The sequence below is a fragment of the Triticum urartu genome, chromosome 6A (genome assembly GCF_056163025.1).
Source record: "Triticum urartu cultivar PI428250 chromosome 6A, HENAU_Tu73, whole genome shotgun sequence".
Lineage (NCBI taxonomy): Eukaryota > Viridiplantae > Streptophyta > Magnoliopsida > Poales > Poaceae > Triticum > Triticum urartu.
In genome coordinates, this window is record NC_141878.1 from 324,917,370 (window position 1) to 324,989,458 (window position 72,089).

Below are 72,089 nucleotides of genomic sequence, written 5' to 3' on the forward strand. Positions count from 1 at the left end.
AAGAGGAGTTAGGATAAGCATATGAATAAGCAGAGAAATTCTTCGAGGACTTATGAACATGATGATTAGAAGAATAATGCTCATATTCATAGCCCTTAGCTCTTCCCTGCGAAACAGAGTTGTTAGCACGATGATACTCATGTGAGGACTTTGATCCTTTTGAGGAATTTGGTCCATATGAAGAATTTGATCTGGGGTTTCTATCCTTCATAGGTGGTGTCCTGAGGACATTCACCTGAAGACTTTCAAGGAACCTTTTGGGAACCCAGATTCTTTTCATATGGGAACCATTCCTGCAGTTAGTGCCAACATATCTAGCAAATACTTCACCATTATGATTTTTGAATAGTTTATAGTTGGAGTCAAATGACTCATCATCAGAACGAGGAGATTCACATGCAAATCCAGATAAGTTAGATGGATCAACTGGAGGTCCCTTTGCAGCAACCCATGTTGTTTTGGGGTACTGCTCAGGCTTCCAATATGTAGCATCAGCATTGAGTTTCCTCTCAAAGGCAATACCCTCTTTCCTAGGGTTCCTGTTGAGGATTTGCTTTTTAAGCACATCACAAAGAGTCTGATGCCCTTTGAGGCTTTTGTACATTCCTGTCATGTACAATTCCTTCAGCCCTGCATCGTCAGTGATACTAGCAATGTCCTCAGATGAGGATTAGTGATAGCAGAAGCATGTGAAGAATTTGAAACATTAGAAGCATTTGAACATCCAGGTGAAGAATTAGCAGATTCACGTTCAACGAATTTCAAACAAGGAGGAACAAATTCTTCCTGAGAAGCGTTGATTTGTTGAGCAAGTAATGAATCGCGCTCCTTCTGAAGATCTTCATAACTCACTCTTAGCTTCTCAAGATCTTGCTTTCTTTGAAGAAATTCATAAGAAAGCTTCTCATGATCAGATAAGAGAGTGTTATGATGACCTTGAAGGTTGTCAAACCTAGTCTGAAGTCTGTGAAGATTTTTAGTCAAGGCTTTAGTGCGATCCATTTCTTCACCCAACATATGATCACTTTTGTCTAGCATGTTTTGAACCTTTTCAAAAGCCCTTTGTTGTTTTACAGCAATCTTAGCAAGTTTAGAATAACTAGGCTTGAGGTTTTCATCAGATTCATTCTCACTTGATTCAGAGGAGGTGTATTTGAGTACGTTGGCACCCTTTGCCATGAAGCAATAGGTGGGAGCGTAGTCATCATTGCCTTCATTAGCCTTGTTGGTGAGGTCATTTTCTTCAGAGTTGAAGATAGACTTGCTGACGGATGCAGTAGCGAGGGCTAGGCTTGCCACACCGGGTTCGGACTCCTCAGATCCCTCCTCTTCCTCATTTTCTTTACATTCAGCCTCAGAGTCCATTTCCTTGCCAATGAATGCCCGAGCCTTTTTGGAGCTGCTCTTCTTGTGAGATGAAGACTTTGAGGATTTTGATGATGAAGATTTTGTGGATTTCTTCTTTTTCTTCGCATCATCAGAACTGTAATCCTTCTATTTCTTCTTCTTTGATTCCTTTTCCCACTAAGGACAATCTTGAATGTAATGTCCAGGTTTCTTGCATTTGTGACAGAGCCTCCTCTTGTAGTCACTAGATGAGGAATCATTGCTCCTTGAGGGTCTTCCAAAGTGACCACGTCTTGAGAACTTTTGGAACTTCTTCACGAGCAGTGCTAGCTCATGGCTTAGTTCTTCAGGATCACCAAGGCTGCTACCAGAGTCTTCATCTTCGGACTCAGATACTGCCTTGGCCTTCAGTGCACGTGATCTGCCATAGCTCGAACCATAGAGATCTCTTTTTCAGCAAGTTGGAACTCATGAGTATTTAGCCTCTCGAGAATATCAGTGGGATCAAGTGACTTGTAATCAGCACATTCTTGTATCATCAATGCCAGAGTGTCGAATGAGGAATCAAGCGATCTCATCAATTTCTTCACCACCTCATGGTCGGTGATGTCAGTGGCACCAAGAGCTTGAAGCTCATTTGAGATGTCAGTGAGGCGATCGAAGGTTTGTTGAACATTTTCATTGTCGAGTCTTTTGAAGTGGTTGAAGAGATTGCGAAGAACATCAACTCGAGAGTCACGCTGTGTTGAGACTCCTTCATTCACTTTGGACAGTCTATCCCAGATAAGCTTAGCAGTTTCCAAAGCACTCACTCTTCCATACTGTCCTTTGCTCAGATGGCCACATATGATATTCTTCGCTTGAGAATCGAGTTGCTTGAATCTCTTCACATCAGCAGCATTCAGAGAAGGTGTGACTGAGGGAACACCATTTTCCACAACATACCAAAGATCGTTATCAATTGCCTCAAGATGCATTCGCATCTTATTCTTCCAGAAGGGGTAGTCCGTCCCATCGAAGGTAGGACACCCAGCAGAGACCTTGATCATACCTGTGGTTGACATAACTAGAACTCCAGGCAGTTAAACCAAAATCACACAGAACAAGGGAGTACATTGCTCTGATATCAATTGAAAGTGCGTTATATCGACTAGAGGGGGGGTGAATAGGCGATTTTTATGAATTCTTCACTGAGGAATTTGCAGGTGAGGAAATTCCTTAGCGAAGAACTGCTAGCAGTGGAATAAGTACTCAAAAGTAAACATAACAGAACACAAACATAGTCATCATGATGAAATGAAGACAGGCACAGAGTACAGGAAGCGTAAGCACAGGATAACACAGGATGAAGACCAATAGACTGAAGAAATTGAACTAAGGAAATTGAGAAAAACTTCAGTCGAAGTCTTCAAGCACAGATATGAACGAGTACACAACACAGTTATGATGAAATGAAAGAGTTGAGGAAATAGAACTAGTAAGCTTGGTGAAGACAATGATTTGGTAGACTTGTTCCAACTATTGTCTCAGTTGTACGTCTGGTTAGGGCAGCTAGGTATTTAAACCTAAGAACACACAGTCCCGGACACCCAGTCCTGAACACGCAGCTCAGGACACTCAGTCCTCACCGTATTCCCCTTGAGTTAAGGTTACACAGACCTCGCCCAATCACTCATGGTAAGTCTTCAGGTGACTTCCGAGCCTTCACAAACTTGGTCACTCGGCGATCCACAATTCCTCTTGGATGCTCTAGACCATGATGCCTGACCGTCTGGAAGAAGCACAGTCTTCAAAGGTAACAAGCGTTGGATCCATGCAGGATCAATCTCTTCAGTGATGCTCAATCACTTGGGGTTTGTAGGTGTTTGGGTTTGGGTTTTTCCTCACTTGATGATTTTCGCTCAAAGTCCTCATAGGATGGGTTGCTCTCAAATGACAAGTGTCAGTTTCTCTCGGAGCAGCCAACCAGCTAGTGGTTGTAGGGGGCGGCTATTTATAGCCTAGGGAGCATCCCGACATGACAAGACATAAATGCCCTTCAATGATATGACCGTTAGGTGGATAGATATTTTGGGACAGCTGGCTCATAGCACAGCAACGGTCGGAATTTTGAGTAGCAAAATCCTCAGGGCTATCATGTTCCTCACTGTGTAGGTAATCCGCACTGGCGAATTCCTAACTCCTCAATCAGAACAAATTCCTCAGAGACTAGAAGAACTTCGTCTCTGTCATTGAAGAATATGACTGGACTGTATGAGATTTCCAATGGCTTCACTCGAAGGGATTGGTAGGTGTAGGATTTTGAGTTGAGCATCACATGGAAATTTTTCCTTAGTATTTCCTCGACCCCCTTTAACAGTATGGTGTTTCCTATGACTCAAGAAAGAGAAAATGAAACTACAAAAACAAAATTCTTCACGCTTCATGTTCATCAAATGAATACCAAGTCTTCAAGGTCACACCAATTTCTTCACTTTCAAAGTCTTCAGAAATCCAAAGTCTTCAGTCGAAGAACTTCATTTTTAGGGGTCAACTTTCTCTGTAAATATCAAACTCCTCATATACTTATAGACCTGTGTACACTCACAAACGCATTAGTCCCTTAACCTATAAGTCTTCAATACACAAAAATCACTAAGGGGCACTAGATGCACTTACAACTAGGTTGAGCATCAACATGAACATCATCATTAACATTATCACTAGGTTCATGTTCATTACCAGATTGTGTTTCAGCATTAGAAATAGAAATATATCATTGGGATTCTCACGTGTGTCAGCAACAGGTTCACAAGAAGCATGCAAAGTCCTATCATTTTTCTTTTTCTTCTTCTTAGAAGAACTAGGTGTATCAACATTAGTTATCTGTGAATCTTGCTCAATTCTCTTAGGGTGGCCCTCAGGATACAAAGGTTCCTGAGTCGTTTTACCCCCTCTAGTCACGACTCTAACAGCATTATCATTTTTCTTATTATCTAATTCATTGAGAAAATCATTCTGAGCTTTAAGTACTTGTTCTACTTGAGTGGTAACCATAGAAGCATGCTTACTAATAAGTTTAAGTTCACCTTTAACTCTAGACATATAATCACTCAAGTGTTCAATCATATAAGCATTACGTTTCAATTGTATACCAACATAAGCATTGAAGTTTTCTTGTTTAACAATAAAATTATCAAACTCATCCAAGCACTGGCTAGAAGACTTATTAAGAGGAATATCACCTTCATCAAATCTATAGAGAGAATTTACCTTTACTACCTGTGTCGGGTTATCAAGACCATGTATTTCTTCGATAGGTGGTAAATTCTTAACATCTTCGGCTTTAATACCTTTCTCTTTCATAGATTTCTTCGCCTCTTGCATATCTTCAGGACTGAGAAATAGAATACCCCTTTTCTTCGGAGTTGGTTCAAGAAGTGCCCGATCATTTTCATTACTCAACACATTATTCAATAGCAATTCAGCTTGGTCAACAGTTTTTTCCCTGAAAACACAACCATCACAACTATCCAGGTGGTCTCTGGAAGCATCGGTTAGTCCATTATAAGTATTTCATTTTTCTTGAGAGGATGATCAGGCAATGCATTAAGTAATCGGAGAAGCCTCACCCAAGCTTGTGGGAGACTCTCTTCTTCAATTTGCACAAAATTATATATTTCCCTTAAGGCAGCTTGTTTCTTATGAGCATGGAAATATTTAGCAAAGAAGTAATAAATCATATCCTGGGGACTAGCACACAACCAGGATCAAGGGAATTAAACCATATTTTAGCATCACCCTTTAATGAGAACGGAAATAACTTAAGGATATAGTAGTAACAAATTTTCTCATCATTAGTGAACAGGGTGGCTATATCATTTAATTTAGTAAGATGTGCCACAACAGTTTCAGATTCATAGCCATAAAAAGGATCTGATTCAACCAAAGTAATTAACTCAGGATCCACAGATAAATCATAATCCTTATCATAGATACAGATAGGTGAAGTAGCAAAAGCAGGGTCATGTTTCATTCTAGCATTCAAGGATTTTTTTCAGCTTAGCTAATAGTTTCATAAGATCATATCTATCATTGCAAGCTAAAAAGTCTCTAGCAGTTTCTTCATCCATAACATAACCCTCAGGCACAACAGGCAATTCATATCTAGGGGGAGAATCTTCATCATCACTTTCATCAACATTATCAGTTTCAATAATTTCATTCTCTCTAACCCTAGCAAGTTGTTCATCAAGAAATTCACCTAGTGGCACAGTATTATCAACCATAGAAGTAGTTTCATCATAAGCATTATGCAGAGCAGAAGTGGCATCATCAATAACATGCGACATATCAGAATGAATAGCAGGAGTAGGTGTCGCAAGTTTACTCAAAACAGAAGGTGAATCAAGTGCAAAGCTAGATGGCAGTTCCTTACCTACCCTCGTAGTTGAGGGAAAAATCTTGGTTCTTTCATCTTTCAACTTCTTCGTAGTGATCAACAGATATAAATCCCAAGTGACTCAAAGAATAGAGCTATGCTCCCCGGCAACGGCGCTAGAAAAGATTCTTGATAACCCATAAGTATAGGGGACCGCAACAGTTTTCGGGGATAGAGTGTTCAACCCAAATTTATTAATTCGACACAAGGGGAGCCAAAGAATATTCTCAAGCATTAACAGTTGAGTTGTCAATTCAACCGCACATGAAAGACTTCATATCTGCAGCAAATTTTTTTAGTACCAAAGTAATATGGAAGTAACGATAACTGTGGCAAAAGTAACAATATTGGTTTTGTAGTGATTGTAACAGTGGCAACGGATAAGTAACTAAGCAAAGATCAATATGCGAAAAGCTCGTAGGCAATGGATCAGTGATGGATAATTATGTCGGGTGCGATTCCTCATGCAACAGTTATAACATAGGGTGACACAGAACTAGCTCCGGTTCATCAATGTAATGAGGCATGTATTCCGAATATAGTCATACGTGCTTATGGAAAAGAACTTGCATGACATCTTTTGTCCTACCCTCCTGTGGCAGTGGGGTCCTATTGGAAACTAAGGTATATTAAGGCCTCCTTTTAATAGAGTACCAGACCAAAGCATTAACACTTAGTGAATACATGAACTCCTCAAACTACGGTCATCACCGGGAGTGGTTCCGATTATTGTCACTTCGGGGTTACCGGATCATAACACATAGTAGGTGACTATTGACTTGCAAAATATGATCAAGAACTCACATATATTCATGGAAACATAATAGGTTCAGATCTAAAATCATGGCACTCGGGCCCTAGTGACAAGCATTAAGCATAGCAAAGTCATAGCAACATCAATCTTAGAACATAATGGATACTAGGGATCAAACCCTAACAAAACTAACTTGATTACATGATATATCTGTAACACCCCGGATGTAACTTTCCCAATTTGTACTCCAACTCTTGTCGTTTCCGGTGTTAAGTTAATTTATTTCCTCGGGTTCGGGTCTTTGTCTCCGTGTGTTGTTGTCGTTGTTATGCATCACATATCATGTCATCATGTGCATTGCATTTGCATACGTGTTCGTCTCATGCATTCGAGCTTTTTCCCCGTTGTCCGTTTTGCATTCCGGCGCTTCGTTCTCCTCCGGTGGTCATTTCTACCTTTCTTTCGTGTGTGGGGATTAAACATTTCCGGATTGTACCGAGACTTGCCAAGCGGCCTTGGTTTACTACCGTTAGACCGCCTGTCAAGTTCCGTACCATTTGGACTTCGTTTGATACTCCAACGGTTAACTGAGGGACCGAAAAGGCCTCGTGTGTGTTGCAGCCCAACACCCCTCCAATTTGGCCCAAAACCCACCTAAGCCTTCTCCATCATCTAGAGCGTTCAATCACGATCGCGTGGCCGAAAACCGCACCTCATTTGGACTCTCCTAGCTCCCTCTATGTCTATAAATAGGTCCTCTTCGAAAATCTCGGATGCCCCTCCCCGAAACCCTAAAAATCCACCTCTCGCTGCCGCCGGACACGTCCGTCCCGGACGGACGGAATCATGCCGCCGCGCCCAGCCAGTCGCAGGCCGCCACGTGGCCTCCCGGCACCGCCTCCCACCGCCGGCCCGCGAGGCCCGGGGTCGGCCCGCTCCTCCTCCCGACCGGGCCGCGCCGGGGTACCCCGCCATGCCGCCTCTTCCTTAGCTCCGGCCGCTCGCCGCCGCCTCCACGCCGCTCGCCGCCGCCACGCCGCTCCGCCGCCTCCATGCCGCTCCGCCGCCACCGCGCCGCTCCGCCGCCACCGCGCCGCCTCGCCGCCGATCCTTCCCGCCTCGCCAAGCCGCCGCGCCCGCCGCCCTCGTCACTCCGGCGACCCGCGCCGGCCGGAATCCGCTCCAGTGGCTGCCTCCCCGACAAATCCGGCGCCGGTGAACAGTGCCCGGCGAGATCCAGATCTAGATCGGGTTGATTTTTTTCTCTGAAACCCTAGCTCAAGTGCCCATGTTCTCGGCCCCGTAACTTTGCATCCGTAGCTCCGATTCATGCATATAGCATATCAAAATTTTCATCTCAGAGAGTACATCATTTCATTCCATTGCATCATTTTCATTTGAGTTCATCTTGATGCCCGAAAAGCTATTAGAAGAGGGCTACTTGAGTTAATTGTCAGATCTGCTACTCCATTTAGGATTTTGTCATTTTTGCCATGATTATTGTGTGCATGCTATGCCCTGATGCTCTACATGTGTTTTGTTAAGGGTTTTGTCATATTTCCAGAGGTGCAACCCATGTATTTTTGTGATGTGTGGGGTGACTAGTGCAAGCTTGCAAAGTGGTGCACTTGGTAATTCTGTTTTCAGGGACTTAGCATTTCCACTAAGTCCTTGATATGTTTATCTCATGATGCCATATCTTCATGTTGTTTCCTGGTGATCCGTGCCTCTTTTGAGGATGATCAGTAAGGATGTTTTGTTAATATTGTAGTGCTCTATCCATCCATGTCCTTGTTTGCAATTATGGAGCACCCTAGCTTGAGTCAATCGAGCTCTACTTTTCCTACTTTGTGAATCTGGGCAAATTGTCAACTTGTTTGCAATTTTGCCGATGATGTTGTAGTTAATCCGTGCATGCTATGCTATTGTTCTTTCCATGTCTAGCTTGCATTTTGTGTTTTCTTAATGGATGTATACTTGTCTTGCCATAACTTGCATTGTAGTGAGTGCACCGAGCTCGTAAACATGCCTACTTGAGTTATGTTTCAGCATGCTCCAGTTTTCACTAAGTCTGAAACTGATTATGTTTTTGCTATGTTCACATGCTTGCAATTGTATTTTCTGATCCCTTTTGGCTCAAGGTCACTAAGGGACTTTTGTTAATCTCTTTGAGTAGCTCCATGACATGCTTTACTTTGCCATGTTCAGGTCCTGTAGCATGTAGATTTGTTGCTCCGAAGAGTGCTACCTGATCTGAAATTCCAGACAGGTGTTAATTTCACTAAGTCTGAGATCTGTTTGTCATATGCAGTTTTGCCATGCCTGTCTGAACCTGTTAATTGATGAATTGGCCGTAGCTCAGTGCTAGACTTTTGTTAAGCATCTTGAATGCATCCCTTCCATGTATTTTTTTGTCATGTTTGGGTGCTGTAGCATGTTCATCTCATTGCATTTAGATGGCTACTTGCTATAAATCGCAGACCGGTGCCAATTTTGAATCGCTTGCCATTTCCAAACCGTAACTCCGATTCCGGCGTTCTTTATATCGTTTTCAAGCGATTTCATCTCATATTTCCAGTGGCACACTTGGATTTCCAAGTTGAGGCCAGGTTCATGCATTCCCTGTCATATCTTTCATTTTGCATCCCGCATCGCATCCCGCATAGCATATCGTTATTGCATCATCTTGTTTGGTTCTTGCACGTGGTTGATTGTATCCTTGTTGCTTGTTTGTCTTGTTTGGATAGAGCCGGGAGACGAGTTCTCTAACGAGGACCCCATTGAGTTTGCTGTCGAGGATCCAGTCAACTCTGACAACTGTGCATGCAAGATGATCATACCCTCGAAATCACTACTATCTTTGCTATGCTAGTTTGCTCGCTCTTTTGCTATGCCAATGCTACGATGCCTACCACTTGCTTTCAAGCCTCCCAAATTGCATGTCAAACCTCTAACCCACCATGTCCTAGCAAACCGTTGATTGGCTATGTTACTGCTTTGCTCAGCCCCTCTTATAGCGTTGCTAGTTGCAGGTGAAGATTGGAGGCTGTTCCTTGTTAGAACATTTATTTACTTGTTGGGATATCATTATACTGCTATGTTATCTTAATGCATCTATATACTTGGTAAAGGGTGGAAGGCTCGGCCTCTCGCCTAGTGTTTTGTTCCACTCTTGCCGCCCTAGTTTCCGTCATATCGGTGTTATGTTCCCGGATTTTGCGTTCCTTACGCGGTTGGGTTATAATGGGAACCCCTTGATAGTTCGCCTTGATTAAAGCTTTTCCAGCAATGCCCAACCTTGGTTTTACCATTTGCCACCTAGCCTTTTCTTTCCCTTGGGTTCTGCAGACTCAAGGGTCATCTTATTTTAACCCTCCCGGGCCAGTGCTCCTCTGAGTGTTGGTCCCACCGAGCGATGTCCGGGGCTACCAGGGGCAACTCTGGGCTGGCCTACCCGACGTCTGGATCATCTGAGTGTGCCCTGAGAACGAGGTATGTGCAGCTCCTATCGGGATTTGTCGGCACATTCGGGCGGTGTTGCTGGATTTGTTTTAACCTGTCAAAGTGTCTTGAAGAACCGAGATACCGAGTCTGATTGGAACGTCTTGGGAGGAGGTCTATTCCTTCGTTGACCGTGAGAGCTTGTCATGGGCTAAGTTGGGACTCCCCTGCAGGGATTTGAACTTTCGAAAGCCGTGCCCGCGGTTATGGGCAGATGGGAATTTGTTAATGTCCGGTTGTAGATAACTTGAACCTTAACTTAATTAAAATGAATCAACTGAGTGTGTTACCGTGATGGCCTCTTCTCGACGGAATCCAGGAAGTGGACACGGTGTTGGAGTAATGTTTGCGCAGGTTGTCCTCTAGTTTCTCGCTCGTGCTTCGCCTCCTCTTCTCGCTCTCTTTTGCGAATAAGTTAGCCACCATATTTGCTAATCGCTTGCTGCAGCTCCACATATTTACCTTGCCTTACCTATAAGCTTAAATAGTCTTGATCGTGAGGGTGCGAGATTGTTGAGTCCCTGTGGCTCACAGATTACTATTACACCAGATGCAGGGCCTGATGATTCCGCTCCAGGAGACACACTTGAGCTCAAGTGGGAGTTCGACGAGGACTCTCAACGTTACTATGTTTCCTTTCCTAATGATCAGTAGTGGTGCCCAGTTGGGGGTGATTGGGACCGTGTCGCATGTTGGGTTATCTTTTATTTTGGCGCCGTAGTCGGGCCATGAGTGTTTGGATGATGTAATGTTATTTATGTACTTGATTGACGTGGCGAATGTAAGCCAACTATGTTATCTCCCCTTTTATTATCATATTACATGGGATGTTGTGAAGATTGCCTAACTTGCGACATATGCCTTCAATGCGATTATGTCTCTAAGTCGTGCCTCGACACGTGGGAGCTATAGTCGCATCGAGGGTGTTACAATATCTCATCCAACCCATCATCGTCTAGCAAGCCTACGATGGAATTACTCGCGCACGGCGGTGAGCATCATGAACTTGGTGATGGAGGAAGGTTGATGATGACAATTGCGATGGATTCCCCTCTCCGGAGCCCGAACAGACTCCAGATTAGCCCTCCCGAGAGAGATTAGGGCTTGGTGGCGGCTCCGTATCGTAAAACACGATGAATCCCTCGGTCTGATTTTTTCCTCCCCGAACATGAATATATAGAGTTGGAGTTGAAGTCGGTGGAGCCTCAGGGGGCCCACGAGGCAGGGGGCGTGCCCCCACCCTCGTGGACAGGGTGTGGGCACCCTGGTGTTGATTCTTTCGCCAGTATTTTTTATATATTCCAAAAATATGCTCCATGAAGTTTCAGGTCATTCTGAGAACTTTTATTTCTGCACAAAAATAACACCATGGCAATTCTGCTGAAAACAACGTCAGTCCGGGTTAGTTCCATTCAAATCATTCAAGTTAGAGTCCAAAACAAGGTCAAAAGTGTTTGGAAAAGTAGATACGATGGAGACGTATTAGGTCCCAGCTGTCAGGGAGGATAAGGACACACTTCCTTGCGTGTGAAGATATAGCTGCTGGGTCCCAGTTGTCAAGGGGGAATCATTTTTTCCCGTAATAAGGACGCACTTCCTTGCGTGCGAAGATGTAGCTGGTGGGTCCCAGTAGTTAGGGGGGAAACGTTTTTTCGTGAAATATGGTGGCCCGGTCGGTGGGTCCCTGCTGTCAGGTGGAGGAATCATTATTTTTCGCGTAATAAAGAGGCACTTCCTTGCTGTGGCGGTGGACCCAGCTGTCAGCCTCTCCACATACAATACGCTTCCGATGGAAGTCGTTCCTTGACCACATTGACCACGCCGCGCCGGGAGCACCACGGCGGTGGACGACGGCGAGGCCTAGGAAGGGGACGACGAGGAGCGCGGGAGTACGCGGCAATGGATTCCCATGCAGAGAGGAGTACGAGGGTTGACTGGTTTGCCTGCAGTGTGAGGCAGCCGTCACCACATGGCCTGGCCAGTGATGGGGGTAGTAGGGGGTGATAACCCACAAGTATAGGGGATCGCAACAGTTTTGGAGGGTAGAGTATTCAACCCAAATTTATTGATTCGACATAAGGGGAGCCAAAGAATATTCTCAAGTATTAGAAGTTGAGTTGTCAATTCAACCACACCTGAAAGACTTAATATCTGCAGCAAAGTATTTAGTAGCAAAGTAGTATGGAATCAATGGTAATGGTGGCAAAAGTAACAATAGTAGTTTTTGTCGCAATCGTAACAGTGGCAACAGAAAAGTAACTAAGCAAAGATCAATATGTGAAAAGCTCGTAGGCAATGGATCAATGATGGATAATTACGTCGGATGCGATTCCTCATGCAATAGTTATAACATAGGTTGACACAGGACTAGCTCCAGTTCATCAATGTAATGTAGGCATGTATTCCGAATATAGTCATACGTGCTTATGGAAAAGAACGTGCATGACATATTTTGTCCTACCCTCCCGTGGGAGCGGGGTCCTATTGGAAAACTAAGGGATATTAAGGCCTCCTTTTAATAGAGTAACACACCAAAGAATTAACACTTAGTGAATACATGAACTCCTCAAACTACGGTCATCACCGGGAGTGGTCCCAATTATTGTCACTTCAGGGTGCCGGATCATAACACATAGTACGTGACTATTGACTTGCAAGATAGGATCAAGAACTCACATAGATTCATGAAAACATAATAGGTCCAGATCATAAATCATGGCACTCGGGCCCTAGTGACAAGCATTAAGCATAGAAAAGTCATAGCAACATCAATCTTAGAACATAATGGATACTAAGGATCAAACCCTATGAAAACTAACTTGATTACATGGTGAATCTCATCCAACCCATCACCATCCAGCAGGCCTACGATGGGATTACTCACGCACGGTGGAGAGCATCATGAAATTGGTGATGGAGGATGGTTGATGATGACAATGGCGACGGATTCCCCTCTCCGGAGCCCCGAATGGACTCCAGACCAGCCCTCCAGAGGTAGATTAGGGCTTGGTGGCGGCACCGTATCGTAAAACGCGATGAATCCTTCTCTCTTAATTTTTTATCCCCGAAAGCAAATATATGGAGTTGGGGTTGAGGTCGGTGGAGTCCCAGGGGGCCCATGAGGCAAGGGGCACGCCCCAGGGGGGCGCCTTCACCCTCGTGGATAGGGTGTGGGCCCCCTGATGTTGATTCTTTCGCCAATATTTTTCATTAATTACAAAACGTGTCTCCGTGGATTTTCAGCTCATTCCAAGAACTTTTATTTCTGCACATAAATAACACCATGGCAATTCTGCTGAAAACAGCGTCAGTCCGGGTTAGTTCCATTCAAATCATGCAAGTAGAGTCGAAAACAAGGGCAAAAGTGTTTGGAAAAGTAGATACGTTGGAGACGTATCAACTCCCCCAAGCTTAAACCTTTGCATCTCCTCAAGCAATTCAGTTGACAAACTGAAAGTGATAAAGAAAAACTTTTACAAAGTATGTTTGATCTTGTTGTTGCAAATATGTAAAGCCAGCATTCATGTTTTCAGCAAAGATTATGTACTAACCATATTTACAATAACATTTAGGTCTCATGTTTACTCTTACCAATGGCATAATCAACTAGCGAGCAATAATAATAAATATCGGATGACAACACTTTCTCAAAACAATCATAACATGAAATAACAAGATGGTATCTCGCTAGCCCTTTCTGAGACCGCAAAACATAAATGCAGAGCACCCCTGAAGATCAAGGACTGACTAGACATTGTAATTTATGGTAAAAGAGATCCAATCACAGTCATACTCAATGTAAATTAATAGCAATCCATGCCAATGACAGCAGTGCTCTCCAACTGGTGCTTTTTAATAAGAGGATGATGACTCAACATAAAAGTAAATGGATAGGCCCTTCACATAGGGAAGCAGGGATTTGTAGAGGTGCCAGAGCTCGAGTTTTGAAACAGAGATAAATAATATTTTGAGTGGCATACTTTCATTGTCAACATAACAACCAAGAGATCTCGATATCTTCCATGCTACACACATTATAGGCGGTTCCCAAAAAGAATGGTAAAGTTTATACTCCCCCACCACCAAAACATCAATCCATGGCTTGTCCGAAACAACGGGTGACGTCCAACTAACAACAATCCTAGGGGAGTTTTGTTTGCAATTATTTTGATTTGATTTGTGCATGGGACTGGGCATCCCGGTTACTGGCCATTTTCTCGTGAATGATGAGCGGAGTCCACTCATCGTGAGAATGACCAACCTAGCATGGAAGATATAGACATCCCTAGTTGATACATGAGCTATTCGAGCATACAAGACGGAATTTCATTCGAAGGTTTAGAGTTTGGCACATACAAATTTACTTGGAACGGCAGGTAAATACCGCATATAGGAAGGTATGGTGGACTCATATGAAAATAACTTTGGGGTTTTATGAAAGTGGATGCACAAGCAGTATTCCTGCTTAGTACAAGTGAAGGTGTAACATCCCAATTTTCAATTTGGATGTTATACATAGGTCATCTTATGCATATCCTATTTTATTTGCATTTTGGTTGCGATCCTAGAAATCTAAAGCAACTCAAGGACCCAAGGAGAGAGTTGGAGATTTCATAAATTTTCATGTTTGATTTTTTATCAAATTTGGAAAGAGGGTCAATTAGATTTTAATATTTTTCTCTCCAATTATTTTCAATAACAAAAATAAATGAGGGAAGATAATATGACTTCTTCAACAAAAGAGAAATATTGGAGAATTTTTTTAAATCAAATTATAATTTATTTGCTATTTTATCTGAATTAGAAAAAATATGCATTTTTTAAAATTGCATTTTTAGGCCAGAAAATGTTCATCTTGTCCTAAATATTAGGTTTGGATGGTGAAAATTGTTTTTTGTATTTTTAGATTTTTTTTGTTTTATTAGGATTTTTTTCTTTCGGGCGAAATTTTATTTAAAAAAATCTTCTTCGCCCGACCAGGCCGAAGGCCCATCCGAGCCAGGTCGAGCCCAGCCGCCCACCGCCTCGCCCCGACCGACTCCGGGCGGAGTCCGGCCGGCGCACTCGCCCCGCCGCCCGAGTCCGGGGAGGACTCCTCCTCCCGGCGACCCCCTCCCCAAGCCGAGTCGCCCCCCTCCTTCTAAGCTGCCCTGCCGCCGCCCCTCCTCCTCATCACCACCGTCACCCTTGCAGCCCCTCCCCAAGCCGAGCCGCACCGTCGCCACTGCCGCTGCCCCACGCCGCGCCGCCTCCCCGTGTCGTCGTCGCCCTGTCGCCGCCTGAGCCTCGCCCCCCGCTGCCAGATCACGCCGTTGACCCCGCCGTCGCGTTGACCGGTATAAACCGAACCGCCACCGTTTTTTTGGTTTATTAGGTTAGATTGGTTTTTTCTATTTATTAGGTTAATTGGCGAACGTTCATCGGTTAGTTTGTGTTGACGAACGACTTCGTTCGTTTAGATCTGTTAGCGAACGTTCGTCCGTTAGATTTTTCTTTTTCTGTTTTAATTTTTGGCCAAGGACCTATCCACGAATACTTTTATCACAGATTAGTCTCTGAACTTCAAACCCTTGCTACTTTTTACACGTTTATCCAAATCCAGTTAAACCAATGCCTAAATCTTCGTCTTGTTCCCCTCTTTCCAGATTATCAACTTGAACCTGGTTTTGACAATTTAAAATTTGGTTTTAAGCAGATTTGAATTCCAACTTGTAGTTTGAGTTTCGTAGCTCCGATTCGATTGATTGTTTTTGCAAATCGAAGCTCTTCAGTTGAACTTTCAGTTTGGATTTGTTCTTTTGAGTTTTACCTTTGCATCTTATGCTTGAGTGCTTATGTATGCTATTGCTTGTGCACGATAGAGTTTCTGAAGTGCGAGGCTTGCTACTACGAATCTCTAGGGTTTTCTGACCGTCAGCAAGGCAAGTAACACTTTGATCATATCTCTTTATTACCTAGTTTTTATGCATTAGTTTCAACCCTCAAACATTGCATGAGTCGGATTGTTAACATGTGGGAATTTGGGAAGTAGTTGATGAGGTAGGAACCTATTGCCCGTTTATTTCAAACCCTGGGTGTTACTAAGTTATGCTTATACTGCTATGCTATGCTCGTAGACGTGGTTTGGTTTTCAGAGAATTCATGAAAGATGTGAGAGTTATTAACTAAGGTTAACTTAAGGTGGCTACTTTAATACACATCTGGGTGGATTGGTTTGTGGGCACCTGGGGAATCTAGTGTTGTCCGAGGAGATACCGGGGAATCCGTGTGATCATCCTATGGTTTGCCACCCAGGCTCAAAGGGATCATTATGTTATTCATGCTGGAAACTTCCGTGTGCAGCCACAAGCCATTATGGGCTCTGGCATGGTCGAGTATGTTGTGTGACCTCTTATAGTGGTAACTAGCAGATGTAGGGGATGTAGGTGGTACTGTCTACCCGTCATAACGAGCTAACGCTTCTGAAAGACTATGCCTCGATCATCCATTTCTCGAACATCATGTAGTGCGAGAAATCGAACGGAGGAGATCGAGTCTTGTGGGGAAAAGTGCGCAAACCTCTGCAGAGTGTACAAACTAATCATGATTAGCCGTGTCACTGGTTATGGACATCTTGAGTATCTGGTGCTTGAATTATTATGTCGATCTCAACACTCTACTTAATTAATTTGTTGAGCTGTTAACTTTTAATTGGGATTGAGATGGGGTTACCATTCTCAATGTTTTCAAAAAACTTGTAGTTAAATAAAATATATTCCTTTGTTGTAGGGAAAAACTAGCTTTCTGCAAATGATAACCATAGAAACTCCACCAGCCATATATGCATGTAGTTATAGCTGTTATTTGTTCTTTGCTCTATAGTGTTATCTTGCCAGCATATTCCATGTGCTGACCTACACAGGCTGCAACGTATTATGTTGCAGAGTTTTCAAATGAAGAGTAAGGTGCGCTAGGTCATTGTCATGCACTCAGTTTTGCCGTGGAGTTGGGTGGATTCTACTACCTTCGAAGCTTCCACTATTATCGTATTTAGATGGCCTTCGGCCATATTATTGTAATTGTTCTCTATTGAGACATTCAATGTAATAAGTGTGTGATTGAACTCTGTTATAAATCAGAGCACACGCTGACTGTAGGATATGAAGAGGAAATTGCAGTACTACTAGAGAAGAATGATGACCTAAAGAAGAAGCTAAGAATATTCATGGGAGATCACGCACCTAAGGAGGACAACCACCCCGAAGACTACATCATCATCGACGATACTGACTCCGATCCCGATAGTGATGATGATTATGAAGACGAAGCTGGAGCAGATATCATGGAGTCTTCCTTTGATCAAAAATTCTAGTCGACCACCATATTATCAGTAGTATTCCCCCATGTATATAGTAGTAGTCCGAGTATTTTGTAACAATAGTTAGATTGATTGTATGCCCCTGTTTGAATTGAGTGGTGTTAAATGAATTACACAACCACTTTCCCAATAGCAAATGTCACTTGGGATCAATTTCAGCAGGCATTCCGCACAACACATGTCTCAACAGGAGCTATGAGTATGAAGATGCGTGAGTTTCGCAACTTACGCCAGCGAAATCGTACTGTGGGGCAGTAGTGGATGAGTTCAGTAAGTTAGCTCGTTATGCCTCAGATGATGTGGCCACAGATGCCGCAAAGCAGGAGAAGTTTATGGAAGGGCTGAATGATGAGCTTAGTATGCAGTTGATGGTTGCAACATTCACTAACTACCAGGAGTTGGTAGACAGGGCTCTTATGATAGAAGGCAAGTAGTAGCAGATAGAGAGCCGCAAAAGGAAGTATGGAGAGGGGAAGTACAATTTTGGAGCTCAGCAGAAGCCACATTTTACCCCAAACTCGGGAGGATACACCCATAACCATGGAGGCCATACTCACAATGGAGGAGCTCACATAACCATAGTGGCCCTAAGAATGGAAATGGGAATGGAGGAAGCAGCAACCAGAACCGTTCCAACCCAGCAACACCCGCTAAGAAGGACCTGAGCCATGTCACCTATTACAAGTGCAGGAAGACTGGACACTACGCCAATGATTGTTCAGAGTTGAAGATTGGATATAATACTAGGCATGGATTGGCTATCGAAGTACGGAGGAAACATCGATTGTGCTAGTAAGTCAATTTTACTCACCACCCCGAAGGGAAAGAGGATCAAGTATGTATCTAGGCATGCGCCAAGGAGGACCCAAGTAAATTCCCTCTCGGGAGTTGTTTAGGAAGAAGTGCCTATGGTGAAGGATTACCCGGATTTATTTCCAAAGGAACTACCAGGCATGCCGCCAGATCGAGACATAGAATTCTTAATATAGTTGTTACCAGGCACCGGACCGATATCGAAGAGACCGTACCGGATGCCCGCAAATGATCTGGAGGAAATTAAGAGCAGATTAAGGAGTTATTGGAGAAAGGTTATATTCGACCTAGTTCATCACCGCGGGGAGCCCCAGTGCTCTTGGTTGAGAAGAAGGATGGATCTTTGAGAATGGTTGTTGATTATCGTGCATTGAATGAAGTGACGATCAAGTACAAGTACCCACTGCCGATGATCAACGATTTGTTCGACCAGCTACAGGGAGCTAAAGTATTCTCCAAGATCGATTTACGATCAGGATACCACCTGTTAAAGATCCGAGAACAGGATATACCCAAGACAGCTTGTACAACAAGGTACGGGCTATATGAGTACACGGTCATGTCTTTTGGATTGACTAACACCCTGCCTATTTCATGAGTATGATGAATAATGTGTTTATGGAGTTCTTGGATGAGTTTGTTGTGGTGTTCATTGATGATATATTGGTGTACTCGAAGAATGAAGAGGAACACAAGGAACATTTGCACTTAGTTCTCAAGAAGCTCACAGAACATCAGCTATATGCTAAGTTCAGCAAACGTGAGTTTTGGTTAAAGGAAGTTGGATTTCTTGGGCATGTTATATCAGGAGAAGGTATAGTAATAGTCCCTACCAAGGTTCAGTCTGTCACTGAGTGGTTAGCACCCACCTCAGTAGGAGAGATCCGCAGTTTTCTGGGACTCACAGGATACTATAGGAGGTTCATTGAGAATTTTTCCAAGATTGCGAAGCCCATGACAGAGTTGTTGAAGAAGGATACCAAGTTCGAATGGACAGAAGAATGTGAGGAAAGTTTTCAGGAATTGAAGAAATGTTTGGTTACAGCCCCAGTGCTAATTCTTCCGGATATAAGCAAGGACTTTCAAGTGTATTGCGACACTACTCACTTGGGACTTGGAGGTGTACTTATGCAAGACGGAAGTGTTGTTTCATATGCCTCAGATCAGCTTCGACCGCATGAGTTGAACTGTGCTACACATGATTTGGAGTTAGCAGCCATAGTGCATGCGCTCAAGACCTGGAGACATTTTCTGATTGGAAACCGTTGTGATGTATACACGGATCACAAGAGTTTGAAGTATATTTTCACATAGAAGGAGTTGAATCTCAGGCAGAGAAGATGGTTGGAGATAATAAAGGATTATGATATGAAGCTACATTATCATCTAGGAAAGGCCAATGTCGTAGCAGACGCTTTGAGCCGCAAGAGTTATGTCAATACACTTGTAAGCGGAGGACGCGGGAGTTAGTCAACGATCTCAAGGAACTTCCTTTGGAGATAGTTCCAAGAGGATTTGTTGCAGCAATGGAGGTTCAGTCTACGTTATTGGGAAAGATTCGAGAAGCCTAGAAGGATGACAAAGAAATTGCTGAGATAAAGGCCAAAGGTTTTTGTGAGGATGAGGACGAAACTTTATGGTTTGAGGATTGTGTATATGTGCCCAATAATGCAGAGATCATGAAGTTAATACTTCAGGAAGCTCATGACTCGCCATACTCAATTCACCCCGTAATCACCAAGACGTACTTGGATTTGAAGGGATGTTTCTGGTGGACAGGAATGAAGAAGGATATTGCCGAGTATGTAGCCGTATGTGATGTATGTTAGAGAGTTAAGGCAGAACATCAGAAGCCAATAGGATTGCTTCATCCCATGCCGATACCCGAATGGAAGTGGGATAAGCATGGCATGGATTTCATTACTAGATTACCCAGGACAAAATCAGGTTATGACTCCATCTGGGTAGTAGTTGATCGCTTGACCAAAGTGGCTCACTTCATCCCTGTGAAAACCACTTATACGAGTGCAAAATTTGCTAAGATATATATGACCAGGATTGTATGTCTGCATGGAGTTCCGAGGACCATCGTATCAGATAGAGGGACACATCTTACTTCAAAGTTTTGGAATTAGATGCACCAGACTTTGGGTACCAGGATAGAGTTCAGTACAGCCTTTCATCCGCAGGTAGATGGACAGACCGAGAGAGTCAACCAGATTCTGGAGGACATGCTGAGAGCTTGTGCTAGATTATGGATCTAGTTGGGATGATAATTTGCCTTACGAAGAGTTCTCATATAACAACAGTTACCAGGCTAGTTTGAGGATGGCCCCTTTCGAAGCTTTGTATGGAAGAAGGTGCAGGACACCGTTGATGTGGGATGAAGTCGGTGACCATCAATTGTTTGGACCAGATTTAATCAAGGAGTCTGAAGAGAAGGTTAAGTTGATTCGTGATAGACTGAAGGCACCCCAGTCTAGGCAGAAGAGTTATGCCGATACTAAACGCAAGGAGGTAGTCTATGAAATTGGAGACAAGGCATATCTTCGTGTGTCACCGCTCCGAGGAGTTAAACGATTTGGAGTCAAAGGAAAGTTAGCACCATGATTTGTAGTACCATATCGAGTTTTGGAACGTATGGGAGAAGTGGCCTACAAGTTGGAGTTACCCGAAGGATTGTCAGGAGTTCATGATGTGTTTTACTTTTCCCAGTTAAAGAAGTACCATGCTGAGATAACCGATATTCCTCTGAGAGATACAGTGCCCCTGGAAACAATTCAGTTGGAGAGTGACCTAACCTACGAGGAGAAACCCGTCAAGATTCTCGAGTTTGCTAGCTGAGTTACACGCAACAACGTTATCAAGTTTTGTAAAGTTCAGTGGAGCCACCATACCGAGGAAGAAGTCACCTGCGAGTGAGAGGAAGACCTACGGAAAGACCACCAACACCTATTTTCTAGCCAGAATCTTGAGGGCGAGATATATCTTAACGGGGGTAGGTTTGTAACATCCCAATTTTCAATTTGGATGTTATACATAGGTCATCTTATGCATATCATATTTTATTTGCATGTTGGTGCTGATCCTAGAAATGTTAAGCAACTCAAGGACCCAAGGAGAGAGTTGGAGATTTCATAAATTTTCATATTTGATTTTTTTTTCAAATTTGAAAAGAGGATCAATTTGATTTTAATATTTTTCTCTCCAATTATTTTCAATAACAAAAATAAATGAGGGAAGATAATATGACTTCTTCAACAAAAGAGAAATTTTGGAGAAGAAATTTTAAAATCAAATTATTATTTATTTGTATTTTATTTGCTATTTTATTTGAATTGGAAAAATATGTATTTTCGAAAATTGCATTTTTAGGCCAGAAAAATGTTCATCTTGTCCTAAATATTAAGTTTGGACGGCGAAAATTGTTTCTGGTATTTTTAGATTTTTTAATATTTTATTAGGATTTTTTCCTCTCAGGCGAAATTTTGTTTTAAAAAAATCTACTTCGCCCGACCGGGTCAAAGGCCCAGTCGAGCTAGGCCGAGCCCAGCCGCCCTCCGCCTCGCCCCGGCCGGCTCCCGACGGAGTCCGGCCGGCGCATGCGCGCCGCCGCCGAGTCCGGGGAGGACTCCTCCTCCCGGCGACCCCCTCACCAAGCCGAGTCGCCCCCTCTTTTTAAGCCGCCTAGCCGCTGCCCCTCCTCCTCATCGCCACCGCCGCCGCCGCAGCCCCTCCCCAAGCCGAGCCACACCGTCGCCTGGTGCCGCTGCCGCCGCCACTGCCGCCTCCGCCCCGCGCCGCGTCGCCTCCCCGCATCGCCGTCACCCTGCCGCTGCCGGATCACGCCGTTGATCCTGCCGTCGCGTTGACCGGTATAAATCGAACCGCCGCCGTTTTTTCGGTTTATTAGGTTAGATCAGTTTTTTTATTTATTAGGTTAATTGGTGAACGTTCATCGGTTAGTTTTTGTCGATGAACGACTTCATTCGTTTAGATCTGTTAGCGAACGTCCGTTCGTTAGATTTTTCTTTTTCCGTTTTAATTTTCGGCTAGGGGCCTATCCGTGAATACTTTTATCACAAATTAGTCCCTGATCTTCAAACCCTTGCTACTTTTTACTCGTTTATCCAAATCCAGTGAAACCAATGCCTAAATCTTCGTCTCGTTCCCCTCTTTTCAGATAATCAACTTGAACCTGGTTTTGACAAATTAAAATTTGGTTTTAAGCAGATTTGAATTTGAACTTCTTTTGTTCATAGTTTGAGTTTCGTAGCTCTGGTTCGATTGATTCTTTTTGCAAATCGAAGCTCTTCAGTTGAACTTTCAGTTTGGATCTGTTCTTTTGAGTTTTACCTTTGCATCTTATGCTTGAGTGCTTATGTATGCTATGGAGTGCGAGGCTTGCTACTACGAATCTCTAGGGTTTTCAGATCGTTAGCAAGGCTAGTAACACTTTGATCATATCCCTTTATTACCCAGTTTTTATGCGTTAGTTTCAACCCTCAAACATTGCATGAGTAGGATTGTTAACATGTGGAAATTTGGGAAGTAGTTGATGAGGTAGTAACCTATTGCCTGTTTATTTCGAACCCTGGGTGTTACTACGTTATGCTTATACTGTTATGCTATGCTCGTAGACATGGTTTGGTTTTGAGAGAATTCATGAAAGATGTGAGAGTTATTATTAACTAAGGTTAACTTAAGGTGGCTACTTTAATACACATCTAGGTGGATTAGTTTGTGGGCACCTGGGGAATCCAGTGTTGTCCAAGGAGATCCCGGGGAATCCGTGTCTATGGTTTGCCACGCAGGCTCAAAGGGATCATTATGTTATTAATGCTGGAAACTTCCCTGTGCATCCACAAGTGATAGAGGTAAAGGTGTCTCATCTTTCGATGAGATGGTGGCTATCGTTTTAGAGGAAGTCGACTTTGATGATCCGACTACGAACATGTGAGGACGTCGCACCTTAGCAATCGCTAAACCAACTCCGAGGGGTTATTGACCACGCCGAAGCACGATCAACCTGACCACGAGGGCCTGATTCTTGTGAGCAAACGAAGAACAAGCAAGAAACTGAGATTGCAATCTGGATATTGCGAATATAAGATGAAAGCTTTATTGATCAAGGTGGGGTTCTGTGACGTCTTGGTCTGGTCCCTGGACACAAACGAAGTACGCGAAGTTGCAGCTATGGCAAACTTTTAATCTAAACAAAACCCAATGTCTAAATGATGCCCTAAGGGCTGTATATATGGAGGAAGAGGGGGGATTTCGTGGCCCTTGGAGGAGGGGCCTGAAACCAGCCCTAACAATTGTTTCCCCACACAGACGGACTCTAAAAACAGCCTATACTTAAGGATTTTGAAAATACATGGGCCTGACCCAATAATAAGGTGACGCAGCACCTAAAATAGCCTTTGGACGAAATTTATGAAGTGGCATCTTGTATATTTCGTCCAAGGCTTCATGCACTCCTTATGGTGGCTTCAAATTCCTGAAATCATCACTTGTAACTCCGTTCTTGATCCCCTTGCGCATGCCATCATCTCTATGCTTGAACTTGCTCCAAGGTTCATCTTTCTTGTCCAAGCTAGGCCCTTCATTGTAAGCAAAACAAATGTATCCAATTTAGGCAGCATCATATTCTCATGAACATTAGAATCGTTACCAAGAAACGAAAGTACCTGATAATTCAATTGGCATGCGCAAGCTCTAGTAATTGGTCCAGTATGTATAGTCGCAGGGGTTGTGGGTGTAACAATGGTATTGATGTCCTCATCAACAAGCCATTATGGGCTCTGGCATAGTTGAGTATGTTGTATGACCTCTTATAGTGGTAGACTAGCATATGTAGGGGATGTAGGTGGTACTGTCTACCCGTCGTAACGAGCTAATGCTTCTGAAAGACTGTGTCTCGGTCATCCGTTTCTCAAACATCATGTAGTGCAAGAAATCCAATGGAGGCGATCGAGTCTTGTGGGGAAAAGTGCGCAAACCTCTGTAGAGTGTACAAACTAATCATGATTAGTCATGTCCCCGGTTATGGACATCCTGAGTATCTGGTGCTTGAATTATTATGTTGATCTCAACACTACTTAATTAATTTGTTGGGCTGTTAACTTTTAATTAGGATTGAGATGGGGTTACCATTCTCAATGTTTTCAACAAACCTGTAGTTAAATAAAATATATTCCTTCATTGTAGGGAAAAATTATCTTTCTGCAAATGATAACCATAGAGCCTCCACCAGCCATATATGCATGTAGTTATAGATGTTATTTGTTCTTTGCTCTATAGTGTTATGTTGCCAGCATATTCCATGTGCTGACCTACACAGGCTGCAACGTATTATGTTGCAGAGTTTTCAGATGAAGAGTAAGGTGCGCTAGGTCGTTCTCATGCACTCAGTTTTGTCGTGGAGTTGGATGGACTCTACTATCTTTGAAGCTTCCGCTGTTATCGTATTTAGTTGGCCTTCGTCCATGTTATTGTAATAGTTCTCTTTTGAGACATTCGATGTAATAAGTGTGTGATTGAACTCTGTTATAAATCCTCGAGTACTATGTGTCAGCAATACTGATCCAGGAATGACACTAAACACAGAGACTTGACCGTTTGAGGTCGGGTCACTACCGAAGGCTAGAAAGAGACTAGGAAGCAACCAACTAGAGAGCGACAACAGTCATGAACATGCGTTAAGATTAATCAACAATGAGTGCGAGCATGAGTAGGATATAAATCAGCATGAACAAAAATATCGTGGAGGCTATGTTGATTTTGTTTCAATTACATGCGTAAACATGTGCCAAGTCAAGCCACTCGAATTGTTCAAAGGAGGACACCACCCTATCATACCACATTACAACCATTTTAATAGCATGTTGGCACGCAAGGTAAACCATTATAAACTCCTAGCAAATTAAGCATGGCATGAGAAACTATAATCTCTAATTGTCATTGCAAACATGTTTCATTCATAATAGGCTGAATCAGGAACGATGAACTAATCATATTTACAAAAACAAGATAAATCGAGTTCACACCAGCTTCTCTCATCTCAATCAGTCCATCATATATCGTCATTGTTGCCTTTCACTCGCACGACCGAACGATGTGTATAATAATAATAGTGCACGTGCATTGGACTAAGCTGGAATCTGCAAGCATTTAATACAAGGGAAAAGACAAGGTAATATGGGCTCTTGGTTAAATCAACAATAATGCATATGAGAGACACTCAACATTTTCATCATGGTCTTCTCCATTCGACCCCCAAAGAATAAGAAAACAAATAAAACTATTTACACGGGAAAGCTCCCAACAAGCAAAAGAAGAACGAGAAATCTTTTGGGTTTTCTTTTAATTACTACTACTACAGGCATGGAAAGTAAACTAGCTAAAAGCTACAACTAATTTTTTGGTTTTTTCTTAAGGTTTTTTTCAAACACATAAGAAGAAGGCTTAGAAAAGAAAATAAACTAGCATGGATAGTACAATGAAAAAGTATGAGCACCGACAACTAGAATGAGTGTGTGAACAAGAACGTAATGTCGGTGAGAAATACGTACTCCCCCAAGCTTAGGCTTTTGGCCTAAGTTGGTATATGCCCACGGATCGAAGCTACTCTCTCTGGTGTACTAAGGAGGGTCCTCAGGGTGCCACTGGTTGGCGATCTCCTCCAGATCCCATTGATAAACAGACTGTCGATAAGGGTCAAGTGGTGGCTCAGGCTCAGGCTCTGGAATTGTGTCAGCCTCCAGTATGCATAGATGGCCTCTGGCAAGATTAGGTACGTGCATGAAAGTATGTTAAACAAAGAGGGTGCAGGCAAGGTAATAATCTCACAATGAGTTTTATCAAATATCAAATTATACTTAAGCATCTTCTTCTTATTTTTAACAATAAATTCATGTGCTACCATACTCTTATAATCTAGAAAAACAAGGGCAACAACTTTTCCTCTTTCTCATAATGCCTAATAGGTATCTCAAAGTGATCAGCAAGGCGTGAAGCAAAGATGTCTCCGAAGATGGGGCCCTTTGTATGGTTTAGACTTAATCGTTTAGCAACAATAGCGCGTAGGCTGGAAGTTGTATCACGAAATAAAAGCATGGCACAAAATGACAAGATCAGGAGCACTAAGCTTTCCACTGTTCCCGCAACCAATTAAGCATCTACTAGCAAATATTGCAAAGTAACGTAGAACAGGAAAGTGTATACTATTAGTTCTTGCATCGGAAACTTTCCTCGTTTCTCCTACAACAATTCTCTCAATAAATCCATCCACATCACTACGGTGTGGTTCCTCGATGCTGCCCACAAAGGGTATCTTGCAGACCCGACAAAAATCATGGAGTGACATGTCCTTAAGGTGGTGATTTCTTAGCATGGAAATAAAAAATTTGCACGAAAATATTAGTGAGTAGGAGATACTGTTCGCGCTGGTCGTGGAGGAAGTCGGTGAGGCCTGCATTCTTGGCCAAGTAATAAAAGTTATCATAAATTCCGGCGGCTCTCAAGAACACATCACAAGGCCATTCGCAGGTGAACCACATCAACGTGGAGGAAGTTGAAGATCAGCCTGACGCAGTGATTGGTAAGTTTTTGATTAAGTCATTTACCGCTCTCGTTCTTTTTGACACTGGTGCATCGCATTCATACATATCAAGGGGATTTGTGGACAAGTTTAAGTTTCCAACCTTGGCCCTTAGGTCACCCATGTTAGTAAGGTCGCCAGGAGCAGAGTATATGGCCAGTCGATGCTGTGATCGGTTACCATTAACCATTGGTAGCCATGTTTTCCCCTTAGACCTAATAATTTTGGAACCACGAGGATTGGATATAATACTAGGCATGGATTGGCTATCGAAGTACGGAGGAAACATCGATTGTGCTAGTAAGTCAATTTTACTCACCACCCCGGAGGGAAAGAGGATCAAGTATGTATCTAGGCATGCGCCAAGGAGGACCCAAGTAAATTCCCTCTCGGGAGTTGTTTAGGAAGAAGTGCCTATGGTGAAGGATTACCCGGATTTATTTCCAAAGGAACTACCAGGCATGCCGCCAGATCGAGACATAGAATTCTTAATATAGTTGTTACCAGGCACCGGACCGATATCGAAGAGACTGTACCGGATGCCCGCAAATGATCTGGAGGAAATTAAGAGCAGATTAAGGAGTTATTGGAGAAAGGTTATATTCGACCTAGTTCATCACCGCGGGGAGCCCCAGTGCTCTTGGTTGAGAAGAAGGATGGATCTTTGAGAATGGTTGTTGATTATCGTGCATTGAATGAAGTGACGATCAAGTACAAGTACCCACTGCCGATGATCAACGATTTGTTCGACCAGCTACAGGGAGCTAAAGTATTCTCCAAGATCGATTTACGATCAGGATACCACCTGTTAAAGATCCGAGAACAGGATATACCCAAGACAGCTTGTACAACAAGGTACGGGCTATATGAGTACACGGTCATGTCTTTTGGATTGACTAACACCCTGCCTATTTCATGAGTATGATGAATAATGTGTTTATGGAGTTCTTGGATGAGTTTGTTGTGGTGTTCATTGATGATATATTGGTGTACTCGAAGAATGAAGAGGAACACAAGGAACATTTGCGCTTAGTTCTCAAGAAGCTCACAGAACATCAGCTATATGCTAAGTTCAGCAAATGTGAGTTTTGGTTAAAGGAAGTTGGATTTCTTGGGCATGTTATATCAGGAGAAGGTATAGCAATAGTCCCTACCAAGGTTCAGTCTGTCACTGAGTGGTTAGCACCCACCTCAGTAGGAGAGATCCGCAGTTTTCTGGGACTCACAGGATACTATAGGAGGTTCATTGAGAATTTTCCAAGATTGCGAAGCCCATGACAGAGTTGTTGAAGAAGGATACCAAGTTCGAATGGACAGAAGAATGTGAGCACAGTTTTCAGGAATTGAAGAAATGTTTGGTTACAGCCCCAGTGCTAATTCTTCCGGATATAAGCAAGGACTTTCAAGTGTATTGCGACGCTACTCACTTGGGACTTGGAGGTGTACTTATGCAAGACGGAAGTGTTGTTTCATATGCCTCAGATCAGCTTCAACCGCATGAGTTGAACTATGCTACACATGATTTGGAGTTAGCAGCCATAGTGCATGCGCTCAAGACCTGGAGACATTTTCTGATTGGAAACCGTTGTGACGTATACACGGATCACAAGAGTTTGAAGTATATTTTCACATAGAAGGAGTTGAATCTCAGGCAGAGAAGATGGTTGGAGATAATAAAGGATTATGATATGAAGCTACATTATCATCTAGGAAAGGCCAATGTCGTAGCAGACGCTTTGAGCCGCAAGAGTTATGTCAATACACTCGTAAGCGGAGGACGCGGGAGTTAGTCAACGATCTCAAGGAACTTCGTTTGGAGATAGTTCCAAGAGGATTTGTTGCAGCAATGGAGGTTCAGTCTACGTTATTGGGAAAGATTCGAGAAGCCTGGAAGGATGACAAAGAAATTGCTGAGATAAAGGCCAAAGGTTTTTGTGAGGATGAGGACGAAACTTTATGGTCACCTTAGCAATAAAAATTTGAAATAAATAAAGCACTAGAACAAAAACTAATTGGACCATTGGAGGAGTCACATACCGAAGAACAATCTCCCCAAACAGTTTTTTAATGGAGCTTTGAGCAAAGAAATCGAAAATGGCAGCAAGATGAGCTAGAACACGGGTTTGAGCTATGGGAGGATTTTTTTTCTGGAGGAAGACGAAGTGAGTGGGTGCTAGAATAAGTGGAGGGGGTCCTCGTGGGGCCCACAAGGCAGGGGCGCGCCTTGTGCCCTCGTGGTCAAATGGTGGGCCCCCTGGTGTGTTCTCAGTGCCAGAAATTCTTAAATATTCTACAAAAAATCATATTTCATTTTCAGGACGTTTGGAGAACTTTTATTTTCGAGGTATTTTTATTGCAAGGATAATTTAGAAAACAGACAGAAAATACTATTTTTTTCTTTATTTAATCTAAATAACAAAAAGTAAAAGGAGGGTAAAGAGAGTTGTGCTTTCTAACTTCATCCATCTTGTGCTCATGAAAAGGAATGCACTAACAAGGTTGATCAAGTCTTGTTAACAAACTCTTTCTGAATCGCATGAAACTGAAGAATTTTCGAATAACACTAGGTTACCTCAACGGGGATATGCATGTCCCCAACAATAAGAATATCATATTTCTTGTTGACAGTAGGAAGAGGGAATTTAAAACATCCAATAGTAATCATTGAAATTTTACCAATATAATTGATACCGTGGACTTGAGGTTGTTTCCTCGGAAAGTGTACTGTATGCTCATTACCAATAACATGAAAAGTGACATTGCCTTTGTTGCAATCAATAACAGCCCCTGCAGTATTCAAAAAGGGTCTACCAAGGATAATAGACACAATATCGTCCTCGTGAATATCAAGAATAACAAAGTCCGTTAAAATAGTAAAGTTTGCAACCATAACAGGCACATCCTCACAACTACCGACAGGTATAGAAGTTGATTTATCGGCCATTTGCAAAGATATTTCAGTAGGTGTCAACTTATTCAAATCAAGTCTACGATATAAAGAGAGAGGCATAACACTAACACCGGCTCCAAGATCACATAAATAAGTTTTAACATAGTTTATTTTAATGGAGCATGGTATAGTTGTTACTCCTGGATCTCCTAGTTTCTTAGGTATTCCACCTTTAAAAGTATAATTGGCAAGTATGGTGTTACTTTCAGCTTCCGGTATCCTTCTTTTATTTATAACAATATCTTTCATATACTTAGCATAAGGATTCATTTTCAGCATATCAGTCAAACACATACTCAAAAAGATAGGTCTAATCATTTCAGCAAAGCGCTCAAAATCCTCATCATCCTTTTTCTTGGATGGTTTAGGAGGAAAAGGCATGGGTTTCTGAACCCATGATTCTCTTTCTTTACCGTGCTTCCTAGCAATGAAGTCTCTCTTATCATAACATTGATTCTTTGATTGTGGGTTATCAAGATCAACAACACGTTCAATCTCTACATCATTGTTATTGCTAGGTTCAGCATCAATATGAACATCATCATTAACATTATCACTAGGTTCATGTTCATTACCAGATTGTGTTTCAGCATCAGAAATAGAAATATCATTGGGATTCTCAGGTGTGTCAACAACAGGTTCACTAGAAGCATGCAAAGTCCTATCGTTTTTCTTTTTCTTCTTCTTAGAAGGACTAGGTGTATCAACATTAGTTCTCTGAGAATCTTTCCCAACGCTCTTAGGGTGGCCCTCAGGATACAAAGGTTCCTGAGTCATTTTACCCCCTCTAGTCATAACTCTAACAGCATTATCATTTTTCTTATTATTTAATTCACTGAGCAAATCATCTTGAGCTTTAAGCACTTGTTCTACCTGACTGGTAACCATAGAAGCATGTTTACTGATAAGTTTAAGGTCACCTTTAACTCTAGACATATAATCACTCAAGTGTTCAACCGTACAAGCATTATGTTTCAATTGTCTACCAAAATAAGCATTGAAGTTTTCTTGTTTAACAATAAAATTATCAAACTCATCCAAGCATTGGCTAGCAGACTTATTACGAGGAATATCACCTTCATCAAATCTATAGAGATAATTTACCTTTACTACCTGTGTCGGGTTATTAAGACCATGTATTTCTTCAATAGGTGGTAAATTCTTAACATCTTTAGCTTTAATACCCTTTTCTTTTGTAGATTTATTTGCCTCTTGCATATCTTCAGGACTGAGAAATAGAATACCCCTTTTCTTCGGAGTTGGCTTAGGTGTTGGTCCAAGAAGTGTCCAATCATTATCATTACTCAATATATTATTCAATAGCAATTCAGCTTGCTCAACAGTTCTTTCCCTGAAAACACAACCAGCACAACTATCCAGGTGGTCTCTGGAAGCATCGGTTAGTCCATTATAAAAGAAATCAAGTATTTCATTTTTCTTGAGAGGATGATCAGGCAAAGCATTAAGTAATCGGAGAAGCGTCCTCCAAGCTTGTGGGAGACTCTCTTCTTCAATTTGCACAAAATTATATATTTCCCTTAAGGAAGCTTGTTTATCATGAGTGGGGAAATATTTAGCAGAGAAGTAATAAATCATATCCTGGGGACTACGCACACAACCTGGAACAAGTGAATTAAACCATGTTTTAGCATCACCCTTTAATGAGAAAGGAAATAACTTGAGGATATAGTAGTAACGAATTTTTTCCTCATGAGTGAATAGGGTGGCTATATCATTCAATTTAGTAAGATGTGCCACAACAATTTCAGATTCATAGCCATAAAAAGGACCAGATTCAACCAAAGTAATTAACTCAGGATCGACAGAGAAATCATAATCCTTATTAGAAATACAGATAGGTGAAGTAGCAAAAGCAGGGTCATATTTCATTCTAGCATTCAAAGACTTCTCTTTCAGCTTAGCTAATAGTTTCTTAAGATCATATCTATCTTTGCAAGAAAAAAGGTCTCTAGCAGTTTCTTCATCCATAACATAACCCTACGGCACATCAGGAAATTCATATCTAGGGGGAGAATCTTCATCATCACTTCCATCAATATTATCTGTTTCAATAATTTCATTCTCTCTAACCCTAGCAAGTTGTTCATCAAGAAATTCACCTAATGGCATAGTATTATCAAGCATAGAAGTAGTTTCATCATAAGCATCATGCATAGTAGAAGTGGCATCATCAATAACATGCGACATATCAGAATCAATAACAGGTGTAGCTGTCGCAAATTTACTCATAACAGAAGGTGAATCAAGTGCAGAGCTAGATGTCAGTTCCTTACCTCCCCTCGTAGTTGAGCGAAAAGTCATGGTTCTTTCATCTTTCAAGTTCCTCATAGTGATCAACAGATATAAATCCCAAGTGACTCAAAGAATAGAGTTATGCTCCCCGGCAACGGCACCAGAAAATAGTCTTGATAACCCACAAGTATAGGGGATCACAACGGTTTTTGAGGGTAGAGTATTCAACCCAAATTTATTGATTCGATACAAGGGGAGCCAAAGAATGTTCTCAAGTATTAACAGTTGAGTTGTCAATTCAACCACACCTGAAAGACATAATATCTGCAACAAAGTATTTAGTAGCAAAGTAGTATGGAAGTAACGGCAACGGTGGCAAAAGTAATAGTAGCAGTTTTTGTAGCAATCGTAACAGTGGCAACGGAAAAGTAACTAAGGAAAGATCAATATGTGAAAAGCTCGTAGGCAAGGGATCGATGATGGATAATTATGTCGGATGAGATTCCTCATGCAACAGTTATAACATAGGGTGACACAGAACTAGCTCCAGTTCATCAATGTAATGTAGGCATGTATTCCGAATATAGTCATACGTGCTTATGGAAAAGAACTTGCATGACATCTTTTGTCCTACCCTCCCGTGGCAGCGGGGTCCTATTGGAAACTAAGGGATATTAAGGCCTCCTTTTAATAGAGTACCGGACCAAAGCATTAACACTTAGTGAATACATGAACTCCTCAAACTACGGTCATCACTGGGAGTGGTCCAGATTATTGTCAGTTCGGGGTTGCCGGATCATAACACATAGTAGGTGACTATTGACTTGCAATATAGGATCAAGAACACACATATATTCATGAAAACATAATAGGTTCAGATCTGAAATCATGGCACTCGGGCCCTAGTGACAACCATTAAGCATAGAAAAGTCATAGCAACATCAATCTTAGAACATAATGGATACTAGGGATCAAACCTTAACAAAACTAACTCGATTACGTGGTAAATCTCATCCAACTCGTCACGGTCCAGCAAGCCTACGATGGGTTTACTCACGCAAGGTGGAGAGCATCATGAAATTGGTGATGGAGGATGGTTGATGATAACGATGGCGAAGGATTCCCCTCTCCAGAGCCCCGAACAGACTCCAGATCAGCCCTCCCGAGTAAGATTAAGGCTTGGCGGTGGCTTCATATCGTAAAACGTGATGAATCCTTCTCTCTTATTTTTTTCTCCCCGAAAGCGAATACATGGAGTTGGGGTTGTGGTCGGTGGAGTCCCAGGGGGGCCACGAGGCAGGGGGCGCGCCCTGCACCCTTGTGGACAGGGTGTGGGCCCCTTGATGCTGATTCTTTCGCCAATATTTTTCATTAATTCCAAAACGTGTCTGTGGATTTTCAGGTCATTCTGAGAACTTCTATTTCTGCACAAAAATAACACTATGGCAATTCTACTAAAAACAGCGTCAGTCCGGGTTAGTTGCATTCAAATCATGCAAGTTAGAGTCCAAAACAAGGGCAAACGTGTTTGGAAAAGTAGATACGTTGGAGACGTATCAGGGGGCAGTGAGGCCTCCGCGGCAGCACATCCAGCCATATGAGGCAGGAGCACGCGGCACGACCGGCGCTAGTTTGGGCAGCTGGAGCAAGAAGGCCAGAGGTTGAAGAAGCACTATGGCTGTTGGATGGACATCATATGGTCATTGGAGCTAGAATCGTTCATATTGACTAAGTTGACAAAGCCCTCCGTCCGCGTCAACTTAGTAGGCCCACAAGTTAGCCTCCCACTATGGTGGGTCCTAGCTAGCAGGGGGTATTCATTTTTTTGTGCATAATAAGGAGGCACTTCCTTGCGTGCGAAGATATAGCTGGTGGGTCTGAGCTGTCAGCGGGGGGGGGGGGGGCGTTTTTTCAAAAAATACAGATGCCCTTCCAGTGGGTCCCAGATGTCAGGTGGAGGAATCATTATTTTGCGCGTAATAAGGAGGCATTTCCTTGTGTGCGGCCGTGGACCCAGCTGTCAGCCTCTCCACGTATAGTCCACTTCCAATGGATGTCGTTCGTTGACCACGCCGCGCCGAGAGCACCAGGGCGGTGGACCATGGCGAGGCCTAGGAAGGGAACGACACGGAGCCGGGGAAGACACGGCAGTGGTTGCCCATGTGGTGGGGTGTATGAGGGTTGACTGGTTCAGTTGCCATCGCCAGAAAATAACAGGAGGTGTGGGTGAGTAGAGGGATAGCCAGGCCAGGGATGCGAGTATGGTGGGGCCGTGAGGCCTTCCCGACAGCACAGCCGGCCACGGGAGGTGGGAGTAGGCGGTGCTGCTGGCGCTGGTTTGGGAGGCTGGAGCAGGAAGATTAGAGACTAAAGAAGCACGACTGTCGTTAGATTGACATCTAACGGTCTGATGCTTGTAGAGTCGATTGTTGACTAAGTTTCTTTTTTTTTGAGAAACCTTGTGTACGCATGAACTTAGTAGGCCCACAAGTCAGCGTCCAAATCTGTGGCAGACAACATAGAGCCCATTTGCCATTTTTTAATAATTTGCAGCCCATTTGCTAATTCTGAAGTAATTTACAATTTTCTGCCCAGGACCACAGTCAAAAAGTTCAACCTTATTTTGCATATTTCGGTGGAGTCCGAACTGTTGTAATCCCGAAATGATAAACATTTATTTTTTAAGAACTTACGATTTGCCAAAAAAATTGTTTTATTTTTATAAGAAAATAAGACGCGGGAAAATTGAGTTGGTTTAAGGGAAAACTAGTGGTAAAAAATCAGCGCTGGGAGGGAAAACAACTACAAAAAATAAGGATGTAAATATGAAAAGGGAACTAAATGTATTTTCAATATAATGATACGTGTATATGAACTAGTAAAACTATAGATAGAGATTAGAAAATGGAAGTAGGACATCGCGTTTCAAGAGGAAAATAGAACTGGGCTATGTGTTTGATCAAGTAAAAAACTGCTTGCGCATGTTCGAAGACAAAATATAACTAACACTGGCGGGCCAGAGGCCAGTAGATACCTGCTGGATCTTTGTGCCCCTTTGTCGTCATGGGCTGGGTCTGTTAAAAACGAAACCAAGCCTCGGCAGTCTACAGCACAGTTGAAACTTACTCGACCTAAAAAACAATATACCTGCTCAATAAACGAGAGAATTCTGCAATTACAGACTGATAACTGGGATCCAACAAGTATATTGTTTTTTCATCGTGATAATAAGTGCATGCACTTGTTTCAAAAAAAATGGAGAACTAGGAATTCGAATGGCAGGTGCTTATGCTACCCATCAAATAAAAATCAGGTGCCTGAAAATTCGTTTCGAAACAAATGATTTAGCTTTATATCCATGTCGACCCTCGACATGATGGTTGGAAGCAAATGCCAAGTTCATACTGAAAGATCGTTAACAACAATACCAACTTGCAGATGACCAGGTAGTAAAAGTACCAATACCAAACTAACTTATAATCTTTTTAGTCCCGGCCCTAGTGTTCGCCTGGTAGAAAATCTTGTAGAGGACCAGCTCCCGCTCCTTCTCTTGCTCCAGGTCCCTGAGGTGGTACTGGTTCATCACCTAGTTGGTCCTCTACTGGTCGAAGTTCTTGTTGGTGTGCAGCACCAGAACCTTTTTGCTGCCCGTCTGCCGGCCATTGACCAACACCGACAAGGTATTGCCGGTCTTGTGCCACATCGCGTGCATGCCGCACTCCGACTGTATCTTGCGACGCGTCCACGTGCCCCTTTTGAACGCCCTGGAGTTGCGCTGGAAGAAATGCTTGCTTAGGTCACTCAGTGTGATACCCGCAGTATTGTCAACTACATGTTTTAATGTATGTAGTTGGCATTTTCATAACATCTTTGGCATGTTGCAGTCACTTCTTTCACTTTTTATTAACTGTCAAATTGTAATTTCTTCACTAGGTCTGCGTCTAAAAAGAAAAATAGAGCTATAAACAAAGGAATATGTTTGTGCAAGTAGACGACCGATCGGTGTCTTACCTGGAAGTTTCTCGGGATGGGTGTAGCATATGTCGTGCTCGTTGTCGATGGTTGGTATGAACAAATCGATGAGAGGGTGAGATCTCGCGCTGTCAGCACTCACTTTGGCCTCAAGGTGCTCAATCAGCTCCTGATCCGTGGGATCGAACTTGACGCCAGCCGACAGCACCGACCAATCCTTCTTGGACTTGCATCGGTTAATTCCAGTTATATGGTACTCAATGTATGATCAATCGACTGTTTTAACTGAATGATGGAAGATTTCGACAGATAAGTGGTACTCCAAATCTGAAGTCCACAATACGTGAACACGCCGCCGGGACTCTTGTGTCACCTCACGCGCAGCGTGTTGTCATGTAAATTCAATGTGAGTACATGATGAATAATTTGACCGACGTATACTAGTACTGCTACTGTACTACTTACTAGTCGTATTTTGGTGTCACATTTTAACCATAGGTTTAAGTAACAAAATGTCAAAGCATGTCACCGAAAATTATACCATTGGAAACTATGTTCAAATACGAATCAAATGATATAATTTTTTGTGACATGCATTAACATTTAGTTAGTGAAATTTATGGTCAAAATTTGACACAAATTACGAAGGGGACCAATGATAGAGGCGAGGGTGTCCCGATTTTTCGATGAGATGATAACTATCAATTTGGTGGAGTCGACTTTGACGATCTGACTACAAACGTGCATGATGTTGCGCCTTAGCAATCTCTATACCAATCTCCCAAGGTTACTGACAATGCTGGAAGCACGATCAGCTTGACCACGAAGGTCTATTCCTGCATGCAATCGAAGAACAAGAAAGAATATGATAATGCAATATGAATATTGAGAATATAGATGAAGTATTGATAAAGGTGGGGATCCGAAAGCGGTCTTGGTCTGGTCGTTGGACACAAACAAAGTACACGAAGTTGCAATGGCTAACTTTTAACTAAACAAATCCCAAGGGAAAAGCTACTAGATGGATCTATTTATATAGGAGCAAGGGGTGATGGCCAAGGAGGTGGGAGGACATCCCAAGGCAGCCTAAAACCAACCCTAGGTCATACAAGGCCAATGGGCCCAAGTGGAGGTGATGTAACCCCTTGACTTGTAGTTTGACTTGGATTCTGCTGCAGCATCAGATTGTTTCGTCCATAACTCAACGCTCCGTACGAATTTGAAGGTGAATCCAATTGGTTGGAAAGTGCACGAAATCTACTTTCCAGCAAAAAAGAACCACCAAATTCGGGGTCCGGATGAAAAAGTTATTGACGTTTTGAGTCAGGTATGTCTGTGCAGTCCAATCTAAGTCTAGAACGTGAGAGACTTGGACTCTATCTTCTCTTGGACCAAAAGTGACGTGAGAGAACTTTTTGAACAGAAAGTAAACATCTCTTTCTCCCTTATCTTCATATGTGGATTGTACAAATGTCCCATACACCCGCAATTAGACATGGCACAAAAGTTTGTGAAGTATTTTTGTCCTAGATGACATAAATAAATTATTACAGAGTTTGCATTAGAAATCACCTCACAAATATACATGTATGCAATATTTTGGTCGTATCCAAGGTAGTCATGTCCTCATCATCCTCCCCTCCTGGAAAACAAAGCCGTCCTCGGCGTTGCTTAATCTGAAATGTGGCTAACAAAAGAGACAAGGTGTACATGTTGTATATGTGTCATCCATTTTTACTTCCCTTAATTTTTGCACATATGACACATGAGTAACTTTCATAGTTCGTAAAATGTAAAGCCAAAATATTGTCACAAGTATTAGAAGGCATGAAAATATTGCAACTCAATTTGCACATATAAGTGAAGCTCTTATTCATATCAAAGGATTGATAATGTCCATCATTAAACCATCCCAACATTCGTGAATAAACCTTACTTGAATCAAATTGACATGCTACAACATGATTAAATAAGAAAACTTGCAATAAGTCATTTGACACAGAATCATCACCATGATTAGAGGTCATATCAAAATGATTAAACGTTGGTTCTTTTGCATCAACAATTAATTCAATGGGTGCACTCAAAATTGTTGGTATTTCATTTGTTTGATCACATGACACATTCATGATAGTAACATGATTCTCTAAAACAACTAGTGTGCTCAAATCAATAGGTAACTCAACACATGATGTATTCAAGTTAATTAGGCATGCATCATTCTCATGTGAAAGTGGAAAATATGTACCTTTGACATTACCTCTTATGATCAACTCAGACGATGAAGGCACTCTTGGTGGTGATGTGTCGCATGGTGGAGATGATGTAGTCCTTGCAACAACGGATGTGGTTGTCATAGTACGCGTAGTAGCTGAAGAAACAGTTGTATGAACTCTTGGAATGTGCACCGCGTGCTTGTTCTCCTCATGGGCAACATGTCGTTTTATTTCCTGTTCAGCTTTGCAAGCAAGACAAAACAAATGGTCCATAGGATAACACTCTTCATGAATTAGTATCTCTTGAATATCTCGGTTTAATCCTCTCCAAAATCTATCCATAAAATCTTCTTCACTTTCTTCTAAAAATGAGTGCAACAACGTAGTTTGTAAATCATCATAATATTTTGTTACCATGTCAGTGCCTTGTTTTAAATGTTGTAATTTTGTAATCATGCCACGAATATAATAAACATCAACGAATCTATCTCTCATGACAAGTTTTAAATCATCCCAAGTAGTAGGTATAAAATCAGGGTTTAACCGACAATATTCACTCCACCAAACTAAAGCAAAGCTACTGAAAGTACTAACCGCGGCTTAAAATTTTCCACGCTCATCAAAAGTATGGGAAGCAAATATAGCATTTATTTCGTACTCCCATTCAATATATTAATCAGGCCTAAAACGACCAGTAAATGGTGGCATGGAAACATTAACCTGATTATGTGCATTTTGATGTTGTTGCTCCTCTTGTGACGGTTGTTGTGTTTTCTTAGGTGTTGGCAAATCTCCCACGATCGATGAAGCCCAAGAACTAACAACTCCGGAACCTGCTATAGTTAGTAGAAAAAAGAAACAAAATCCAAGAATAATGTTCCTATGAACTACTAGGATGTGGTGGTAAAACGCTCACAGTATAACAAATATCAATATCTTACAAGTTCTTACCATGCAGCTGGTGGTGACACGCAACCAGTGGTGTTAAATAACTCCGAAGATTGAGTAAAGAGGTTGCTAGGGGAACAAACGTATACACGGTTTAGAAATATGTGGAGCTTGGAAGGCTTAAATATTTGGTAGCAAAATATTAGCAATAATCAATTCAGAGTTGCAATGTTGAAAAAACGTTCAACGGCGGTACTGTGCTGGTCCTAGGCTAGACCGGACTAGAGATGCGAGCCTAGACCACTAATGAGGTCACTGCGTAGCACCACTAGCATCAATAAAGGACATGAAGTAGCTCTAGACAGCAAGATATAAGTGAAGATCACAATACCAGTAAAGATAATGATATGAAACAACTGCCAAGCAGGATATACCAACAACTTTCTCTCCAACTTTCATATGGAAAAGTTTGTGCCAATTTTTTGATAATTTTTCTCAAGAATGGCACTAACTCAAGCTTTCAAACGCAAAAAGAATCACTCAATTCCGAGTTGATATGAGGAGCCAAAAAATTGTAAAACTGGCCCAAAAAACAGGAACAAGCTGTGTTCGTGAACTTCGGAGGGCAAAAAGACCTATTTAGAAGCCGATTTTGATGTGTCAAATATTGAACAAGCTTCTGCAACTATTTAGATGTAGCTCGTCGCTAGCTTTAATTTGAGTACTCACAGAGCCAAAATGTCGTATGGGGAAGATATCCCTATTTTACTAAATAGTACACAAAACAGACTCCAATCCGAATTCAGCTACGAGATTGACACTAGATAGATCCGAATTTTTTTTCTTCTCTCTTTTTTCTCACACTTTTTCTAACTTTTCTCTCTCTCTCTCTCTCTCTCTCTCTCTCTCTTTCTTTATCTTTTTTTCTGTCTCCCTCTTTCCAAAACAAACTAGATAAGATGCCGATTGGATCAAGCAAAGATGTGAACGACCTCAACTATGATTATGACAAAGAACGGTGGGTAACACGTAGTGGAAATTGATGGATGGGATGGTGGACAGCGGAAGGAATAACGATGTAGCGGCGGCGTGACTAATGTGAACAGAACTCGAAACTCTAAAGGAACTAGACACTAAGACCAGCAACTCGACACGACGATGCAACCGATAATACAATAGTGCAAATAATGAAAAGAAAATTGCAAAGGCACAGACTGGCTTGGACAAAGGATAAACAGATCTAAATTTTTTGTGGCCTTTTCTTGGACTATAGGTATGAAGAATATAAGCAAACTAGACTACGAAAAATTGGAAAATCTCACCGAGCAACCTGAAAAACTGATACCACTTGATAGAGGCGAGGGTGTCTCAATTTTTCAATGAGATTATAACTATAAATTTGGTGGAGTCGACTTTGATGATCCGACTACAAACGTGCATGACGTTGCGTCTTAGCAATCGCTAAACCAATCTCCCAAGGTTACTGACGATGCTGGCAGCACGATCAACCTGACCACGAAGGTCTATTCCTGCATGCAATCCAAAAACAAGCAAGAATATGATAATGCAATCTGAATATTGCGAATATAGATGAAGTATTGATAAATGTGGGGATCCGAAAGCGGTCTTGGTCTAGTAGTTGGACACAAAAGAATTACATGAAGTTGCAATGGCTAACTTTTAACTAAACAAATCCCAAGGGAAAAGCTACTAGATGGATCTATTTATATAGGAGCAACCGTGACGACCAAGGAGGTGGGAGGACGTCCCAAGGTATCCTAAAACCAACCCTAGGTCATAAAAGGCCAATGGGCCCTAGTGGAGGTGATGTAACACCTTTGGATTTGTAGTTTGACTCGGATTATGCTGCAACATCATATTGTTTCGTCCATAACTCAATGTTCCGGACGAATTTGAAGGTGAATCCAATTGGGTTGGAAAGTGCACGAAATTTACTTTCTAGAAAAAAAAGAATCATCCCATTCAAAGTCCGGATGAAAACGTTATTGACGTTTTGAGTCAGGTATGTCTGTACAGTCCGGATCTGAGTCTAGAACTTAAGAGACTTGGACTCTATCTTCTCTTGGGCCAAAAGTGACGTGAGAGAACTTTCTGAACAGCAAGTAAACATCTCTTTCTCCCTTATCTTTGTATGTGGATTTTACAAATGTCCCATACATGTGGAATTAGACATAGCACAAAAGTTTGTGAAGTATTTTTGTCCTGGATGACATAAATAAATTATTGCATAGTTTGCATTAGAAATCACCTCACAAATATACATGTATGCATTATTTTTGGTCGTATCCAAGGTTGTCATGTCCTCATCAACTAGTAAACCAGGAGGGAGGTAGTAGTACGAGTAGCGCAATATACGGTATATAAGACTACTACAAATTTAGAAATGGAGTAAGAAGTTACAAGGTTGTGCAACAGACTTTGTAGGCTACATGAGTAATACAAAATATAATTCCCATTTGACAACACTTTCTAATTGATATATATATATATATATATATATATATGGCTTCTGCACAGCATGCTTCTGCATAGCATCTCCATCATCATTGTCAGCACATCCTACGCAGGTGAGTTAGGATGCACTTGATCCCAGAAAGGTATCTATCCTTCAAACCAGAGGAGTGCTTCAAACTAAAAATAGTACATAATATCCAACAAAAGAGGGTCATGCTATAGCAGCATGATACATGGCTCAGTCTAGATATCAGTACGAATCAAGTTGTGCATATTTGCTGTTGGCATGAACCAGATCGCCGCATGTCAGGTTTGCAAAAGCCACCCATCGCATGGAAGCTTGATGTCTTTCACACACTGAAGATTATCTGGCAACAAGCTGTATCGACGAATCTCTGGATATGGTGATTCATGAAACCCATGGTATGATGTGTAAACAAAGTTCCCCCAGGCAAATGAAAGTTGCATAGCATGGTAATCATCATCGGTGATACGATCGATGATTGGTTGGATGATTGGATAATTGAGCCCGGGGAACAATACGCCTGGCCCAACAGAGCTGGGATCTTTCTCGAACACGAAGCAGCCATAGCCATCAATGTCACGAATGCCCCAGACATTGTACTCCATGTGGTTTGATGTAATGGTTTGGTCAATTTGGTACGTGCGAATGAGCATCAAATGACCGCCATCAGCTGAACGAGTAATAAACCACCACCCATCGACTGGTATGATTCCAGGTCCTGGAATCATGAAGGCCAGCGCATTTGCGTCTTCTGCAACAAATCAAATTGGAGACCAAAAGGACAATAATATACAATCATGTTCAGAGTATGTGTGGAATTAAGATTATTATAACCAATGGTGGAGCTTAGTGCATTGTTGGGGGGCTATGGCCCCCCCAAGATTGTCACATGCATGCACAAATATTTTTGAGAGAGAGTTCAGATTATGAATATTTGTGAGCTTGGCACCCCCACTAACTCATATATTGTGCGTGGCCCCCCAAACAACTCTGGCATGCTCCGCCACTGATTATAACAGTGACACATATCATAGACAGGGAATTGCAATATCGTGGTCATAATCATACCACAAGTTAAAAAAAATAAGCCAATGGCTTTCATATTCTAGTAATATGTCATGTTTCAAACATCATGTAACAATGAGAGGAAAACAGCTATGACAGGGCCTACTCATATTCTACCATAGCACTTACTACTGTTCTCATATCAACTCTAAGCAATAACATGTGTTGTTAAAAAAATCTTGGAAGTGAGAGTAACATATAGCAATCATGAGGTTATAATCATAATACCTATTCTAACAATCATTAGATGCCAATTGTACAACTCTAATAATAACATGTGTGGTCATAAAAATCTAGGAAATGAGAGGACCATATAGCAATGATGTGGTTATGGACATACTATCTATTCTAAATTTGTAACAATCAACAGGAAGTCGTATTCATAAGGTAAATATGAGATGAGATAGAACAATTACACGACGATAGACTCCACCAGTACAGTCAGCCAATCTGTGCGTCGACCGCGTAAACGATGCCATCATGCACTATAGCATCAGGCATAAATGTTGGCTCAATAGGATTGATGAAGAGCCATAACCATGTATGGCGACCGGATTCCAGATGGACTAATCCCATGTTGAATAACGCAATGAGCTTGTAATCCATGTAGTCTTCTAATGGTGTGGGCACTTCGCAGATTACAACCTTCATCAAACAGAGGTCGAGCCAAAAGCTCGACGCGTCTCGTGCGTAGTAGGCAGGAGTGTCCGGCGGGCCACGGGGCTCGATGGCGGTGGTATCCAACGATGGAAGGGTGATCTCTCGCTGGGTGTAGATATCCACGAGATGCCACAGACTACATGATTGGTGGATGAGGACGATCCAGTTGGCCTTCATGCCGCCCAATAGTGATCGTGCATGAAAGACAGGAGGACGGATAGTGGTAGCATGTCGAGGGGCACCACGGCAACCTCCGTAGGATCATCAAGTCGGTGTCTGGGCCACCTGCGAGGATCGGGCATCAGCAAGCAGGGTGTCTTGAAAAGGATCGGTCGGTTGCAGACGAGTAGATGGTACAAAGACACCGAGCAAGCGGCCAGACAGACGGTGCTGAGCAGGTCCATATGATTACAGATCTCCTCCAAGGGAATTCCAGTCGCGGCTCTGTGTCAGTCGGTTCTGCCATAGGGTTTTTTAGGGCGCTGGGTGATTGGGGTTTTCGGTGCCTGCGAGCCAGCGGGGAAGTGGATTCGGGCGGGCGAGCGGAGAAGATGGTGTGTGTGGCCGAGCAGTGAGCGGGGGGATATGGTACGCGCGAGCTACCAAGGAAGATGGCGCGGGCGGGCGAGCGGTGAGCGGGGGGAAATGGTGTGCGACCGACGATGGGGAAGAGAGGAGGAAGAAGAATGAAAGACTGGGAAGAAAGTGCATAAATCTCAATTCTACTAGTACTACTACCAGGATATACCGTCCTTTGGAGTGTAAATAGTTACGCTGATGACATGTGGGTCTACCTCAAGAGGGCCCATATGTCAGTTAATGGAGGAGAGAAGTGCGTAGGCGTATTTGTGGAAGCGTGCTCCACTTGCAAACATGATGGCAATACTGGGTAAGGCTGATTTAGTAACACCAACACGCTAGTTTAGCTTATTAATTAAGTGTCCCATCTGTTGTTGTGTGTCTTGTCACTTCACTGCGAAGACTAGTTGAATAGTTCTCTCTGACCGAGATGGGAAATAATGGATCACGAAGACTTCCTACCTGTAGTATCCCTATGCCTCTGCGCTCATCCTGTCCAACAAGATGAAACAGTGGCCAAGGCACCCAACGCCAATAATGTAGGAGTACTAGTAGGTCTCAATTCAAAAATCTCATCAACCAAGGTAGATGGTGAGTGGTGGAATAATTTTTGTAGTTTGCAAAAACACTTAATTAATGCACCCGTTTTCCTCAAAAAAATTATGTTTACCAATGCATTAATTTTTTGTCAAACTTTGACCATCTACTCCCTCCGTCCAGGTGAATAAGTCATCTTTGGCTGTGCACCGTGACCAAGGAGAGAAAAACAAGAGAGCTTAATGTTCATTTGCTAATTAATAGCATTGCATTCAATGAACTAACCACTGCATGTCGTTCTTGGTAGTATCGAGTCATTCAAAACATGCACGCCCACATCTCTTATTGGTTGATATGTCAAGAAACTAGGTGGGAGTTAATGCACCGCGCCTAAGTGTTTTGGGATTATTTGGTTTCCGTAAAGTGACTTATACACCTAGACAGAGGGAGTATTTAACTAATAAAATGTTAATGCATTTCACCAAAAATCATTTCACTGGATTCGTATTTGAACATAGTTTTTAATGGTATTGTTTTTTATGACATGCATTGACACTTTGTTAGTTAAATTTACGGTCAAAATTTTACACTAAGTATGAAGGGGACCATTAAACCAGGACGGGGGTTTATATACAGGGCAGCAAAAAATCATCAACCAATGTAGTAGTAAATGATGAGTGCCCAAAGATTTTTTTTCCAAAAGTACTCAATAATGGGCTCGTTTTCCTCAAGAAAATTGTGTTTACGAACGTATTAATTGGAATGCATGCATGAGGAACAAATGACCAGAACTTTTACATGCATTGGTGAGTTATCTCTTAATTCTTGCATGCAACGTTTTAATGAAGCTTGAAATATAAACATGTCAATGGGAGGGAGTAAAAGCCTCATGCATGCATGCAACATGCAACACTCATACGTACACATGGACGCACACAACACTCACGCACGCATGCGGCACACAACACACGACGCAACACACACGCTCACGCTCAAGTGCTCAACCTACTCCCTACGTCCGTGAAAGACTGTACATATAGAGATTTACACATTGACCAGGGCATAATTAACGCCCAAAAGTAGCAGACTTATGTGTGCATGTGACCATTGAGAGAAGAAGATTAAATGAAGGTTGTTGCATGTTGTAATTAAGGATAGACATGTAGCCTATAGCTAGAGCACAAGTTGGTGCATTAATAAATCAATATCGATTAGATTAAAGGCTAAATGCATTGGAAGTGTAGATGTACACTCTTTGTTTTTGAGCTGATGTACACTCTTTGTTGGAAGGCCGAGGGAGTACACATGCATGCACTCACATACATAGCCAGGGTGGTTCGCGCGCAAGGGTTGGACTCCTGTCGCGCTTGCGTAAAGTTTTGTTTAAATTTTTTTTGCTCTGCCAACTGACAGGTGGGACCTAGAAACCAGGTGACAATTTAACCAGTCAACAAAGTGCCACGTCGACTATGTGGCCGGTCAGTAGGGTGCAATACGATGCTCTATGATGAGCTAGTGATCGTATAATCACCACAAAACTATATAGTGACCGTAAAGAGTGTATTGTTACATACGTTGACCGCTGTGTATTTTTCTCGTTTCAAATTACGCCATATTAACCAGAAAGGACGTAGTATGGACTAGTACTAGTACTGCTTTCATGTGTCCCGTCAACTTGCCAAACGAGGAGAAGCTTGCTTACTACGCCTCTCCCTCGCCCACGCGCGCGGTGGCTCGCAGGACGAGTAGAGGGTTTTGACTACAGCGCCCTCTCCCTCTCCCTCGCTGTGATGGCCTGGCTTATTAGGGATGATAGACTACTCATATCAATAAGGAATTTCTTCTTTTCCGGTAGCCCATTTGGACAGAACTCCAAAGTTAAGCGTGCTCAGCTTGGAGTAGTGTCAGGATGGGTGACCGACCGGGAAGTTGCTCCCGGGTGCGCATGAGTGAGGACAAAGTGCGCAGAAAAGACTAGTATTGATCTGTGGGGCCAGTCTAGATCCCACCAGGAGTAACGACCACCGGCGGGTGTGTCCGGGGCGTTACAAGTTGGTATCAGAGCCGACCCTCGCGGTTACACGGATGGTTGCAGACATGTGTGCGGTCATGTTGTTCATGACGTTTGTGACCCGTCGTGGCACACGGCATGGCACATGTACCGGACTGGATGCACAGACGGTTGTGCCAAGAGGGAACGTTCCTGTGGCCCGACGAGGATGTCGGTTCCTCTGAGTGGGGGTGTATGTGATAGCCTGGCTTATTAGGGATGATAGACTACTCATATCCATAAGGAATTCCTTCTTTTCTGGTAGCCCATTCGGACAGAACTCCAAAGTTAAGCGTGCTCACCTTGGAGTAGTGTCAGGATGGGTGACCGACCGGGAAGTTGCTCCCGGGTGCGCATGAGTGAGGAAAAAGTGCGCAGAAAAGACTAGTATTGATCTGTGGGGCCAGTCTAGATCCCACCAGGAGTAACGACCACCGGCGGGTGTGTCCGGGGCGTTACACTCGCCCTCACCCTCGTGGTGGACGTGCAGCAGTTCAATTGGTGTTAGATTGCCAGAAGCATATTGTACTGTAGTATCATCATTGTTGGATCTTCCGAAGAGGCAAAGAGCCAAGTGCAAGGTTCACACGAGTATGAACTAGTGAACCTTCCGAAGAGGAAAAGAGCCAAGCGCAAGGTGTTATGTATACTACAACTATAGTGAACGATGCTACTGTATGATGCCGCCACGTCACCTATATCCAAAGTTGTGCCACCTTTTTTTCTCAAAGAGCGTGTTGGAGCCCGTGCAACAACCACACAAGTTGCACGTACACATAACACATTTACTACTAATAGATTCTAAAGGACAAATGCCAATATGCCACACAAGTTCATCTCCACTTCATGTGATAAATTTGTGCACGACTAGTCTACATATATTCACAGCGCTACCGTTCACAATTTACCATACTCCACTTACACGTTATAGATGGGCTACATGTCCTCCCCCAGGTTCCACTCCCATGTGTTCTTCATGGATGGCATGACCCATAGCGGTGGGCAACGGGAATCATTGTCACATGTTTCTAGTCTGGTTCCACACGATGGAGACTCATCCAAGCTGAAGCGGCATAAATTAGGGATAGCGTGTCCTAGCGTGTCGCTCATCTGGCGGTGCACTGAAGACACAACCATGCTTCATGAATGGCAGGCCTTCGCTGTCGTGCACAGAAGGTGGCATCCGCTTCACAATGGGGTAGCTGTCCCCAATGTAAAGCGAGTCCTCTCCAAGGGTGTTCCTCGGCACCCACGTAGCATCACGGGGGTCAAACTCGGCGCCATTCAACTGGTACACGTGGCATCTCAGATCTAGACACATGGTGACGTACGTAGTCAAGGTCCATGCATAATAATGTTGTGCTCAAATATGGCGGTCAGTAATAATGTGCAGCAAATAGTACTACTCCGGTATAGAGGAAGTAAAATAACCCGCTTATTATATATAGCCACCCTTGGCTACATGGATGAGATAGTAAGACATGGAAAACCAAAAATGGTGGGAGCTAGTCGGTTCAAGTCTTCAAGGGCCTAGCTAGCTATACGCGTCCTCCAAGGTAAAAAGTACTCCTACTAGTACTAGTAAGTAGTACAATAATGAAAGATAAGGCGAGAGGGTTAAAAAATATAATACTAAATTATACTACTAGTACAGTAAACATGTCCAAGTCAAGAAAAGAAAATAATTAACAAGTACTACTACTCTAACACACAGCAATGAGAAAATGGAATACCTGGGTAGATGGTGACGGTCCGATCGTGGTAGATTGTGTGACCATGTTGCACATCAGTGGTACCATGGGTAACGACTGCTAAGATAGTTGATCCCAATATTCCAAAGTCGTCTACAAGGTTCCAGGTTAGACCGAATCGCGGATGCAGATGCACATCCAGGATCAGCGATCTTATTTTGATCAGGGGATGACAGGTCCCTGCTAAATAGTGGAGTACCGTTAGGGATGAAAATGATGGTTTGTGCATTCCGTTTGTAATCTCACGTACTGTAGGATGGAAACCAGATGAGACAAGTCCCATGGCTTGTCACCATGAAGATGTAGCCTAGATGGCGCACGTCGTCTTTGAAAGTGTAGGAGTACAAATCTGCCGCGGCCAACATGCGCCAGCCTCTGCCGTTACTGCCTCTTGCATTGATGTCAACCCTTATGTCGAACATCACAATGAGATAGTAATCGTCATAGCCGCGTCGCTATGTCCGTGGGTCCACAATTGATATCTTCTTCGATCTCATGTAGGCATCATCATATGTATTCAAGCCAAGCTAGTCCAGAAGGCCGATCCCAATGGTGGAGAAGGGGTCTACGGGAACGGCCGCACTGCTGTGGATGTTTTGCAAAATGATGGTGGTATCCGGACGGAGGTATGCAATCCAATCTTCGTTGGCACCGACCCAGACCTATAAATAAGACAGTGGGCAGCGGAGAAATTATGGGATGAAAATGGAATAACTAAGTACTACATGATCAAACTCTATGACTGACCTGCTCATCGGACAAAATCCGACTACTCTCAACATCGGCAAGAGTCAATGTGCAACCATGGCCAGGGCACGGTGGACTGTTCGAAGGATTTTCCCATAGAAGAACCTTCTCCTCGAGGACGCATGGAAGACCAACAAGCATGGCCTTTTCCTAGGCATGTTTAAGCACCGTCTTTAAAAAGTTGGTGCAGGAAGCACCGAGTCTTGCGGCGGTGAGGACGTCGGAGCGGTGTGCGATTTCTCCCAGAGGATCATCGTCCAAGGTCTCCCAGCCCCGACGAGGAGGAGAACCACCTGGCTAATCCATGGGAGCAGTGACGAACTGCCTTCTCTTCAGGGGGAGGGGAATTGGCGAGTAAGAGATAAGAGTGTAGTAACTGAAGGGCCTCGTCCCTTCCAACTGTAGTTCCTCGATCGTTCCTTAGCGAAGGGGTGAGGCTATTATTTACTAAGTACTCGTACTGTAGCAGTACTAGTACTACTTTCTCAACTAGTAGTGCGATGTATTGTACTTCTAGTGTAGTGCACCAGTTTTGAACTCTTGAATCTCAAGGCCAAGGAGCTACAGTTGGAAGTGGAGGGTACTACTGTTCTCTAGAACCATTATTGTACTATCAATGCAGGGAAAGTACACCTGCGTAGTGGGTAATCTCGGTGCTCTATTAAAGCGCATAGCTGGCCTACTCAGCCGCTCCTCTCACGCACACACTAGCAGCCTATTTATCAGCGACAGTTACTATGGGGGCAGAACATTTGAGTTATTTGATACAGCGAGACTAGGCTTTTCGCTTCCATTTGTGGAGGTGTAATGGATCTCGTCGAACTTTGTTAGTAGTTCCTTCTTTATGAATGAGATGAGGCAAAGCTTTTGCCTCCGTTTCAAAACGAAAAAAATCACGTCAAGAGGAATTTCTTTTATAGAGCCGATAATGGAGTGAAGTCCATGCATGCAACGCCACAAGCTACAGAGTAGTAGAGTATTAGCACTTTACGTACAGACCCATATTGCACAGTTCCCAATGTCGCGCCAGGCTTTTCCAGCTCCTCCGGCTTAATTGGGAGGCGCTAGTTTAAATATGCTAGCTGATGAGGAAGCTGCAAGCGAGGTGCGGCTAGGGCGAGCACGCGAGCCACGAGCTGATCAGAGGGAAAACCCCTTCACGTGGCTGGGCTATCCGGTGCACCCAGATTGTGGTGCAACACGTCCGTTCGACTTCAAAACTCAAACTACCAGTGTCAATATTGGCTCGCAGTGAAGTTACTATTTTAAAAAAAGGTCGCCGTGCATTTGGCCGGGATCGAACCCACAAAACGAGCTATACACTCCCGCGACCACTATTAGTACTCGTTCGAGTACAACACAACCTAGAATTGCCTTTTGTTGCTAGTACATTGTTCCTCACAAGAAACCACTAATAACGCCAAGAAACCACTAATAATGCCAAGAAACTACTACCACTTGCATACATGTCAGACTTATGATAAGACTACCTTATCGACCATTGTACATGCCCTTACCAACCAGCCCTACCAAGAAATGACTACTCTACAAAGTGTCGTTATAGGCACGTTTCAACCCATGTCGCCCCTTAAGTCAACGCCTTCTATTCGACTGGCAAGTTAGGCGTTATGACTTGTGGGACGTACATGTAAGTCTGCACAAAAATCCCCGAGTGACCTCCTACCTTCGGCCTGTCCACCTAGTCATCCTCGGCCATGGGACACAGCTACCACCGTCGGCAGAAGGCGAGGTCAAAACCGCCGGCGGTGCGGAGCCCATCTTGCGGCATCCCGGATGCCAGCTCCTTCCGGCGCTTGCGGCCGCTAGCTAGCCAAGACACACACACCCTGCTAGATGCATCCAGCTGCTTTTCTGCAAGGTTTGCTAGCTAGATTGGCACGGCGGTGCGGCGGCTTACTCTCACGCGCCACGCTAAGGCTAGCCATCTGGCTCGAGCGAAGGCCAGTGCGGCGGCTTGCTCACGCGTGAGTCACGCTCGGGATGGCCTACCAACCCGTGCGGAGGCCAGCTCAGCGTCCAGCCCGTCCGGTGGAGCGGCGGCCAAGTCGCTCATCACTGGCGCCACCGATGAACACGCATCAGTACTGCTTGAAGTAATATTCAGGAAAAATAATAATTTGAGGGGGAATAACAGGATAGAAGGTCAGATGTGGGTCCCTCGTGTCAACCGTCAAACAAAATGTGTTGGTTTAAGTTGCCTCGTCAGTACGGACGTGTGGGCCAACCTTGTCTAAATGGGTATAAACGAGCCTAATCGGCACTAGGTTGTAGTTTCTGGCGCAGATTAAGGAATTTTGGGTATGTTTTTGCTATTTTTTGTACAATAGTTTCTTCCTAGGGCTGGTGGAAAGTGGTAGTTTTTTGTTAAATACTCTACATATTGTAAGTAGGAGTGAATGTTAAGCTTTGGAAGCCAATAAGCAAGGCTAGTTACATAGTGCCTATGTGTACGTGATTGAAACTAAATATCAACCATGAGTGACTAATATCTTGATGGAAAACTTGAAACTATGGAAATACTAGCATTTTTTGCATGGTTGGAAATACTAGCAATGTTCACGTGTGTTGCAACGGATCATAATTAGAAGAATACTTATTCACAAACTTGATAGAAAAAATCTAATTTTGATATACATATATCACTAGAGATATATTATGTTTCAATCAGAATATATTCCTTGGGGTGTTTTGGTGAGGGGAGGGAGGGATGTGGTTGGTTTTAAGATACTGATTATGGGTTTTTCTAGAAATTGCTAGAGAAGTGAGATGTTGGTGAGAAAAGGCAATAACTTACCTCACAGTCGTTAGATGTAGATCTAATGGTCAGAAATGATGGATGGAAGACACACCAACATTGCCAACTAAGTCTTCTGTAGGAGTACTAGCAAGATGTCCGTGCATTACACAGAACATGAAGATGCATTTTTTATAAAACACATGTTGTGATTGACCCATGCGGGAGTAATCCCATGTGTAAAAACTAATGATATCTCAAGAAAGAGGAGATAAGGTGAAGAGGAGTGGGGCATGGTGGTGATTGGTGGTCGGAATGAGCGAAGACATGGGGATGGACGACGCCGGCAGTGACCACCATGCCAGTTTGTTCCAGAGGCTTCCTTTTTTAATTGCTCAACAATGAGGTTGTTGGAGATAAGGTTGAACGAGGGAAGGCCTTGTCTACAAATGTGGAGAGAGGTGCGAGTATCTTTTAGTTTAATTTCTATCCGTCAGATATAGATCGGACGGTCTATATTGCAAGATGGCACGCGTACCATCATCACCAACTTGGTTTTTATATAAGAGAAGAAATATAAGTATGGAGATACAAACGTATTATCGATACTTGTTTCTGTAAACTAGGATCTACATTCTATTCAATGGCTCAGCATGTGGGCCTTAGCACAATGACTTCTCGACTTCGTAAAACAAAGGTTTTCCCGTCGCCGATAAGAAGGGGGTGATGGCGGCGTGCTTTCAGCTTGCTCTAGTCCTAGTAGTCATACTAGGTGGTCTACGCATGTGTAGATTTGTTCTTTTCACGTCTCGTGTTCGCCGTACTGCCACAACTGTTGATGAATAGATGGTAAGTTATTCACGGGAAAACCTTTGTTGAGCGTGTGTGCGAGAGAGAGAGAGAGAGCGTGTGTGATATGTCTAGAGACTGAGACAATGATAAGAGATTCTTTGTGTCTCTGTGTGTGGAGGATAGAGAGAGACATGTACATGGGGCTTTGTGTTGTGTAACGTGGAGACACATAGACATAATAAGAGTGTGAGTGTGTGAGATACACATGCGGACATGGGAAGAGATGTGTGAGTTAGAGAGATGGATAATTTTGGTGTGCATCTGAGCTAGAGAGAGGGGGTATATACATAGCTAGAGCTGGAGAGAATATGCAAGGGTGTGTGTGTCTTAAAAGAAGGATCCAGATAGATGGGTGTTTGTGCGTGTATGTGTGTGTTTGTGCACGCATTTGTGTGTGAGAGGGAGTGTGTGTATGTGGAGTAGAGAGACCACTAATGATGTAAAACTAGTATAGGGAAGGGGAATGGTGTGACATGTGTATCAAAGAGAGACAAAGGCATGTGTAGTAGCGGGATAGCATGGGTGCGGGCGGGGAGCAGACTATTTGGAAGAGACATCGAGTGTTTGTGGGACAGGGGTGTGTGTGTGAGAGAGAGAGAGAGAGAGAGGAAGAGAGGGGTCATTTGTATGCAAAAGTGGCGTATAGATAGGGAGACAATGTTGATGTTGTACGAAAGTGGCCTGTGTACGGAGACGCAAGGGAAGCGAGTCATCATGTGTGTGATAGGGACTTCATGAGAGATCTAGAATAGATGGTGTAGAGAAAAACATGCGAGATTGAGAATGATGATACATTAGGGAGCTATGGAAAGAGTCATGGCATATATGTATACAGGGAAGGAGCTGGGGCGGGTCCGCATGTGGGAGAGATAGAAAGAGGAGAGTGGTGCACAAGGAGACAAAGTGTGCTTGTTTGAAGTGGGGGTGGTGTGTGAGGTGAGTGTGCGAGAACCACATAACTTGGGAGATAGACGTTTGGGGGCAACATTTTATGTGTATGGGAAAGATACACTCTACATAGTGCATGTGCTTGGGAAAGACAGATGCCGGGAGACCTAGAGAGTGGGGGAAGAGATGTGTGCTTGCCCGAGAGACAAAGTGATAGAGACCTATATTGGAGTCCGGACTTTAGAAGAGAGGGGGTGTTAATGTGCTCGTGTGTTCGTGATTGGGGGAGAGAACGGCTTGTGTGTGTGGGGGGGGGGGGGTTGGCTTCAGATAAAGAGTGAGGTGTCTATATTTGAGGGACTTTAGCGTGATGAGATGTATATGGTCAATAGTGTGTGCACTCATGGTTGATCAATTTGTTTCACAGTTTGGACTATGAGATAACGATTTTGAACATGCGTGATATACCTTGAAGTACCAGAATTACAAACCTAAGATTGGAATTTTGGAATTCGACTCCAACATTAGCTTTTGTAATTCATTTAAACGGAGGTACATTTTTTAAGCCGGGATTTCATGATTTCAAATTCATATATCAATCCTAGAGATATACACATGCGGCATGTTCAAACTTTATAATCATCCACTTTATTCATACACATACACATTTTTGCTTTTGGCGTCATATTTAGGATAAACACATTTGGAATTTCATTTGAATTGGACTGTATGATGGTATTTGCTTGTACTAGATCAATGATCCATATTTGAATTGAATGGACAATCTAAGTTTCGAGTTGGAGACATTGATTTTCAAAACTTGCACTTTTTTGCATGCAAATCAAATAAATTCTCGGCCATGATATCATAGTCGGTCGTACAAGAGCAGAACACTTATAATTTCATGCTCCAAAAGCTTTCAAACTTCCCGCTCACATCAAAATATCTTGTGCCGGAAAGTTTAGCCCTGCGATATTCCTGTTTTACCCCTGCCACATGAACAAAAAAGGGCTGATTTGGTAAGTCCATTGTTTTCCCATCTTTGCCCCCAACATTATTCCCCAGAGCCCCTTCCCTTCCCCTTCCCGACCCCCCCCCCCCCCCCCGCCAACCATAGCAAGCTGCTGAATCTAGTCCTCCGCGGCAGCGGTGGACCTCACACCCCGCTGGATCTACCTTCCGCACCTTGGAACCCCCAACTGCCAACTCACCAATTCACAAGAGCCTCTTCAGCGACTGGCTTGTCCACCGCTCCACATCTCCTTGACCGCCATCATGGTCCACACACAAGATCTACTTAACCGGCGCCCTCGTCCACCACAGTTTAGGCCCTTCATTGACTCCCCCGTCCGCCCCATCGCTGGCCCTTCATACAAGCCCTCGTCCACCGCAACAGATCCGCCTCACCGAAAGCACTATACACCGCGCCCACCGACGCCTTCGTCCACTGCAGCGGACCCGCTCCACGGACGCCATATTCAACTCCACCGGCCCTGCTTTACTGACGACGCGGCCTCATCAGGTTATTTTGATTTGTACTCCTTCTGTTTTTCTCTTCTTTATCGTGGAACTGTTCACTTACAACACATGAGCTTTCTTTTATGTCGACAAGCGCCACAACCAAAGCACCGGAGCCACTTCAGGAACAGTGACAGCCGGCCCAAACTCAACCGCAACACCAGCACCATCGATGATCCTTAACAATCTGGTATGACAACGATGCCCATATGCTATCAAGAATCAGGTACTATTATCCAACGGCCGACGCATATGTTCACTTTCTTAGCATAAGCACCGCACCTTTGAATTTCTTCAGGGCATCATTCAATTTTTCATGAGACACATTATTCTGCTTGCACCTGTAGGGCCATACTTCTGGCAGTGAACATGTTACACGTGCTAAATTACAAACCAGTGCACATATAGTTACAATGCTTTTGTTTTATCGTAAGTATTACTGTACTCCCTAGACATCACTGCCTACCATTTTACTTCTTGCATGCTATATTTATGATAATGGTGTTGTTCTGATGCCACCTGTCGGTGTCAAAACCGGCGGATCTCGGGTAGGGGGTCCCGAACTGTGCGTCTAAGGCGGATGGTAACAGGAGGCAGGGGACACGATGTTTTACCCAGGTTCGGGCCCTCTTGATGGAGGTAAAACCCTACGTCCTGCTTGATTAATATTGATGATATAGGTAGTACAAGAGTAGATCTACCACGAGATCAGAGAGGATAAACCCTAGAAGCTAGCCTATGGTATGATTGTATGTTGTCCTACGGACTAAAACCCTCCGGTTTATATAGACACTGGAGGGGCTAGGGTTACACAAGGTCGGTTACAAAGGAGGAGATATACATATCCTTATTGCCTAGCTTGCCTTCCACGCCAAGTAGAGTCCCATCCGGACACGAGATGAAGTCTTCAATCTTGTACCTTCGTAGTCCAATAGTCCGGACAAAAGATATAGTCCGGCTGTCCGGATAACCCCTAATCCAGGACTCCCTCAGTAGCCCCCGAACCAGGCTTCAATGATGACGATTCCGGCGCGCAGTATTGTGTTCGGCATTGCAAGGCGGGTTCTTCTCCAATTTCCAAGTGTTTGTACATAGTATTCGGCCCCATAAATGTTGATCCTCTTGGCTTTCTGCGCCAAATAAGGGCAAGTTCTTGAACGAATATGAGGTGCCAAGGCATTTTTACATTCACCCCCCTAGCTAGATAAATAAATTGTCTATTAAAGGGATTGGGATTCTTAGATCCGATCCACACCATCTTCCCCTCAGCGAGAATCCATCAGAGTGCGTTTCAGAAAGATCCATTCCAGCATGGCCAACCTCCGCAACTCCTCCTCCCGCCCCCGTAGCCCTAAGCTTGGCGATTGGGAGAGGTGTTCAGTTCCACATAGTCAATTGGTCAAACTGTAGACCAAAGGATTTCTTCCTCCGGCATACATGGTGCCCGTTCGAGCCGGGCTCGCCACCTACAATGGCGGGGAGCAAGCAGAGAACTTTCCCTGTCCCTCCATGGGGGAATGGGTTTGCCTTGTTCCTTACTTACTAAGGGGACTCGGATTTCCAATTCATCTGTTCCTCCGCGGGCTCCTGAAGTTCTACGGCCTCCAACTACACAATCTCACCCCTGCCTCCATCCTACACATCGCCGGCTATGTTGCTCTCTGCGAGTTGTTCCTGGGTTGCGAGGCTCACTTCGAGCTGTGGAAAAGGCTATTTTGCCTCGTCCCTCGCACACAGAGGGAATCACTTTATCAAGTGGGCGAAGCCAAAGTATGGCGCATCGCCGATACCGGATATCTGTCTGGTACCCCGAAGAAGTCGTCCGAAGACTGGCTTTCAGAATGGTTTTATATGGAGGGCGTTCCCCTTCCGGACCCTGTCTGGCGGGGTCCTCCTAAGTTCAACAATGCTCCTCTGAAGAAGCGTCGAAGTTGGCGCCCGCGGAGCCCCCAGGTGGAAGACGACAGAGAAGTCCTCTATCTGATGAACCGGATTAAGGCACTGGCTCAGTCAGGTTTGACAATAACCGAAGTTATGTTGACTTGCATAATGCAGGGAGTGCAACCACTTCAATATCGTGGGCATCCCTTATGGTGTTTCAACGGGGAGCATGACGCCACCCGCTACGGGCATAAGGGTCCGGGCGATGCTGCCGCATTAGCCAAAATGTTGTCCGAACTGTTCAAATGAGAGGAGGAGGAGTTCACCCACATCAAGCCACGAGACGGATTCTCCATGTACAATCCTCCAAGCTGGGTAAGATATATCCCCTTACTTCCATCTTCCCGCGTTTTTCGTTGTAAGTATTCACCTTGCCAATTTATGGCAGGAACTGCGAAAGGCCATAAAGGAGGTCTGCAGCCCTTGTCCACAACCGGAGGACCCAGACCGGGCCCTCGACTCCGGACTCGAAGAAGATCCTGTTAGCTCCGTGGAGCTGATAAACCAGAAGTTCTATCAGTTAAGCTGCGACGACGCCATGGTGGCCATTACGGCCGACTATCCCAGACTGCTCCCTGCATCGCACGTAAGAAAAACCGAAAAGTCCCAACTCAAAAAAGTAGGATCCCCTTTTAGACACTTCCCCCACCATATTCACATGGACTTTTTACAGGGAAGGCATTCGGGACGCCTTGCAGCAACGCGCCAACAGGAGGCGTCGAGGCCAGGTAGGCCAAAAAGGAAGGCGGTTAGGACGGAGACGCCGACGCAAAGGTACAACAAACCCCGCTCCGTGGTTGTCGTCTTTCTCAAAATATAATGACGCTCGTGTTTCTTTAATAGAAAAAACGCTCGCCGGAATATGTCCGGCGATGTCGCCGATCACGCTTCCACCAGTCGGGCACTAGGACCAGACACGGAGGCAGAAGCCGATATGGGGCAGGCGCCGGATAATCCCCCTACAGAGGATGCAGATAGGTTATCTGCTACAAACTCAGAAGTGGAAAGCGCCATGGATCATAGGCTCCGCCGGGCCGTACTTCGTGACGCTTGTTTCTCACCAGAGGCGTTTGATGCCTTTAATTCTAGAGAGGCGTATCTCCGTGCCGCTCAAGATGGTCTAACTAGAGCCACGGATCAGTATGTAAAGGATGTACGGGTGAGTGAATCTGACGATTTATATGTATCAGTAGCCCCTGAGACTTGAAACAGTTAGCAGAACTGATTTAAGGATCATCTTTATTGTGCAGGTTCTTACAAAGAAGAATACTAGGCTGTCCCAGGAGCTGGAGGAATGCAAGACCCAACTGCAGGCCACTATTGCCGCATTGCAGGAATAGAAAAGGCATCCCTCTAGTAACATTTTAAAAAAATGATGGCTACCATATAGTGCGCGGCGTGGCTGCCGATCTAACAATAGATTTTGCAGATGATTCCGGAGAAAATCCGGGGGACCAACATGTTATGCGGTAGTTAGAAGCTGGCAAACGCGTGCTGACTGAGGTTTAGGCGGGAGAAAAACAATCTCCAAGACGCCAATATAAGGCTGAACATGGAACTAAAGGACGTTCGGGGCCAGCTTGCCGACTCCGAGAAGGAGAATAAGAGGCTTCGACGCGGCATTTTTAGTAAGTGCTTGAACGAATCCTTTAAAGGTATTCGGCGAAGAAACCAACTAACAACGTTATGTCTGTAGGTATGTTGACGGGTCGTCCCGCGGAGGAAATGCCCGGGTCTGCAGGTGATCTTCTATCCGAGCTGTCAAATCTGCACGAACAAGTTCGGCAGGTGATGCAGGGTGTTTGCCCAGGCTTTATGGTCGTCCGTCTCCCTGCCAGAAGGTGTTGCGGAGAAGCTCAAAGGAGCGCGGAGGTGCTTCCGATTATGGAAGATATCCGCCTGCCGACAAGGTGCCAGAGAAGCCTGGGCCATGGTGAAGACGCGGTATACCAAAGCAGAGCCAAATCACATGGCCGAGGTCGGACCTGTGGGGCCCGACGGAAAAGAAATTCCCGTTAGCTTAGTTTATGGGCAAGTAGAATTAGCCGCAAAGTATTCCCAACAGGATTGTAAGCTAGACCGCCTGTTGGATGGTATAGAAGAAGAATTTAGTCAGTCTGCACTTGTCTGATAAGAACCGGGGTATGCGTGGAGACTAGGCGTAGGGGTCATTAGTGCTTTATCAGACAAGTGCCCAACTAGTTATGTTATATTACATGGGTAGTAAGAAACATCTTCCAGGGAGAATAGTTCCGTTAAGGGTTCCTTTCCCTGGGCAAGCATGCCCTAAAGTGCATGTCCGGACTGCGATAGGAAACGCAGGAAAAACATCTAGGGGCAGATATGAAAAATAAAAATCATCTTTTGTTCACCGACCGAATATTCCCTTAAGAACGCTAGCTTTCGGCTTCACCCAGTCCGAGGTACACATCCGGCTGACCCGGCAGTAAGAATCGCAAAGGTGCTCCCCTTATGCCCTAGCCGAATTAACGGGAATGTAGGGCATAAATACAAGAGCCAGGCAACCCAGCTTCGCCAAAACTTAAGTCATATCGATGCATATAATGGTGAAAAAAGGTACATGCGGAAGTATAACACATGTGTTGGGCATGAAGCCCGGATAAATAATTTAAGCTTCTGTGAAGGAAGCCCCCAGGTATGAAGAGTGCGGCTAGCGCATCTGTAATGTGCAAACAAGGCACAAGGTGACCCTTGAAGGCCTAGAGAAATAAGAAAGAAAGAAAGAAAGGAAAACAAGACAGATAATGTATTTGTGAAAAAATGGACAAAGGGAAGGGACCAACATAGAGTCCGGTGCTAGGCGTAGAATCTTCGGAGCCTGGCCGCGTTCCATGGGTTCAGCTCGAGTCGACTAGTCGATGCATCCCGCAGTCGGTACGCTCCACCAGTCAGAACTTGGTCAATAATGAAGGGACCTTCCCATGTGGGCTCGAGCTTGTTCTTTTTCTTATCCGGCAGGCGTAGAACTATTTCGCCAATGTTATAAGTTTTGGCCCGTGCTTCTCTGCTTTGGTATCTGCGAGCATGTTGCTGGTAAAATGCGGAACGGGCTTTGGCTACATCGCGCTCCTCCTCCAAGGTGTCCAGACTGTCCTGCCGATCGAGCCCGGCTTCTCTTTCTTCATCGATGCGCACTCTAGGTGAGTCATGAATTATGTCACAGGGCAAGACTGCCTCTACACCGTACACCATAAAGAAGGGTATATATCCGGTACTACGATTCAGCGTGGTACGCAGCCCCCAGAGTACGGAGTCGAGCTCCTCTACCCAGTGCGTGTTAGACTCCATTAAGGAACGCACTAATCTAAGTTTAATGCCGCTCATTATAAGACCGTTTGCTCGCTCGACTTGACCGTTGGTTTGTGGGTGATAGACTGAGGCATAATCAAGCTTGATGCCCATTTTGCTGCACCAGAGTTTTACCTCATCGGCCGTGAAGTTCGTGCCATTATCAGTGATGATGCTGTGGGGGACGCCATAATGGTGTACAACCCCGGATATGAAATCTATCACCGGTCCGGATTCAGCTGTTTTAATTGGTTTGGCCTCTATCCATTTGGTGCATTTATCAACCATGACCAATAAGTATTTTTTCTTGTGGGCTCCCCCTTTAAGGGGTCCAACCATGTCAAGCCCCCAAACCGCAAAGGGCTGGCAACCGGCGCAACGTTGGACCGAGTCCTGTGCGTCTGCCCGGGCCGTTGGCCAATAGAATCATGTACGAAAGGCCTTGCTTACAAGGGCCCGGGCTGCGGCGTGATGACCGCCGAGTCCGGCGTGAATTTCTGCCAAAAGATTCCGCCCATCCTCTTCGGAGATGCACCTTTGAAGGACTCTGGTAGTGCTTTTCTTATACAATTCTCCCACATGGACCATGTAGGCCTTGGATCGCCGCACTATGCAGCGTGCCTCATTTTGGTCCTCCGGAAGTTCCTGTCTAGTTAGGTAGGCCAGGAATGGTTCTGTCCACGGGGCAATAATGGCCATTATTTCGTGGGCTGAAGGTGTTATTTCGGTGGCGGAGCCTCCGATTGTGTCAAACAGTTCGGTATCGGGTATTTTGGCCGGGTCCGGACTGTTGTTACCGGTGTCCCCTTCCCATGCTACGGATGGCTTGAAAAGCCTTTCCAGAAATATGTTGGGGGGGGACAGCGTCGCGTTTTGCGCCGATGCGGGCGAGGATGTCCGCCGCCTGATTGTTTTCCCGAGACACATGGTGAAATTCGAGTCCCTCGAACCGAGCTGATATTTTTAGGACGGCATTTCGATAGGCCGCCATTTTCGGATCCTTGGTGTCGAAATATCCGTTTATTTGGGATATTGCAAGATTTGAATCCCCATGCACCTCCAGGCGTTGAATGCCCATGGAGACTGCCATCCGAAGACCATGCAACAGAGCTTTGTATTCGGCTGCATTGTTGGAATCTGTATACAATATGTGCAGTATGTACTGAACGGTATCTCCAGTTGGGGACGTCAGGATGACACCAGCCCCTAGACCGGCCAGTATTTTAGAACCGTCGAAGTGCATGATCCAATTGGAGTATGCGCCGTACTCTTTAGGGAGTTCGGCCTCTATCCATTCGGCGACGAAGTCGGCCAGTACTTGCGATTTAATGGCTCGACGAGGTTTGTATGTTATGTCTAATGGGAGGAGCTCAATGGCCCATTTGGCAATCTGGCCCGTAGCGTCGCGGTTGTTGATAATATCATTAAGTGGCACTTCTGAGGCTACTGTAATCGAACACTCTTGAAAGTAGTGTCGCAGTTTCCGCGATGCCATGAATACCGCATATGCTATTTTTTGGTAATGCGGGTACCGAGGTTTGCATGGAGTGAGGACAGTGGATACATAGTATACCGGCTTTTGAAGAGGGAATTTGTGTCCATCCGCTTCCCGTTTGACAACGAGCACCGCGCTTACAACTTGACGAGTTGCCGCAATGTACAACAGCATTGGTTCGCCGATGTTTGGCGCAGCCAGGATCGGGTTGGTTGCCAGAATGGCCTTTATTTCTTTCAATCTGGCTGTGGCCGCGTCCGTCCACTCGAAGTGTTTGGTGCGCCGAAGGAGGCGGTAAAGGGGTAAATCCTTTTCTCCCAAGCGGGAGATAAAGCGGCTTAGAGCCGCCACGCATCCAGTTAGCTTCTGAATTTGTTTGAGGTCTGTTGGGGTAGCCAGCTGTGACAATGCTCGGATTTTGTCCAGATTAGCTTCGATACCTCTACTGGAGACAATGAATCCCAGGAGCTTTCCGGCTGGTACGCCGAAAACACATTTTTCCAGATTGAGCTTGATGTCATATGTTCGGAGGTTGTCGAATGTGAGCCTCAAGTCGTCTATCAAAGAGTCAACGTGTTTGGTTTTGACGACCACATCGTCTACATATGCCTCTACTGTTTTGCCAATTTGTTTCTCCAGACATGTCTGAATCATGCGCTGATATGTTGCGCCGGTGTTTTTGAGCCCAAAAGGCATTATGTTGAAACAGAAGGGGTCGTATGGTGTGATGAATGCCGTTGTGGCTTGGTCGGACTCCGCCATCTTGATTTGGTGGTAACCAGAGTAAGCGTCGAGGAAACACAATGACTCGTGTCCTGCGGTAGCATCAATGATTTGATCGATGCATGGGAGGGGGAAGGGATCCTTTGGGAAAGCTTTATTGAGGTCTTTGAAATCGATGCAAAGGCGCCAGGATTTGTCCTTCTTTGGTACCATCACCAGGTTTGCTAGCCATTTCGGATGTTTTATTCCTCTGATGAATCCGGCCTCCAATAACTTGGCTAGTTCTTCTCCCATGGCCTGTCTCTTAGGTTCGGAGAAACGCCGAAGAGCTTGCTTGACCGGCTTGAATCCCTTTAGGATATTGAGGCTATGCTCGGCCAGCCTGCGTGGGATTCCTGGCATGTCTGAGGGATGCCAGGCGAATATGTCCCAATTTTCGCGTAGGAACTCTCATAGTGCGGCGTCCACAGCGGGGTTTAACTGTGCCCCGATGGAGGCTGTTTTGGTAGGGTCCGTTGGGTGGACTTGGAATTTGACTATTTCATCCGCTGGTTTAAAAGAGGTGGACTTGGATCGCTTGTCGAGTATCACATCGTCCCTGTCCACTGTGGAGCGTAGCGTGGTTAACTCCTCGGCCGAGAGGGCTTCGGATAATGCCTCGAGGGCCAATGCCGCTGTTTTGTTTTCGGCGCGGAGTGTTGTGTCCGAATCACTGGCGAGAGTGATGATTCCGTTGGGTCCGGGCATTTTAAGCTTCATGTACCCATAATGGGGTACGGCTTGGAAGATTGTGAATGTCTCCCATCCTAAAAGAGCGTGATAGCCACTGCTGAACGGGGCCACTTGGAATGTAATTTCTTCGGACCTGTAATTGTCCGGCGTGTCGAATACCACATCTAGTGTGATTTTCCCAGCACAACGTGCTTCCCGACTGGGGATAATTTCTCTAAAGGTTGTGCTACTTTGCTCGATGCGGTTCCAGTCTATTTCCATCTTTTGAAGGGTTTCCTCATAGATGAGGTTTAGTCCGCTGCCGCTGTCCATGAGTACTTTGGTGAGTCGAAAGTCATCCACGATTGGACTGAGGACCAGTGCGGCTGGTGCTCGGGCTGTTCGGAATTTGGGTTCATCACTGGCATTGAAGGTAATAGCCATGTCACTCCATGGATTTGTTGCTGCTACATGGCAGATTTCGGCCATGCTGCGGAGTGTTCGCTTGCGCCTGTTATTTGACGCAAAGGTCTCGAACACTGTTAACACCGTATTGTTATCCACTGGATGGTGCTCTGTGGTATGTGGGATAAGAAGATCCTCACCACTTTTGGCCACCTGCCGGAGTATCCAACATGCTCTAAGGCTGTGCGTTGGTATCATATCTGTCGTGCTATGAATTTTGCAGGGTCCGTTGAGCCATCCCTCCAGTACGGTTCCTTGCCCGTAGAGGGTTTTTGCTTTTTGGTAGTTAACCCGGGTGTATTGTGATAATGCACCCTTTTATTTCGGACTGGGTTTGTGTTCAGGGCCGGATTATCCCAAAAGTTTGTTTCGGTTTTCCAGGCACATTCCATCGCACAGTACTTTCATACTATGGATGCCAAGTCAGCGAAGCGTGTTATCTCACGGCGATTTATGGCGTTAAGGATTCCCTTGTCCGTGCAATTATTGCGGAAAAATAAGATTGCGTCTTCCTCGCGGCAGTCCTTAACCTTGTTCATCGCAAGGAGGAATCTGGCCCAGTAATGATGTACTGTTTCCTGGGGCTCTTGCCTGATATGGGAAAGGTCGCTTGTGTTTAGGTGGGTGGGTGGAATTGAATCCAAACCCCTACCCGATCTGGGATCCAGGGGCCGAGGAGTTTCTAATTTTGGAAGTTCCGGTTCCGGGATGTTACCCGCTAATCCTGGTCCGCTGCCTGACTCTAAGTTCAGGGATTGGATGTTGTCCTCCCACGAACGGGCGTCCGGCTCGGAGAGCTCGGGAATCCAGACATATTTGGTCCTCAGGATAGAGGAAAGGTCGCCGCATTGTTCCTCCACCACTGCAATATGATGGGTGACCGGTGGAGAATTAATCTCCCTTTGATCGGGTTTAAGCCCAATCCAATCATAGTTCGTAGTGACTCCCAAGGCGGCGATGCGATCCAAGAGCTCGTTTAAGGAGGAGAGATCCATTGGGTCCATCTGTTCGGCGAGTGCCATTTTGACGTGGAGGCTGTTTTCGATGACCCGAGAATTCATCGTCGGCGCGGCGGCCGAACAGGTGGTCATAATGAACCCGCCTAGCCGGAGAGTTTGGCCGACAGCCAAAGCTCCCCCAACAGTAGTACCGTCTTTAAAGACGAGACGAGACATCCTTCCTTCTGGCGACGGCACAGAGGAACTCTCAATGAAAGCACCAATGTCGGTGTCAAAACTGGCGGATCTCGGGTAGGGGGTCCCGAACTATGCGTCTAAGGCGGATGGTAACAGGAGGCAGGGGACACGATGTTTTACCCAGGTTCGGGCCCTCTTGATGGAGGTAAAACCCTACGTCCTGCTTGATTAATATTGATGATATAGGTAGTACAAGAGTAGATCTACCACGAGATCAGAGAGGATAAACCCTAGAAGCTAGCCTATGGTATGATTGTACGTTGTCCTATGGACTAAAACCCTCCAGTTTATATAGACACTGGAGGGGCTAGGGTTACACAAGGTCGGTTACAAAGGAGGAGATATACATATCTGTATTTCCTAGCTTGCCTTCCACGCCAAGTAGAGTCCCATCCGGACACGAGATGAAGTCTTCAATCTTGTACCCCCTAATCCAGGACTCCCTCACCACCTGTTGGTTCCATCAGACTACTTCATGTTCTCTATGCTTAATTACACATCAGCAAACTTGCATGTGGTTCCGCTGCTTTTTGTTCGTTTTACCCTACATATTCTGATGCTAGCTATTACATCACTGGTCCAAGCCTCTGTTCACTACTTTTTTGTGCGTTCTTGATCTTCCCAAGTTGCATGACTAATTTGATGCTTCTATTAATTATGGAACTGCCAACCCCATCAAGCAAAATATTTGTTCTTTTGGGGCTGGTGATACGTCTCGAACGTATCTATAATTTCTGATTGTTCCATGCTATTATATTATCCGTTTTGGATATTTAATGGGCTTTATTATACCTTTTTATATTATTTTTGGGACTAACCAATTAACCGAAAGCCCAGTGCAAACTGCTGTTTTTTGCCTATTTCAGTGTTCCGCGGAAAAGTAATATTAAACGAAATCCAAACGGAATGAAACCTTCGCGAGGATCGTTTTTCGGACAAACTCAATCCAGGAGACTTGGAGTGGACATCAACGAAGCAGCGAGGAAGCCACGAGGTAGGAGGGCGCGCCCTAGGGGGTGGGCGTTTCCCCCGCCCTCGTGGGCCCCTCGTAGCTCCACCGACCTACTTCTTTCGCCTATATATACTCTTATACCATGAAACCTTCAGGGAGAGCCACGAAACACCTTTTCCACCGCCGCAACCTTCTGTACCCGTGAGATCCCATCTTGGGGCCTTTTCCGGCGATCTACCAGAGGGGGATTCGATCACGGAGGGCTTCTACATCAACACCACAGCCTCTCTGATGATGTGTGAGTGGTTTACCATAGACCTTTAGGTCCATAGTTATTATCTAGATGGCTTCTTCTCTCTCTTTGGATCTCAATACAAAGTTCTCCTCGATCTTCTTGGAGATCTATTTGATGTAACTCTATTTGCGGTGTGTTTGTCGAGATCCGATGAATTGTGGGTTTATGAACTTGATTATCTATGAATATTATTTGATTCTTCTCTGAATTCTTATATGCATGATTTGATATCTTTGCAAGTCTCTTCGAATTATCGGTTTAGTTTGGCCTACTAAATTGATCTTTCTTGCAATGGGAGAGGTGCTTATCTTTGGGTTCAATCTTGCGGTGCTCGATCCCAGTGACAAAAAGGGAAACGACACGTATTGTATTGTTGCCATCGAGGATAAAAAGATGGGGTTTATATCATATTGCTTGAGTTTATGCCTCTACATCATGTCATCTTGCCTAATGCGTTATTCCGTTCTTATGAACTTAATACTCTAGATGCATGCTGGATAGCGGTCGATGTGTGGAGTAATAGTAGTAGATGCAGAATCGTCTCGGTCTACTTGTCACGGACGTGATGCCTATATTCATGATCATTGCCTTAGATATCATCATAACTATGCGCTTTTTCTATCAATTGCTCGGCAGTAATTTGTTCACCCATGATAATACATGCTATCTTGAGAGAAGCCACTAGTGAAACCTATGGCCCCCGGTCTACTTTACATCATATAAGTTTCCAATCTATAATTCTAGTTTACTATTTATTTTGCAATCTTTATTTTTCAATCTATACCAAAGATATTCATCTTATTATCTTTATCAGATCTCACTTTTGCAAGTGGCCGTGAAGGGATTGACAACCCCTTTCTCGCGTTGGTTGCAAGGTTCTTATTTGTTTGTGTAGGTACTAGGCAATTTGTGTGTAGTCGCCTACTAGATTGATACCTTGGTTCTCAAAAACTGAGGGAAATACTTACGCTACTTTGCTGCATCACCCTTTCCTCTTCAAGGGAAAACCAATGCATGCTCAAGAGGTAGCAAGAAGGATTTCTGGCGCCATTGTTGGGGAGATTTTCACCAAGTCAAGTCGAGATTTGATCTCCCGTCAACTAGCCATTTCTGGCGCCGTTGCCGGGGAGATCTACGCACAAGTCAAGACATACCAAGTACCCATCACAAACTCTTATCCCTCGCATTACATTATTTGCCATTTGCCTCTCGTTTTCCTCTCCCCCACTTCACCCTTCCCATTTTATTCGCCTCTTTTCCGTTCACCTTCTGTCACTTATCTCTTGTGTGATTGCTTGTTGGATTGATTGTTTGTCATGATGGCTCAAGATAATACCAAATTATGTGAATTTTCCAATACCAACAATAATGATTTTATTAGCACTCTGATTGCTCCTATTACCGATGTTGAATCTTGTGAAATTAATACTGCTTTGTTGAATCTTGTCATGAAAGATCAATTTTCTGGCCTTCCTAGTGAAGATGTCGCTACCCATCTAAACAGCTTTGTTGATTTGTGTGATATGCAAAAGAAGAAAGATGTGGATAATGATATTGTTAAATTGAAGCTATTTCCATTTTCGCTTAGAGATCGTGCTAAAACTTGGTTCTCTTCTTGGCCTAAAAATAGTATTGATTCATGAATAAGTGCAAAGATGCTTTTTATCTCTAAGTATTTTCCTCCCGCTAAGATCATCTCTCTTAGAAACGATATTATGAATTTTAAGCAACTTGATCATGAGCATGTTGCACAAGCTTCAGAGAGGATGAAATTAATGATACGTAATTGCCCTACACATGGTTTGAATTTATGGATGATTATACAAAAAAATTATGCTGGATTGAATTTTGCTTCTAGAAATCTTTTAGATTCGGCCACGGGAGTCACTTTTATGGAAATCTCTTTAGGAGAAGCTACTAAACTCCTAGACAATATTATGGTTAAATATTACCAATGGCACACTGAAAGATCTACTCGTAAAAAGGTTCATGCGATAGAAGAGATTAATGTTTTGAGTGGAAAGATGGATTAACTTAAGAAATTGTTTGCTAATAAGAGTGTTTCTTCTGATCCTAATGATATGCCTTTGTCTACTTTGATTGAGAATAATAATGAATCTATGGATGAGAATTTTTTTGGTAGGAACAATTTTGGTAACAACGCGTACAGAGGAAACTTTAATTATAGGTCGTTCCCTAGTAACCCCTCTAATAACTATGGTAATTCCTACAACAACTCTTATGGAAATTTTAATAAGATGCCCTCTGATTTTGAGACTAGTGTTAAAGAATTTATGATTTCGCAAAAGAATTTCAATGCTTTGCTTGAAGAAAAATTGCCTAAGATTGATGAGTTGGCAAGGAACATGGATAGAATTTCTCTTGATGTTGATTCTTTGAAACTTAGATCTATTCCACCTAAGTATGATATCAATGAGTCTCCCAAAGCCATGAGAATTTCCATTGATGAGTGCAAAGAAAGAACCGCTAGGATGCGTGCTAAAAAAGATTGCTTTGTAAAAGCATGTTCTTCTAGTTTTCATGATAATAATGATGAAGATTTAAAAGTGATTGATGTGTCTCCTATTAAATTTTTGTTTTCCAATTTGAATCTTGATAAATATGGAACTGGAGATGAGTCAAACTTTAGTTAAAAGGCGCCCCAATGATTTGGAGTTTTTAGATCTTGATGCAAAAATTGGCAAAAGTGGGATTGAAGAGGTCAAAACTTTACATAGCAATGAACCCACTATTTTGGACTTCAAGGAATTTAATTATGATAATTGCTCTTTGATAGATTGTATTTCCTTGTTGCAATCCGTGTTAAATTCTCCTCATGCTTATGATCAAAACAAAGCTTTTACTAAACATATCGTTGATGCTTTAATGCAATCCTATGAAGAAAAGCTTGAATTGGAAGTTTCTATCCCTAGAAAACTTGATGATGAGTGGGCACCTACTACTAAAATTAAGATCAAAAATCATGAATGTTATGCTTTATGTGATTTGGGTGCTAGTGTTTCCACGATTCCCAAAACTTTGTGTGATGTGTTAGGTTTCCGTGAATTTGATGATTGTTCTTTAAATTTGCATCTTGCAGATTCCACCATTAAGAAACCTATGGGAAGGATTAATGATGTTCTTATTTTTTCAAAAGGAATTATGTTCCCGTAGATTTCATTGTTCTTGATATAGATTGCAATCCTACATGTCCTACTGTTCTTGGTAGACCTTTCCTTAGAACGATTGGTGCAATTATTGACATGAAAGAAGGAAATATTAGATTCCAATTTCAATTAAGGAAAGGCATGGAACACTTTCCTAGGAAGAAAATTAAATTACCTTATGAAACTATTATGAGAGCCACTTATGGATTGCATACCAAAGATGGCAATACCTAGATCTATTCTTGTTTTTATGCCTAGCTAGCGGCGTTAAACGAGAGCGCTTGTTGGGAGGCAACCCAATTTTATTTTTCTTCCTTGCTTTTTGTTCCTGTTTAGTAATAAATAAATCATCTGTCCTCTATTATGATTGTGTTTTTATTCTTTAATTAGTGTTTGTGCCAAGTAAAGCCTTTAGGATCTTCTTGGATGATTGTTATTTGATCTTGCTGAAAAAAACAGAGAGTATGCGCTCACAAGAATAATTTTCATTTTTTACCAGAGAGCGATAAAATACCAATTCCAACTGCCGTAGATTAATATACAAATTACCCTGGTCTTACTAATTTGGTAGAATTTTTGGAGTTACAGAAGTATTCGAAACCTACATTGCTACACACTTTTCTGTTTTTGACAGATTGTGTTTTTCGTGTGTTGTTTGCTTATTTTGATGAATCTATGGCTAGTATCAGGGGTTATGAACCATAGAGAAGTTGGAATACAGTAGGTTTAACACCAATATAAATAAAGAATGAGTTCATTATGGTACCTTAAGGTGGTAGTTTGTTTTCTTATACTAACGGAGCTCATGAGATTTTCTGTTGAGTTTTGTGTTGTGAATTTTTCAAGTTTTTGGGTAAAGATTTGATGGATTATGGAATAAGGAGTGGCAAGAGCCTAAGCTTGGGGATGCCCAAGGCACCTCAAGGTAAAATTCAAGTACAACCAAAAGCCTAAGCTTGGGGATGCCCCAGAAGGCATCCCCTCTTTCGTCTTCGTCTATCGGTAACTTTACTTGAGGCTATATTTTCATTCACCACATGATATGTGTTTTTCTTGGAGCGTCTTGTATGATTTGAGCTTTGCTTTTTAGTTTACCACAATCATCCTTTCTGTACACACCTTTTGGGAGAGACACACATGAATCGGAATTTATTAGAATACTCTATGTGCTTCACTTATATCTTGTGAGCTAGATAATTTTGCTCTAGTGCTTCACTTATATTATTTTTAGAGCACAGTGGTGGTTTTATTTTGTAGAAATAATTGATCTCTCATGCTTCACTTATATTATTTTGATGGTCTTTTAGAACAGCATGGTAATTTGCTTTGGATATAAAATTAGTCCTAATATGATAGGCATTCAAGATGGGTATGATAAAAACTTTCATATAGAGTGCATTGAACACTATGATACTTGATAGATGTTTTGAGATATGAAGGTGGTAATATTAGAGTCATGCTAGTTGGGCTATCGTGAAATTGGGAAATACTTGTGTTAAAGTTGGCAAGTCCCGTAGCATGCATGTATGGTAAACATTGTGTGAAAAATTTGAAGCATGGGGTGTTCTTTGAGTGCTTTCCTTATGAGTGGCGGTCGGGGACGAGCGATGTTCTTTTCCTACCAATCTATCCCTCTAGGGGCATGAGTAATAGTACTTTGCTTCGAGGGCTAATAAACTTTTGCAATAAGTATATGAGTTCTTTATGACTAATGTGAGTCCATGGATCATACGCAGTCTTACCTTTCCACAATTTGCTAGCCTCTACGGTACCGTGCATTGCCCTTTCTCACCTCGAGAGTTGGTGCAAACTTCGCCGGTGCATCCAAACCCCGTGATACGATACGCTCTATCACACATAAGCCTCATTATATCTTCCTCAAAACAGCCACCATACCTACCTATTATGGCATTTCAATAGCCATTCCGAGATATATTGCCATGCAACTTTCCACCATTTCGTTTATTATGAAATGCTCCATCATTTTCATATTGCTTTGCATGATCATATAGTTGACATCGTATGTGTGGCAAAGCCACTTTCATAATTCTTTCATACATGTTGCTCTTGATTCATCGCATATCTCGGTACACCGCCGGAGGCATTCACATAGAGTCATATTTTTGTTCTAGTATCGAGTTGTAACATTGAGTTATGAGTAAATAAAAGTGTGATGATCATCATTATTAGAGAATTGTCCCATGTGAGGTGAAATGATTCAAAAAAACAGAGGCCAAAGAAGCCAAACAAAAAAAGTGAGAGAAAAATAGAGAAGGGACAATGTTACTATCCTTTTTCCACACTTGTGCTTCAAAATAGCACCATGATCTTCATGGTAGAGAGTTTATTATTTTGTCATTTTCATATACTAGTGGGAATTTTTCATTATAGAACTTGGCTTGTATATTCCAATGATGGGCTTCCTCAAAATGCCCTAGGTCTTCGTGAGCAAGCAAGTTGGATGCACACCCACATAGTTTCTTTTGATGAGCTTTCATACACTTATGGCTCTAGTGCATCCGTTGCATGGCAATCCCTACTCCTCGCATTGACATCAATTGATGGGCATCTCCATAGCCCGTTGATTAGCTGCGTCAATGTGAGACTTTCTCCTTTTTGTCTTCTCACATAACCCCCATCATCATATGCTATTCCACCTATAGTGCTATATCCATGGCTTGCGCTCATGTATTGCGTAAGGGTTGAAAAGGCTGAAGCGCGTTAAGAAGTATGAACCAATTGCTCAGCTTGTCATCGGGGTTATGCATGATGGGAGCATTTCGTGTGATGAAAATGAAGCATGGCCAAACTATATGATTTTGTAGGGATAAGCTTTCTTTGGCTATGTTATTTTGATAAG